Consider the following 70,646-nt stretch of genomic DNA (forward strand, 5'->3'; position numbering starts at 1 on the left):
AGCCACCCATGGTTGGATGCATGCAGTGGCCTTCAGTGGTCCCACGCAAGGCGGATGCAGTGCCCCTTGTGCTCATGCCCAATTGCTGAAGGAATATTGTGTGTGCTCCCTGAGGTCCTGGGCAGGGATCGTCACCTGGGGGCTAGCGTTGATGTTTTGATTCAGAAGAAGATCTTGTGATTTATGTTCGGCAAGCATGGGCTCCAGGTCACAGTCTCATGCTTCTAGAGCATCCCATGGTTTCAATACTGTTCTGAGGAGGAGGACTGTGGCCTCCTGCTGAGATATTTCGGTGTTCAGCAGCCACGAGATCCCAGATCACTTGCTGCTTGTTAGAGCCCTGGCCTGGAATTTCTGATAGATGTCAGAAAGTGAAATGACCCTGGCCATCAAGCAAGTCCTCCCAGGATGTGAGGGAGTTACACAACCTCACAGGCATCATTACACAACAAACTGCATCTGCTTTGGGAGAAAAGTCTCCACCCTGGAGCATGGTCTGTACCACAGCTCTGCTCACAGTACTTTTCCAGGACTGGATTGGACCATCAGTCCAAAGTGCCACACATACAGCAGGATGCGGTAACTGGATGAAGTCATACAGACAGCCTCGTGATAATAGGGCACACAGGTCTATAGGGCACATTGCTCAACTCTCCAGGTGCCTTTCTGTATTTGGAGCAGCCGCTTTCCTGGAGAACTGCCCAAGGTATCTAGTGAGGAAATGGCCAAACTAAAGATCTCCTTGGAGCAAACGCCTGCAAACAAACTGCAACACAAGAGCTCTACCGCCTTAATGGACACACAAAGCAGATGAGCCTACAGGAGAACATGACATAGCTGGGTGTCCTGGCCCAGCTCTGCTTACTGTAAGGCCACAGCAGAACATCAGCAATGCATCCCTGCTGTGTCTGCACACTTTCAACTGTTCTACTGCTTTTAGGTCCAAGTTTGGCATTTGGCACACATTTCACATCCACCCCTCTGTGCTCATTATGGACTCAGAAACTCTTCATTAGGTGGGCATAGAATTAACTTTTTTCTTTTTTCCACAGAATGTGATGAATCTGAATATAGCAGTCAGGACAGAGCAGCTGTAAAATCTGACATTCCCCATTATCAGAAACTCAAACCAAGCTCTTCATGCTGCTCCTGTACCAGGCTTATATCTACAAGAAATGCTCATAGCAAAAATGCCTCAAAGATCAGCACAGTGTGAGGAAGGCCTAGAGCTCACCCTCAGCCCTCTCTGCTGTATAAATTGTTCCAGATGTGACAGATCCAACTTAACATGGCTTAGAGGCAAACAAATCCCACTGGATGGTTATTGTATTGGCAAGGTTCAGACGTTGCTGCCAGCAAAACTATGGGAAAGAAAGAGGCAATTAGAGAAGATCTGCACAGTTTCAAGGGAATGGTGAGTGCTTTGTGATGAGGCACTTGGACATGTGAGGAACCAAGGATAGTAAAGGATCAAACGTTCTTAATGTGTTTCTTAATGCTTCTCGGCACTGTAAGGAGAGCATTGGTGGGTGCTGTGGCATGAAGATGAGTGCTCATACGCTGTAAGTCAGGCAAATATTTCAGCACTTAATTAAAGGTCTGGAGCAGCACAAGTTTCATAAACAATAACCCTGTGTTTCACTGCAGGATGCTTTCATTGTTCTGCATTGGAAAGACGTGATCCCATGAACAGGATTCAGCATTGAAGAAGCTCCTTCAGTGGGGTTTTGTCCTATATTCTGTTCAAGGCTTAATAAGCACCTTTTCCTTGTGCTCAGTGGGCAACAATCATCTCATCAAGGCCAATGGGATAAAAGATATTTTATTGCCACGGTGCAGATGAAGTAGAACTGAAAGGATGAAGTGGAACTAAAAGCAAGGCTGCAATGCTGCTAAGAATCATAGAATCATAGAATGGCCTGGGTTGAAAAGGACCAGAAGGATCATCTAGTTTCAACCCCCCTGCTATGTGCAGTGTCACCAACCACTATTCCAGGCTGCCCAGAGCCACATTCAGCCTGGCCTTGAATGTGTCCAGGGATGGGGCATCCACAACATCCTTGGGCAACCCTCCAGACCAATAAGCTGGAGGAGAATCAGTGCAAGTTAGGGCTTGGAAGGATCTCCTTGGCCACGAGTGGCGCTCTCCAGGGCAGGATGTGCAGAGAGGAGACACTGCCACAGAAAGCCTATGGAGTGATGGCACAGAGTGCACGTGGCTGAGCTTGGCACCATGGGTAAAGTGATTAACTAATGAGAAAGTGCAAGATAAACCCATAATGGAAGCCGATAGGAGAATACTGACAGGTGGAAGCTGGAACATACCCTAGAAGCAACAACCAGTGGCGATGAGGCAAAGTTGCTTTCCCAGGGCAGGTTACAGTCCGAGAGCAGTCAGCTTTACAGACAGATGCAGAGATAAACCCTGATTTCCATATGTTTGCTGTGCCACATCATTCCCAAACATCCTTTGATCTCAAGCCCTCTGTTGCTGTAATTACTGATGGATGGTTGATTTTCTGTGCTGCTGTCGGGACATGCAAGCTCAGGGACCGCTCCTAAAAGGCCACTGCACAGTACAGTCCAGCAGAGTAATAAGTTACCTTGGTCCCAGCTGACCTCGATGCTACTCCTCTCCTTTATGCTGGTGGAAAAAGGAAAGGGCTCATTTGGCATTCTACTCCTGCTCAACCTTGACAGATGCTATAGGTCACTGCTGACTCTTCGCTTTGCAGACAACTCCAGTGACTGCTGTGAGCATGGATCATCCAGGTCCATCTCAAGAACAATGCAGATCCATTCTGGATGGAAGCAGCACCTGAGAACTCCCATGCCTAGAAATAAGGTGCTGTACTCATTCTGTGTCAGCATCAGGACAGGTCCCCACACAACGGAGGTGAAAGAAGATCAAAGTATCTATCAATAATATATGTAAGTAGCCCACAGCCCTCTGCAGGGCTATTGGGAACACTGCTTTTAGGTCACAAAACATGCAGTTCTGTGCCAGAAGGAAGTTGCCCAAACATTTCCAGTGTGTTATTCCTCTCCTTAATTTCACCTTCATGGTGCATCAGCTCCAAAGTGTCAATTATGTTTTCCAAAGATTAATGTTTCTGTAATGACACCAGGTGCACAGTTACACTAAATGTGCCCTCAACGCAATACTGGGCCATGGGAAAAACCTTGGGTAAAGCTGAGCACCTTCATCTGATGACAGCCCTTCGTTTCAGTTAATTATGCTCTTCAGACCTGGGTCAGCTCTGAAACACGTGGCACCCATGTGGAGAAGTGGCACACAGCAATGCTGCAGGACACAGAGCAGACTCATGGCACTGCTCCTGGAAGCCAGGTCACTCTCCTCCAGCCTCTGCCTGGTGGCTGCTGTTCCAGCCTCCTGCTGCAATATTGGGTTTGTTCCTGGCAATCCCTTGTGCACTGTGAGCACATTTCCTTAGCATGGAGGTACCGTGGATGTGTTTCCTTTGACCTGAAGCCACAGCAATAAATGTTAATTGGAGACAGATTAAAGGTGCAGTCATGGATATATGTATCCACACACACACAAAATCATCTCTGAGGTGCAGTGTTTCAGTCACATCCCATAAATGTCGTAAGTGCATCTCCAGGACACACTGCAGCCCTTTGCTATAAAGTTCTACCTGGACTTATGTAAGGCTTTTGACTGGTGCTGCATGGCCTTGTGTTCCCGGAGCCGCCAGTAGTGCCTCTATTGGAGCAACAGCAGAGATCTCCATCCCACAGGATCAGAAGCTCTCCCTGTCCTGGCCAGAAGCATAAGCTCATCTACATCAGAGCCCTGTAAGATGTGAGTGGAGCTGCCCCCATGCTGTGCTCAGGGACTGCCTCACTGCAGTCTGTGCTGCAAACAGAGCAGACACTTCTGAGCTCCTCCATATGCACTGGAGCCTAGAGATGCCCAAGGTCAGCTGTGCATGCAGGAACATCTCCTTATCCTGCCTTGGGCTCTGTTAACAAACCTAGGCAGCAGGGTTTAAGTTTTGGATTTTGAGTCGCTTTTGCAGCCAGGCTCTGTGTAAATCCAAAAGTCGACATCGAGCAAGCTCCGGAGTGCTGACATTCATGGAATCTTTGGAGCTTCGTCTCAGGAGTTCTCAGCCCCAACCCGGGGCTCCTCCAGCTGCAGGCACTGTGCTGTATACTGGAACACCGGGACCTCTGGTGGCCACGCTGGGTAAACATTCACTTTTGTGCTATGTACCAGTAGGACTTCGGGGAGCAGCAGCCCCATTCAGAACTCTCAACACACAGCAGGGATGTTGGCCCATCCCCAAGCACACCGCTGGGCCGTAGCTCCATCAGCATCACTGCTCCCAGAACACTGTCCCAAACTGAGCTGCAGCACTGCAGCACCTCCTCTGTGGTCCTCCTGCAGCTGTGACATTTCACGTCACACAAACAGGATGTATTCATAGTAAGTCACACATCTGTCTGTCTCTGTTCTACATCAAATCATCCTATGCTTAAGGAACAGCTGAGTTTCCCAAACGGAGCATGTTTGGCAGCTGCTGAAGTCCACATAGCTGGAAAAAGCCAAAGCTGAGCCACTGTCACTGGGTGCTCATTTGCTGAGAGATACCTCCAGTTCAGTGTCTTTTATTATTTTCATATCAATGCCTGACTGCATCTTAGACTATTTTTATATACATATTACAATATATTTTATTAAAACAGGACAAGAGCGTTCAGTGAGCTCCAAGTGGCCATACTGATGGTTGTTACCAAAAATGAAGCGGATACATTTAATCTATTGAGTATTTTCTTTTAAAATTTCATCTTTTATTCGCTCTTGAAGAGTCCATGAGTTATAGCAATCAGAGCATTTCTCATCTCCTTCCTGAAGCAGCCAACTGAATGTCTACTGATGTTTATGCTGATGTGGCAGCATATCAGATCCTTAGACAAGTATATTGCTCTTGGTTTCTCCAGAGAGATTCTCCTTACCAATGCTACTACCTTTCTGGTGTGGATTTCCTCTCCCATACAGGTACCAAACACAGCCATGCCATGTGCCAAGGCACCACACTGTGAGCATTCATTTGGAGCCACAACCCCAGATCTGCAGACTCAATCTTGGGGACGGCTGTGAGCAGTGCATATTGCAGCTGCCCTGATCCTTCCACCTCTTCGAAGCAAGCCATGAACTACTCTGGAGCTCATGCTAAGGGCAGAGGCAATGACTCCAGGGGACAGCAGATAAACCAAACACTTCTGTATTTAATTAACAGTTCCAGAAGCTCAGAACGCAGACAAACGCACAGAGCTCTGCCCATGACAACTCGCTGTGCAGCACCATCGCCATCCCATGCCTCAAGTGCTGCCCACAGCAACTCCTGAACAGGAACAACATGGGGTGCTCATGTAGAACTGAACAGCGGTGTCTATTTGCTTCACTCCGCAGAGGTTCCCAACACCTCGGTAACATCGTTCAGCCCAGCAGTTGCCACTTTCCCTCTGCTCCCTGCATGTAGATATTTTGCTCTGTACATCAATAACAGATTTCCCCCCACTAACAATGCCATCCTATGTCCATGGTGACACACACCGGAACATCAGTCCTGCTCCTCTTCATCCCCATCCTCATCTTCATCTGCTTGATCTCCAGATTCAATGTCATCTTCATCCTCTACCTGAAATTAAGGTGATGTGTGGTGAGCAATGACATCCCCCACTTCTACCCTTCACGTGTAACAATGAGCGCCACGAGCACTTCAGCTTTGCATGCAGTTCTGTGCAGTGCTTTGCAATGCCACCAATGGAAGTGTTCAGAGTTTGCTGGGGTGGCTTTCCTCTACCTGTCCTACGTCTGGAAAAATTCCTCAGCTACAGTGATAGCTCTGCACTTGCCACAGATATTCCCCAGACTAACATCTCATTCATACAGCTGGAGACAAAGCAGATCAACTGCTACCTCCCCAAAAGCAAAAGGCACCAAAACGGATTGGTTAAAGTATTGCCATGCCCAGGCTGCCTGAGACCTTACTCAACTCTTTGGTTTGCTCACCGGCATCCCCAGGTCCTTCAGCTTGCTCCTGAGGGCAGACAGCTTCTGGTCTTGGTCAGCGAGCAGCACCAGCAGGTCATCCTGCTCCTTCTTGGCCTCAGCTACCTCCTGCTGCAGTTTGTTCTTTTCATCCTGCAGGATGGCCACTGTGCTGCTAGAGGAGTCCAACTGCTGCTGCAGTGACACTTTTTCCTCTGAAAGGGCTTTAACTTCACTCTGGCAATAGAAGAACCACCATGTTGAAATTTTCCAGAGAGGAGAGGAGAACACCTCCTGTGCATTGCCCTAAGCTTACACAATGGTGGTGGTACAATGCCCCAATCCCCCTTCTGCACGGCCATGGCTGTGGCCTGAGGCCCAAGGATGGCTCTGTGCTCACATTACTGACCTGCAGCTCCCCCAGCTCCTGCAGCAGACGGCCCTCCTTCTCTGAGTTCCTTGATGCCACTGCACCACTGGCACCCAATGCAGGATCTACAGCTGTGTTCTGCAGAAAGGAAGGTGGGATCAGAAGCACCCTCACATTGTGCTTGAGTACAACCAGCACACGATGCTGTCCTTCCAGTTGTGCACATGCCCATGGACCTACAGCTGATCTGCTGAGAACCATGGCAGTAGTGTGTTCACGCAGTGTGCTAATGTGTGTTCAGCTTGAACACTGACCTTCTAATGCCATGGGCTGGTGCTAGCGACACAGTCACTTTGTTCTAAGTTATTCTCAAAGGCTTTAGTGGGATATCTTTTCAATAAACAAACAACTAAAGAAGTTCTGAAGCAGTTGCAGGTCAGCACAGACAGATGCAGCTGCTGTTGGCCAAACTGTCGTTTGTCCATTTCCAAACTCATATCCTCAGATATTTGAGAGAATAACCATACAAAAATATAATGGGATAATTTTGGTGTTTTGGTCATGGTATAAGCTCAAAACACTGAATACCTGTGTTAAAACCACTATGAGCAATGTCCTCACAGAGCACTGACTGAAGTCAGATCTCCTCCTGCCTTAGAAAGGATTTCTCTAGATCACCCCTTGCTTCATTTAACGCTGCTGAAATGCCTTGCTGATGTGTGTCGTCACAAATCTGATGTAGGAAGAGAGCTACCAAGAGCTCAGCAAGAAGGTTTTGGCCCCAAAGGAAAGATAAGGTGTCACCAGTACCATGGCTTGTAGCTTCTGGTTCTCAGCCTGAAGCTTCGAGATCTCTGCTGCCTGCAATTGGATCTGAGTCCTGAGCAGCTCCAATTCCTTTGGGAAACAAAAAGAAATGCAAGTTTCATTTGAGACAGTAGTTCTTCACACCAGGCTCTCATTAATTTAAATCTACTAGGGCATTTGCTTCCCAGTCTCAGTTTCCCAATCACAATGTCCAGTCTGCTTTTGAAATACTGCCAAGGTATTTGTTGAGGAGCAGCCACCTGAAATCATGGAGCCCACAGGTATGCAGGCACTTACTCTGTACTGTGAATCTCACACTTGGAAACTTTCCTATAAATACTTGACAATACTTTGTAATGGAAAAAAAAAGATTTTCCTGAGTCCTGCATGCAAGCTGAATTTCTGTTGCTGGCATGAAGCTACTTGGCATAGGTAGCTGATTTGTTTTTAGGTACACCATCTCAATGCTCTGAGATTGGCATCACCACCAAAAAGAGGGCCATCAGTGAGACCCCGGTACTCAGCACTTCATCCTCAGCTCTGTAGCCAGACACAGCTTCTGTCCAATCCTGAGCTACTGCTGTACACATAGCTCTGCTGAAAGCACACTGCTCACCTTTTGCAGTTCAGCACTGTGTTCCATGCCTCCAGAGCTGCTCAGCTGTGAGGATTGTTCTGTCCCCGTTTCCAACTGCAAGGACTTCTGTAATAGCAACAGGAATATTAAACATTAAGCTATACAGAGTAAACACAGTTCTGTGATCTGAACACAGAGTGAGATCTCACAGCTACGTAGGCTACCCCCAGGAACAGCGTGAAGCAAAACGAAGTCTCTGCTTGAGCCATCCCTCACCATATTTGTTATCATCAGCTATGGCTGCATGATGCCATTACAGAGATGGCCTTCACTGTATAAGGCAAAAAAAAAAAAGATGGAAAAAACATAGCACAGCCCTGTCAACCAGTCCTGCTGGGATTATTGGCTCTCGACAACTTTTTGGCTCTTACCAGGTTCTCAATCACAGCATCCTTCTCCTTGAGCTGCCCCTGCAGCTGCTCATGCCTGTTCCTCCAGTCATCCAGCTCCTCTCGCAGTTTGCTCACTTCTTCCAGCTGAATGCCATTCACCTGCAGCGTATCGCCATGGGAATTGTGATGTTGCGTGTCCTTTCCTAGCAGACAGTTTATAACAAAGGTCAGTGACATCATTTAAAATGTTTATCCCAAAAATGAATGGACTCATTTCCTTCTTCCTTCCCCCTCACAGAGCCACACAAGCCATTCTAACTGTAGAACCCAGCTACAGGGAATTGTTCAGTGCTTCCAGAAGCCCTGTATAGAGCTCTCACTTGTCACTGTTAATCCTTGATGGATGTATTGCTTCCGCAACTTGCCACAACCTACACAAGATCTCCAGTACCAGTGAGGCCACTGTTCATTATTCCTCCTGAAGCATACCTAGCTGCACTTTAAGGAGGTTGTATTGGTCCTTGTGCTGCTGGATCTGTGACACTTGCTGCGTGACTGTCACCTGAAGCTGCTCATTTTGAGATTTTAATGTGCTAACTTGTTGTTTTAACTCCTCAAGCTCCTGATCCTGGAAAAGAAAAGAGAGCACTTGCAGTAATACTGGAATGTAGCACTGTAGGAAGGAAAAGAAGAGCAAACCCTTTCCCAGAATGCAAAACACTGTTCAGTGAGGATGTCAGTGCTGCCTGTGACGAAAAGCAGCACTCCATGCCAATATAGACAAGATTCTTGGTTCAAAGGGCTGGGGGCAGCAGTTTGGTACAAAGCCCAACTCCTCCCAGACATTTGGAAGAGAGCTCCAGCATCCCCACACCAGGGAAAGGAAGAGAAAGAGATCGGAATCTTGCCCTTGGGTTTTCCTTTGCACCCACAGCAGCCTACACACATGTGTTTGGCTCACAAAGCCTTGGAAGCAGCAGAGGTATCTGCAGTTAGAACACGCTCAATAAACCTCACTGGAGGTCTGAAGGGGTTAATGTGGCCCCAATCACGCTGCAGATTGCAGCTATGTCAGGCCCCTGAGCTACGGGGTGCTATTGCATTCCCCATTAGAGAAGTTACTCAGCTCTACTTCTCCACTATTTCCTCTTTCAGCCACATCTCAGCCATCACCTTTCGAAAGGTGAGAGCAGAGAGCATGGTGCCACTGCTCCTCACCTGTTCTCTGATGACCTTTTTGTAGTGGGTCACTATGTTGTCGTGCTGCTCCAGGGTCTTCTTGACCTCCTCCTCCTTTTTATCTTCTTCACTTGACTTGTAGATAGCTTTACTTATGACACCTGCCAACAACAGCCGCCATCAGCCACAGCCTGCTTCATTCATACATTTTGTCCTCATAGCAGTTCCATCCTCCCCCCAGTGTAACTCAGTACAGGAAATGATGAACACAGTGTGTACTTCGGAGAAAATACAGTGGTCACACAGTCTTAAAAAACAGAAAAGAAGGTACTACATTTTAACTCCATCACACCGCTGTTAATGGGACATTCAGCAGTTCAGCCATCAGCTCATAACAAGGAATACAGAAATAAGCAGTGCCTCTCACCTTCCAGTTCCTTCACCAGCTTAGTGAATTCGTGATCAAACATCATGTGCTCAGGGCTGGAAAAGCCAGGCTGTGGCTTCTGTGCAGCTCTGGAATACAGCTCATGCTTGCTGATGAAGCCGAGCTTCTCAACAAAGTTCTCCCGCCCAATCCTCTTCTCAATGAGCTGCTTCAGCTTCTCTCTGAAAAGAGAAGACACATCACAATGGTGAGGCATTGGCACAGGCTGCGCAGGGAGGTCGTGGAGTCACTGTCCCTGGAGGTGTTCAAGAACCATGGAGATGTGTACTGAGGGACGTGGTTGGTGGGCATGGTGGGGATGGGTTGGCGATTGAACCTGGTGATCTTAGAGGTCTTTTCAAACCTTTTTATGGAGTCTATAATGCTACGCTTGAGAGAAACAACAGAACAGAACAGTTGTTTCCCCAGTTACAACTGTGACTATCCACAGTAGCATTCAACAGCCGACATCACTCAGTGTGCCATTTGCTCACAGCTGAAGAGCACACAGCTATGAGGCAGAGCAATGATCTCTCCCCAGTTGGGCCCACTAATCTGCACTCTGGAAGGAATACACATGGCAAACAGTCACTCAAACATTCCCAACCCTTAGAGCACCATCTCACTCACAGCTCGTTGTTCCCACACCACACTTACTTCCTGTAGTTTTCCAGAGAGTTGTCATTGTAGTAGATGGAGATGCCAAGCAGCAGTGCGCAGAGGCCCTGCACCAGCTGTTCCTCCTCTCCCAGGTTCTCAGCAATCTGTCCTGTCAGCTGTAGCTCTCGTTAAGGACACTGGAGATATTCCATAAGCAGAGTGCATATACACAGTACTTTGTTCCAAAGTTTTATTTCCTGCCCCAGTGTGTTTGCTTTTATATCGACAAGCATCCCTGCAAACTGACTGACTTAAACATTTGATTTTAACAGGAATAGTTCAAGTGACTTCCAGGCAAGTGATGTTAACCTGCAAACAGGTCAAGGATACAAAGGGCACATTGGCTGGGTTGTGCAGAAAGTGTGTGACAGCAATGGAGCAGTTGCTTAGCCACGTGCAGAGCAGCATCAGCAGTCCAACTCGGGTCTGCACTTTGCTGCCCTGAAAGGAACAAAATCCCCATCACTCTCTTCCCGCAATGAAAGGTTCTCATAGCCCAAAGAGCTGCACCAATTCACAACTCACCTTTTCACTCGTAAAAAAACACAAGTCACACCTTTGACAATCCCCATTTGTTAATTCTGCTGAGCACAGCTCTACGACACAAATATGAACCCACTCATTTTAGCTGTTCTCAGTGCAAACCAACAAGCAACACAGATGTCAAATGTGACTCAATGCAAATTAGCATCAATAGAAAACCATAACCAATTAGTTCTGTATTTATATTAATATCAAAGTAACATGAAGGAACACACACACAGCTCTGTAAGAAAGGAACAAGGTGCAAAACCTCAGCTGAGGATTCCCTTTAAGAAGCACGCTGTTGTAACACCTCCATGTGCTGCTGCCTAAGAACTGTCATGCATTCCTAATACTCTGCACTAGGTAAATAAACACTGAAATACCTTTCTGTTCAGACAAAATAACGTTTACATTACATCAGAAAAGGGAGTGCTAATTGCAGTGCTGAATGCCAACTATTGAGATTTGCAGCATGTTGTGACCACTTGGAGAAATAATATTTTCCAAGAGGGCAAAAAATAATGCACCACTGAATTAACACTCAGACTGTCACAGCAACCCTAACACTGTGCACATGGGCAGGAGAGCATTTGGAGCTGTCTTCATCATCTTCCCACTGACTTCCAGAGGTACAGGTGAGCCACATCAGAAGAGCACAGAATGCAGCCACCGACAGTACAGCATTGCACAGCACCCGCCTGCCTGGTGTGCACAATAAGCACTGCATACTGAGTTAGCAATCGTTGCTCAGGGTTTGTCCACAGGTTTCCTGCAATTGATTTTCCTCATCCACTTGACTACTGCATTCTACATATTTATAAACAGTGAAAAGATCCCCTCCCAGTCTTCTCCAGGCTGAGCAGGCACAGGTCTCTCAGCTTTTCCTCATAACAGAGATGCTCCAGGCTCCTAACCATCTTTGTGGCCCTCTGCTCAAACAGTTCTCTTTCTTTCTAGAGCTAGGGAACCCATAACTGGACACAATATTCCAGCTGTGGCCTCACAGAGCAGTGCAGAGGGGGAGGATCGCCTCCCTCAACCCATTGGCAACACTCTTTGCAATGCATCCCAGGGTCTCATTGTCCTTCTTGGCCACAAGGGCACACTGCTGGCTCATGGTCAACTGCTAATCAGCTGTCGGTCAACCAAGATACTACTGGTATTGTTGGCCACAAGGGCATGCTGTTGGCTCATGGCCATAAGGACCCCAAGATTCTTCCCCACAGAGCTCCTTTTCATCATCTCAGCCCCCAGCCTGTACAGATACATACTGATTAGATGCATTAACAGCCCTATGGCACAGCCAACTGTGTAATTCAGCGTGGTACATAAACCCTTGTGAAGAACATGCCCTGATGCTCCCAATTTGCAAGTGCCACTAACTAATGGAGATGCAGACTGCTCATTTTTCCCAATTAGGTGTTCTTTACACCTCAGACCGGCCCCAAACCACTGGGAACCCCTTTCCTGCCCTACAGACAACACTACAGCATATATGTGTACAATATAGGAAGTGGATTCAGTGCAGGTTCAGCACAAGTTTGCTTTAGAAGCCAGGAGATTAGCAGCACATTTCCAATTTGGATGGCACTAACTGTTGGCTGCAGGCAGCCTGAGCACACAGCATTTCTGACTGTAATTTGTGTAATAGCAGCAATTTGTCTTATAAGTCCAATCTATGAGGTGGATAGGTGGTGAATGAGTACACCCCGTGGAAAGAAAGCACCCGTGTATCCCAAGATCCTTATCCCAGAGTGTTGTGGAGCACCCCCAGAAGACACAGAAAGAAGTGGTTATGGCTATACCAGGAAAAACCAAATCCAACTGCAACACAGAGCTGTGAGTGGGAACACATGGAGGAGCAGTTAGGGAAACCTCCCAGCAAACCCAAGGCAAAAGAAAAGGCCACTTTGGGCAAGGAAGTGCCACAGTTGTGCCAACAGATACATACCCGTCTGTCGATCTTATCGCCCTGCAAGTTACACATGTGTTACTCAGGAACTAGGAGCAGAACACATTGCAGAAACATTCCCCAAAGTCTGAATCCCCTGCACCACCAACCAGGCTCTGCTGATGAAAAAGCAGAATACGCCTCTTCTCCCCACCCACGAGTGTAGGGGGCTTTAAGCAAGTCCTAAAATCAGAAGAAGAGGGCCCTCCCTCTCATCAGGCTGACACTAATCCTTCCTGCAATGCACCTGCCCAGGAAGAATGCTTTTCCCGAACACGTGAATTTTCAGCCCAAGGCCAGGCTGGAGCGTGCTGTACCTGTGAGAGTATGTTGGTGCACTGTTGCAGCAGTGACACGGGTGGGTTGCCAATGCTCGTCGCCAGCTGCACCCGCAGGAGCTGCTCCTTCAGAGCGGCATTCTCCTGCAGTGCGTGGGCCAGGGCCACAGCAGCACACCAGTTGGAGAGCGAGTCCGTGGAGAAGAGGCCCCCGCAGAGCAGTTGCCCGGCCGACACAGAGCTCCCTGTGGCTGCCAGAGAGGCCAGAGGCACACAGCAGATTAGCACAAGCCAGACAATCAGCTAAATACGTACAAAGTAAGCCTACGGTTATTACACGAAAAATTACAAGCCATCTATTTCAAATTTTAGAGAAATCGTGACCAAATCATTGCGCTTGGATCTGACACGATTGCAGGGAAATAATTCTGCACAACATAACAGCTGATGCAGTAGGAAATTCTTCTAGATCAGAGCTCCCACTGCAGAGGTGATTGTCTGCATACCGTCAATGGTCGATGGCAGAAGTGTTGAGACAATTTCCCCTTGTCCTTTGTGGTTTTTGTACAAAAAGCACTGGAAGCAATAGAGCACAGCACAGCGGAGCACAAAGGGCTGCCTCTCGTTCACCATAGACATCAGCAGCACCACGATGGCAGGCCTGTTGGTAAGGGAAAAAAAAACCATCACGACAGAACTGAACTGTGTGTGGAAACAATGGCTGATGAACAAAAAGTGTCTTAGAATTATAGAACGGCTCAAGTTGGAAGTTGGAAGTGACCTTCAGGATTATCCAGTTCTAGCCCCCAAACGACCTGGCTATCGTCTTGTCTTGAATGTACAAGTCCTTTACAGGACACTGCCTCTGCCTGTGCAGCACATCATTACCCAACAGTTGTACACTTCTATTCCCCTACCTCGGTGGATTTGAAGGTGCATTCACAGAAGCAAAGTAGTCCTGGTTCATCTGGCACCCTCGGATGACCTCTGACACAGTGTTAATGGTCTGCAAAGAGGACAGAGAAAAAATGCAACAGGTCAATAGCTACATATTTTGTAGTTCAGTGATCTACACACAACACAATTATTCAGTCTGACATCTTGGTGTGGGAAAAATTTGCTCCCTCTTACCTCTGTCAGGATATCAGCAGGAACTCCGGTTGCCATCAGGATGGTACAGAGCTGCTGTAGCAACCCACAGTGAAACATGGCCTTCTGGCAGCTGGTGGTAGCACCTGGGGGGTTCGTGGGGGACACAAGCACTCGGACAAGCTGGGGGGAAAAAGAAAGGTGCATATGTGAGGAGAACCCAAGAACTTCCAAAACACAGAACTAAATTCATCCATCTGATTCCGAGTTTGGTGTAGCTCTCCAAAATTCTGAAGTATGTGACCCCAGTGCAGATGTTACAACTCAGTAATAACAAATGAGGCTGTAACTCTTTTACTACTTAGCTCACCATAATCGCACACAAACTCATAGAGGAGGATTTGTATAAAACATCCCTGGTGATATACTTAATTCCAGTCACTGTTATATTGTAAGTTACACGTAATGAAGTTGTTTGACATGCCACCCACTGCAAGGTCACAATTTGGAAACAGCACCTGCAGCAGGAGGGTATCTCACTGATACGGGTACAGTGTTACTGAAATGCAGAGAAGACATCTGTTGACACTGTTAGCAGAAGCGAGGTGCCATGTTTCACCTGCAGCATGAGATGGAGATTTGTCACTTTCTGTGCAGACCAACCACAGTTGTCATCCCCAACTTCAAACCACGGCTTCATGCGTTGAATGTAGGAACCTTCTTTAAAAAAATTCTGATTGGAATTGTTATTCTTCAGCAGGTTTTGTAGGAGGAGGAGACAGTCTTCCACCACTATTCCTGGTGAGACAACAAAGGAAAAAATTAATCCGAAATGAAGCAGAGCAATGACTTGTTTCTCTACTTGTTGGTATGTTCCAGAAGGAACAGAGCTCACACTTCTGAACTCTTCATTCTCAGGAGCATCACATTTTGATCAAGAACTGAATCTCATGCATGAACAAATAATCAAAGATCACTAAATGAAATACACCAACATTGATCTGGCATATTTCACGTGAAACCATAACTACGGCTCTTCTGCAAGTCCAAAGCAAAAAATTGTTTTTCCAAAGAGCACACACTGTCAGAGACAAGCCTCAGATAATTCTGTCTGGAAGATAACACTAATAGAGGCAGTCTACTGCTAGGATGCCTTCCAGTCTGGACTTCACAGAAAGGACAAAGGTTTGGCCTTCGCACGTACTCGAGCACATGGCAGTATCAGACCTAAGAGTGGGTGACACAGAGCAGCTGCCACATTCCCCCATCCCACTGCTGTCGCAGAGCACAGCTGGGAATCTGCCCTCAATAAGGCACAGGCAAGGGGAACACAAGTGGGAGGGGGAAAGCAGCAAGCTCTCAGCACACAGGAGTTGATGTACCAAGATTCTTACAATTAGCTACCTAGAAACAGCAACTTTGATTTGTTCAATTCTTCCTTGTCAACAAGCTGTGATACTTCAGCTGGGAGAAAAGAGGTACACTAACTTCTGCAAAGTATCAATGAGCAGACACATAGCTTTGTAATGAAACAGATCCTGCAACAAACTACAATTTGTGGCAAACTTACACATTGTTAAGAAAAACAAAGCAGTACCCGTGTGCTGCATCTTTGCTGCTCATTCTTCTAATCCTTTTTTTCTCTCCCCCTAAACCAGCATGTAATAGATTTGGCTTTGAAGTCGGGCACAGAAACACAGGCCTGTGGAAATGCTTCAGATATTTCTATACCTCCATCACTGTTTCCTTCTTCCGTTACAATATCCAGGAGTCTCTCGAAGGCGTTTTCAAATGCAACAATCTTCTGTATGGCTGCATTGCTTTTTGTCAGCTGCTGTAACAACAAAACTCCCTTGGCGGGCAGAGGGGAGAAGTGATTACACTGAAGTTTTACCAAGTTTACCATAGAACATCACTTTTTACAAGTCACAGCTCTCCGAAGAACGCTAAACAAGCAGCCTAAGCCTTGGCCAGAATCACAAGAGACAACTGCATCCCACCCACCATGGCCATCCAGTTGACAGCCTCTGATGATAAAGGCTAAATGGCTGCTGCTCTGTACTTACATCATTGCGTATAACCTCCCTGGAGTCTGCTAGTAAATCCATCAGTCTGGACACACCTGCAAGAAACACATTAGAAATGAGTGCAAAAGATGCAGATTTTTCTTGCTAAAGGTCTTTAGCACCCCATGCTCCAGATTCCTCCAACCCTTTACCACATTTGCTGAGTTTCCAGCTTAAAGCTCAGCAGCAGAACACTGCAGCACTCACCCATGGGACTGACGAGGATGATCTGTTGTACCTGAGGCCCTTGCTGCTTTAGGAGAGATGTGAGGAGCTTCACTCCAGGCCAACGGACATGGAAATCAAATTCCTTTGCAGATTGAGAAGAGTACATTATGTCAAAGCTGGGTCTAATCAAAACGAGAAATCTCAAGAACTAAGGAGTGTTCTAATCACCACCACAACGCTGACCTCCCCAGGTCAACTCACACCACCACAGCCAGTGACCAGCCCTACACTCCAATGGGTCACCCCACTGAGCCTGTTGTGCTTCTCTGCTAGTGTTACAACTTCAACTTAAGGATCACTAATTGAGACATGCAGCCTTATTTTGCCAGCACGATACTGCTAATAAAGAAGATGCTCAACAATGACAGCTGCAGAGAAAAAGAATTGACTACTGAAACCTAATTTCCAGATCTCCACCATCATGCTGTGTATTTTTACCATGCCATAGTTGTATGTGCCATTGTAAACCACACTAATCGAAACAGGCACAGCTCCATCTATAACCTTCACCTATGTGGTTTTTTTTGTTTTTTTTTTTTAAACAGCAGTCCTGGTCAACCAGAGAGGTTCCAGACAACTAGAGACTTGCTAATGTGATGCCCATCTATAAGAAGGGTCGGAAGGAGGATCTGGGAAACTACAGGCCTGTCACCTGAGCTCAGTACTGGGAAAGGTCACAGAACAGATCATCTTGAGTGAAATCATGCAGCATATGCAGGATAGCAAGGGGATCACAAAGGGCAAGTCCTGCTTGACCAGCCTCATCTCTTTCCGTGAACAGGTGACTCGCTTGGTGGATGAGGGAAAGGCTGTTGACATAGTCTACCTCGACTTCAGTAAAGCCTTTGACACTGTCTCCCACAGCATTCTTCAGGAGAAACTGGCAGCCTATGGCTTGGACAGGTACACTCTTTGCTGGACGCAAAACGGGCTGAAAGGCAAGGCCCAGAGAGTGGTGGTGAATAGAGTTAAATCCAGCTGGCATTAGTGGTGTTCTCTGGGCATCAGTATTGAGGCTGGCCCTTTATTAATGATCTGGACTGGGTGATTGAGTGCACCCTCATAAATTTGCAGATACCAAACTGGATTGTTCAGTCTGTAGAAGAGGGAGCTCAGGGGAGACCTTACTGCTCTCTACAGCTCCCCAAAAGGAGGCAGTAGCAAAGTGAAGGTCAGCCTCTTCTCTCAACAGCAACAGGACAAGAGGTGATGACCAGGGGAGGCTGAGATTGTAAATTAGGAAAAGTTTCTTCTCAGAAAGTGGTGAAACATTGGAATGGGCTTCCCAAGGAGGTGGTGCAGTTACAATCCCTGGATGTAACAGAAATGCTAAGTCACAGAATAAAGCAGTGATTGAGCACCTGGTGGGAAGGCAAGGCTAAACCATGGGAACTCAGGTGCACGCAATCCACCAGAGCGACCGGGAGGGGTAAAGCCAGGATCCACCCCTTCCCAGTCCTCATTTAAGGGCTGGCAGTGACAGCAATAGTATCTCTTTGGTAGCTTGTGTGTTCCTGAGGTCTTCTGAAGGTAAGCAGCTTCTTTCATTTATTTCTCTGACCATGTTTGGATTTGCTTAAATGTAACAGTCTTGCTGTTCTGCTATCATTGCTGTGCTTTCTACCAGTGGAGGTGTTCAAGAATCCTGTAGATGTGGTACTGAGGGACATGACCAGTGGTCGTGATGGGGATAAGCTAGAGTAGGACTTAGTGATCTTAGAGGTCTTTTCCAACCTAAGTGATTCTAATAATGTCAACTGTGTTCCTGGTGTAGATTAAGGCCTCAGTCCAAGTGATAACAATGAATCTAGTGTATCAGTTTTTCTACAGTGACTGCATTGCATGTCTCAGGAATATGTTTATAACTTCAGCTTTTATATTCAAAGTAGTCTTATAGTATTTTTTTATAGTACTGAAAACCACAAAGAGAAGTTCCAAAAAACTAACTTTATTAATTCACTAAATACAGCATAGAAAAATATGCTTCCGACTTGTATTTGCATTCATTGAAACTAAAGTTCAGCATTCAGGGATCAAGGCTCAGATATGCTGAGAATACTTAATGCCACTGAGTTCACATAATTTCATGTAGCAACAGTAGGACACCTTTTGTTCAGCTTTTTGCTGTCAACTGAGCTCTTTTTTTTTTCCTCATGGCATTGTCATAAACATCTTTCTCAAAGGGGGAAAAAGATACTTGCCCAGGAGCTGGCAGGGCTTGTAAAGAGGGCTTTAAACTAGATATGAATGGGGAAGGGAACAAAACCAGACCTGCTACAGATGAGCCTAGGGGAGTGCTAACAAGACAGGTTGTGAGGCAAGGGACTCAGCTGAAGTGCATCTACATCAGTGCATGCAGCATGGGCAACAAACACGAGGAGCTGGAAGCTATTGTGTGGCAGGCAGACTATGACTTAGCTGCTATTACAGAAACACAGTAGGATCACTCTCATGACTAGAGTGTTCTAACGGATGGCTACAAGGTCTTCAGAAAGGATAGGCATGGAAGGAGGGGTGGTGGTGTGGCCTTCTGTGTTAGAGTGTTTTGATGTTACTGGACTTTCAGCTGGGGATGATAAGGTTGAATCCCTGTGGGTAAGGATGAGGGGAAGGGCCAACAAGGCAGTCACTGAGGTGGGGGGGTCTGTTATAGACTGCCTAACCAGGATGAGAAGACAGATAAGGTGTTCTACAAGCAGCTGGCAGAAGTTGTGTGATTGCCAGCACTTGTTTTCATGGTGGATTTTAACTTCCTGATATATGCTGGGAATACAATACAACGCAGAACAAGCAGTTTCTAGAGTGTATGGAAGATAACTTTTTTTGTAGCTGGTGAGAAAGCTTACAAGGGGAGGTGCCCTGCTAGACCTGATGTTCACAAACAGAAGATCTGGTAGGAGATGCAGAGGTTGGGAGCTGTCTTGGACAGAGTGACCATGAAATGGTAGAGTTATTGATTCTTAATGGAGTGGGGAAGAGGGGACAGCAAAACGGCTACCTTGGACTTCTGGAAGACAGATGTTGAATTGCTCAGACTACTAGGGAGTGTCCCTTGGGATTCAGTCTTGGAGGATAAAGGGGTTAAGGAAGGCTGGCTGCCCCTTGTGAAGGAAGTCTTAAAGGCACAAGAACAGGCTATCCTCCTGAGCCTCAAGATGAGCTGGCAGGGAAGAAGATCAGCATGGATGAACAGGGAGTTTCTTCTGAGACTCCAGGAAAAAAGAATCCACCTCCTGTGGAAGAAGGGATGGGCAACTCAGAGTACGAAGAAGTTTTTAGGATGTGCAGGGAGAAAATTAGAAAGGCAAAAGCCCAGCCTGAAATCAGTTTGACCAACGGGCTATAAAGGAACAAGAAACTCTTTTATAGCTATATTCTTAGTAAGAGGAGGACTGAGAACTGCCATTCTTTACTAGATGTGGTTGGGAACAGGACCACTGAGGGATAAGGAAGAGGCTGAAGTTCTCAATGCCTTTCTGTACATCTTTAAAAGTCAAGCCAGTTATCCTCAGGGTACTCTACCTCTCTGACTTAGGTGTCTTGGATGGGGAGCAAAATAAATCCCCCATCATTTAGGATGAAACAGTCAAAGACCTACTACTCCAACTGGACTGCCACAAGTCCATAGGGCCAGATGAGATCCACCTAAGACTGCTGAGAGAGCTGGTAGAGCTGACAGCCAAGCTGCTTTTGGTCATCTATCAGTGTTCTTAGACAACTAGCAAGGTTCCAGAAAACTGGAGACTTGCCAGTGTAACTCCCATCTACGAGAGGGGTCATAAAGAGGATCTGGGGAACTAGAGGCCTGTCAGCATGACCTCGGTGCTAGGGAAAGTTATGGAGCAGATTGTCTTGAGGGAGACCACATGGCATATGTGGGACAACTGGGGGGATCAGGCCTAGCCAGCATGGGTTTGTGAAGGGCAGGTCCTGCTTGAACAATCCGGTCTCCTTCTATGATCTAGTGACCTGCCTGGTGGATGAGGGAAAGCCTGTTGATGTGTTCTACCTTGACTTCAGCCAAAACTTTTGACACAGTCTCCCACAGTATTCTCCTGCAGAAGCTAGCAGCCCACAGCTTGGACAGGTATGCTCTTTGCTGGGTAAAGAATTGGCTGGAGGGCTGGGCCCAGAGAATGATGTTGAATGGAGCTAAATCCAGCCAGGCACCAGTCTCAAGTTGCGATCCCCAAGACTTGGTACTGGGGCCTGTTCCCTTCAATATTTTTATTGATGACCTGGATGAGTGCATTGAATACACTCAGTAAGTTTGCAGATGACACCAAGTTGGCTGGAAGCATTGATCTCCCTGGGAATAGCGAGGCCCTAAAGAGGGATCTGGACAGGCTGGATTGCTGGGCTGAAGCCAATGAGATGAAGTTCAACAAGACCAAGTGCTGGGTCCTGCACTTTGGCCACAGAGACCCCAGACAGTGTTACAGCCTTGGGTCAGAGTAGCTGGAAGACTGTGTAGAGGAAACAGACCTGGGGTATTGGTCGATGCTTGGCTGAACATGAGCCAGCAGTGCCCAGGTGGCCAAGAAGGTCAATGGTATCCTGGTTTGTGTCAGAGATAGTGTTGCCAGTAGGAGCAGGGAAGTGATTATCCCACTGTATTCAGCACTGGGGAGGTCACACCTCAAGTACGCTGTTCAATTTTGGGCCTTTCACTGCAAGAAAGACATGGAGGCCTTGGAGTGTGTCTAGAGAAGGGAAATGAAGCTGGTGAGGGGTCTGGAGTACAGGCCTTATAAGGAGTGGTTAAGAGAGTGGGATTGTTCAGTCTGGGGAAGAGGAGGCCCAGGGGAGACCTTACTGCTCTCTATCACTACCTGAAGGGAGGCTGTGGTTAGCTGGGGTTTGGCCTCTTCTCTTGTGTAACCAGTGATAGGAGTAGAGGGAATGGCTTCAAGATGCACTGGGGAGATCCAAGTTGGACTGGAAAATACTACTTTTCTGAAAGAGTAGTCAGGCACTGGACTGGGCTGCCCAGAGAGGTGGTGGAGTCATTGACTCTGGAGGTGTTCAAGGAACATGTAGACTTTGTGTTTAGGGACATGATTTAGTGAGAATTATTGGTGATAGGTGGAGGGTTGGGCTGGATGATCATCTAGGTCTCTTCCAATCTTTGTTATTCTATGATAAACTTAGTTTAGAACTTTTTTTAAACAATTAGGAGTAATGAAGCAGACCTTGAGCATGAATTCAGTGGGACGTGAGTTGGAACCATGCCCCAGCACTCATAGCCATTAACTCATGGTTATTTACTGATCAGCTCAAATAATATCCTGGCATAAGCTAGAGCCACAGCTGGTTGTGGACCAACAGTCTTAACTACTTCTCATCAAATAATTAAAATTCTTCCCATGTTATCAGTCTTAAAAAAAAAAAAATTCATTCCAGATTTAATTTGGGTCATAGATCTTGCTCATCTCCATCCCTCCATTTGCTGTAAGATCAGACAGCGCTGTACACTTGACACAAAGGCTTCATCAGAAGGGCAAAGCCATGTTCAAGAAGATGATAGAACACATCTCTCTGTGCAATACCACATCCCTCAGCATTCCAAAGGCAGTGTTGTCACTCACCTCTACGAGTGTCAGGAGCAGTGTGACATTCTCCGGCTGCTTAATGAAGATCTCTGTGAACTGACTCCCCAAGTCATCACCTTGTTTTGGCGAGTTCTCCTCTGCAATCACCAACAGTGCATTACAACACAAAGCTAGAGGAACTTCAACTAGCTGTTAGTTTTGCTCTGGCTAAAAAATAGGGCCATGAACCACAAACAAGGCTTTGAGTCACTGCTCTAATATTAATGTTGGTGTATTAAAATAATTTTCCAAGCAGACAGAGCAACTGCTCTGCATAAAAAGAAATAGGGCCTGTCTCAAAACTTGTTGAGAGCTATTTTGTTTTAAAGCAGGGAAGAAAGCAGTCTACCAAAAAGTAACTTATTTCCATTAGAAGATGGGAGGGCGGAAAAATCCCATCTCCATTTATCCAAATTCACAGTTCTCAGCCCCACGATCCCCTGATAGAGATAAAACCAAACACTTCTGAGTGCCCTGAGAATTTGGACACAGTTCTAAGAACAGACATAGAAAATGAAGTGCCAGTGGTTCCACAAGGCTTCACTGATCTGGGAGAAGATTCCTCATAGGGATCTTTCACTGAGTGGGAAAGGCAGAGCATATGTCATATGGAGAGGATTCTAGACAGTGTGAAGAATGTCAGCCATCCAAAAACCTTATTATGGGCTGCTGGTGAGCAACATCCAGCAGTTTCCACTGACAAATTTGGGAACCGAGGTTCAAACTCAAAGAGAACTTTAGATTCTCTGGGCTGCATTAAAAAATGGGTGGCCAGCAGGGAGAGGGAGGTGACTGTCCCCCTCTGCTTAGCTCTTGTGAGGCTCCATCTGGAGTACTGCATTCAGGCCTGGGGCACCCAGCACAGGAAGGATGTGGAGCTCTTGGAGTGGGTCCAGAGGAGGGCCACTAAGATGATCAGAGGGCTGGAGCAGCTCTCCTATGAAGCAAGGTTGAGGGAACTGGGCTTTTTTCTCTTGGAGAAGGCTAAGAGAGACCACACTGTGGCCTTCCATATTAGAAGGGAGCGCATAAACAGGAGGGGGAATGGCTGTTACAGGGTTGCATAGTGATAGGACAAGGGGGAATGGTTTCAAACTGAGACAGAGGAGATTTAGGTTAGATATTAGAAGGAAGTTTTTCACTCAGAGGGAGGGTAGTGACAGACTGGAACAGACTATCCAAGGAGATTGTGGATGTCCCATCCCTGGAAGCATTCAAGGCCAGGCTGGATGTGGCTGGTGACCCTGCATATAGCAGGGGGGTTGAGATCCTTTTCAACCCAAGCATTCTCTGAATTCTGTTTAGATATTAGGAGGAAAATCTATTTCATGCAACTCTAATAGTTTCTTGGACTTTAGCTTTCTAGTGAAGACAATTGAACAACCCAGCAGTAGTCACACCAAAAAGGGATGGGCATTCAGCTCTATAGGACACCAGGGGCCACCTCTAAGAAATAGACATTGTGTTGGGTTTAACAACAGAAGGGCTACTTGCTCGCTGTACTCTCAGGAGAATAGAAAATTCAGGGGCTAAACACATGAAGTAACTGCCAGGGAGCAATGCATGGACACATCCACATACAATCCCAACTCAGGCTGAGCAAAGGCACTGCTACTCAACTCTTGAATGTTTTATCCCAAAACCACATTTCTGGCCAAATCCAAAGGGCTGATTGAGGTAACTGATGGCAAAGGGAGGATTTCTTTCCCCTCTCATTTCAGCTGTAGAATGCATAGCTGCAAATAAACTGTTGGCAGCTGAATGGCTATATATAGGGTCAAAGATTGCAGCTGACCTTGGAACTCTGCAGCTCGTTAGGGGTACAGCAAAGCAGAAAACTGACAGCATTTTTCTACTGGTGCCGAGCAAATAATTTTAATCCAGTCAACCCCATTTTCTTTGGGTTGAAACAGTGATTCATGACACTGACATAACACCTATTCTTATGGACTCAAGTATGGGTAAGAAGTTCTTATTTGGTCTGTAATTAGGCTGGAGCTGACCATTTTTCTGATGTAGTTTAGCTGTATTCTTACCAGGAAGCAGACACAGGCAAGTTGCTTACAGCAGGGACAGAGAAACATCAACACTGCTGCACATTTTGGGGTGGATGAATGATGGGTTACTAACAGAAAGTAACAAAAAGGAGGATAGACTGCATGCAGAAATACCTCCAGCCCAAATATGTAGCACCCAGCAAAATTCAGGTGCATCTAATGAAGTGTTAGAGGTCAGCTTGTGGCAGAGGTGACCATAATTTTACCATGCATCACTTAAAAGGGACACTGGGAAGGATCTGTGCTTTGGGGCTTCTTGGAAAAAGAAACTGCATGTCTGTGCACTTCTGTGACATCCTCAATGATAATTTCTTGTTATTCCAATCTTGAAGTCTGCTGGCATTTGACATGCCCCAATCACATGAGAAATTGAACAGGGAACTTGCTCCAGGGCAAGTTTGCATTGCAGAGTAAAATGCAAAAAGCACCAAACCTCAAAGCAGGTCCTTGCAGTGTCCTTTCTAACAGCAGAGAGCATTATGGTGTGAGTAGCACTACAGCTACAAAACAAGCACTATCTTTATAGAAGTAAAGGTTCCTTTACCTTCAGAATCATCTGTCAGTGCAGATAAAGAGAAAAGAGAGAGAGGTTCACAAGTTGAGCAGCGTTCCGACAGCACAACCAACAGCAGCACAAAACTGATGTTTGGAATAGCCCCTCCCTCCTACATCAGAAATGAATGATCCAGGAATGCTCCCAGCAGAGGGTGGAAAGAAACATCCCAAACTCATCCCAATACTGATGTTTCCATACATGAAACCCAAATTTGTCAGTTTTTCTCTTGCTGAGACTGCTGTAATGTTCTCCTAAGGAGCCCAGCAGCAAGGCACTACCAGGAGCAGGAAAAGAAGGGAGAGAAAGCAAAGAAAACCAACAACTGGAGAGAGAGTTTGCAATAATATGTTGCACGAAATATCTACTCATCTACTTTCATCAGAATATTTATCACTTGGTAAAGGGTCCCTTGAAGAAATAACTTGGAGTGAATGCAGCAGACAGGTGACTGGAACCCAAATGCAGGGCTACCTGCACTGTGTCCATTCACAGGAGCACATGTGCTCTGCCTCATTTGACAGAAACTGAAAAATGCAATTCCTGTAGCCGTCAGGGATTAAGGAGGCTGTGGCAAATGCAGATGTTACAAACCATCTGGCTCTTCCTCACTCTCGACACTCATAGCTCCAGTGCATGTATTTAATTTTATAATGATTTTTCCACCACTATCATCTTTTGCAGTGAGATTCTGTACAAAAAGGAATTACTTTCCAGGGCTACCAGCCTCAGAACTTTGTTGGCTGATCAAGAAAGGCCTCTGAAAATGAACTCTGGATAGACATTACTGCAGCCTTGGCCAACTGTGCAGGCCCATTCCAAACTGGCTGGTGTTTACATAACATTGGATTTCCTGAAAATTAATAGCAAAATCAATGTTACTTTTATTGCAAGCCCTGCTCAAAGATGTTTTGCACTGCCTTAATAGCTACACAATAAACATGCTAGTAACTGTACAGCATTACAGTTCATGATTAAACACAGCCACCAAGAACAGCATCCTCAGAATGACTACAGCTGTTACTGCCACAGCTTACCTTGTTCCTCCTCTTCTAGATCATTCGATATGACATTGTAGAGCGTGTCCAAGGCATAGCCAATTATTTCAGAATCTGAACTGGGAAAAGAAAACCGCTTTTCTTTAATGACTTATTCATTTCCAACTTCTCTTACTGTTTTTTCTCTACAACATTGTTTTTCTGCTTAGTCTCCCTCACAGCATTATTGCAAGCGAGAAGAGCTGATGATGACAGCTATTTTATAATACTGCATTTTTACCAACCATGAGCTGCCCAGCCCTTACATGGAGTCAAACCCCTTTTGCCAGTTCCACTCCCTGGGGCAGCCCTATCCAGAAAAGCCAGTGATGCAGGACAATCACAGAAGATGTCACTAGGAGCACATACTCCATCCTGAGCCTCCCTTCCAACTCACTCCTCTGTACATCAGGAGAGACCTCCTGATGTACAGATCATGAAATCACAGAATGGAAACAAGGAATAGCTTGGTTTGGAAGGGACCTCAGATATCATTCAGTACCAAGCGTCTCCCAAACAGGCTGGTCCAGGGTCACCACCTCAGCTCACACCCAGTCATTACAGCTCTGCAAGCTCTTAACATGCTCAGGAAGCTGCTGGCTGCCCATCCAACTTCTCTAGCATTAGCTCACTTTCTGACACCAACGTGTTTTTCTTACTAAGTCCTCCTTTAACAGAGTCCTTTTTCTTCTGCATCCAATCAATCTGTAAATCCAGTGCTAAAACAAACCTGATACCAGAATGGAGGGGTGGAAGGGGGTGTAACCATTTTTTGCCATTTGTTTTGTTGCTTGTACAGTCAAACAGCACTGAAATGTAGCTGGTCCAAACAAACTGAAGCATTGCCACACACAGGAAGGCACTTGATGGTAAATCGGGACAAACACAATAGCTATTTCTACATCTTACACAAGAATCAGGAGAGTATCGTCACACCATGACCTCATTCAAACTTCCACGTATTGATTTCACTAATTTTCAAAACATACAACATAAGGCTTTTGCACCACCAAGGAGGTATCTGCATTTTAAGAAGCTGCAATACCAGCTTGCAGCAAACCCTACAAACAACCTGTCCAACCAGCAGCCTTAAAAGCCAGTCCCAATTGAGGTCAGCTATCTTTGCTAGGCCACTAATTAAGAATGACATTTACAGCACACCTAAGGTGACCCATCAGCTTTGACAAGATGAAATGGAGCAATCCATAACTTCACTTCCTTCATTGCTACAGTAAGGGTTTAGCGGGCTCTCAGAGACAAATCACCTCCCTTTACATGACACTCACACTAAACCAAAAGCTAGGAACCATCAGCTCTCAGCCCTGTTTGTCCCATGACGTTGTGACTGAAACCCTTCCCTGATGCCATCCTCAGGTGACGCGTGCTGCAATTCTGGCTTGTCATCAGTGTCGTGCAACTCACACTACCAGTATTTAAGCTGGGCTGTAGTGGAAACAAGGAGAGAAATAGCATCTCTTTACCAAGATGTGAGTCAGGGCATATATACAGGAAGGTCTGGTCTGTGTAAGCAGCCTCAACAAGCAGGTATGTTTCCCTTGCCTGGCTGTTTCTTTCCTCTCTTACCTTTACTGCCATTTCAGTTGAACACAGGACTACAAAGCCCATGGTTTCTTTTTCATGTGACTGAAACAATTCCACATTTACTAAAAACGTGGAAATGACTTCCTGAAGATTCATGGGGAAGTAAAAAGCAGTCTTAGCCTTGCTTTTGCTTTCCTTTTCGCTCACAGGAGAGAGGACAAAAGAATAATCAAATATCGTATAGATATGGAAGAAGTTGGCCTCATTTTTCTTGTTGGAAGAGCAAAACCAGGATAGTAGCATCATATCTTTGCTATTCACTGCCTTGCTTCCATCTGCTGTTCATTACATATCACTATTCCCTTGATTGTTCTGCTCAGACTGAAACTGTGCAGTTTTTGCACTGCAGTGAAAATCTTCAGTCAATAAATTGACTTTCTGCAAAGCACCAATCCAATGTGAGCCACTGGAGCCCTTTCCCTCTGTTCTTGAGGCTCCTCCATGACACCTGACTACAATGTCAGCTCAGTACCCCCTGAATTTACAAACAAAAGCAAAGAACCATATGGCAGTGCAGGTGTCCACATGCTGTGTCACCAATGGAGAGTACCTCCAAAAACTTTTACTTCCTCTTCTAAAACAAAGGCATTTCATTTCATGAATTTCCACCCTGTCTTGTAGAGTAGAGGAAGGAGAGTTTTTCTATCATGTCACTGATGACTGTGCCTGGAAAGGACTAACAACAAACACATTCCATCTTACAGCAGCTTTAATAAAAAGTATATAACAGCTCTGAACGTTAGGAAATTAAAGCACGTAAATAATTGAGGTTCATACCCTCTGCAAATAGAGAATACTTTCTGGTCCATATTAGGTTTCAACCTGTTAGAATTGTCATGGTGAATTTTAAAAAAATAAGATTTTGTATAAATAGAACAAAAAGAGTAAAATGCCAAGTTAATTTTGTGCTCTGCTGCCCTCTTAAACATCAGCAGTTAAGTGGAGCTTTTCTGCTCAACAGTCAGTGCCAGTTCTTTCCTAACAGTCCCTGGTGGGAAGTGGCAATGCCCAGACAGGCAGCCAGGAGAAGGTTCTCCAGTCAACCATAGCTCCCAACTCATACGGCAAGAAGAACTCTCATTTGTGTAGAAGCCTGGAACATTTAAAGCTGCCTTGAGCGTTATCAGGCTCCCACATGGCCAATGCACAAAGCTGAAGAACCAGTCCAAGAAGACTGTTTTCTATCGAATGAGTTTAAATGTCAGATCTTAGCCCAAGCAGGAGACAGAGCTTTAGGCAATCTACCAGGGAACTATGTAACAAGTAGAACGAGACATCCATTAAAAAAGGAAAGTGGTGCAATATCTACTCCAGGATAAAGGCTGTGAAACAGTGGAAGCTGCCAACAGCTGCAAATGAAAGAGAAACTACAGAGAACTGATGTAGTCCCCGCTTCATGTTTCAAGGGAAGGAGCAACTGAGTAAGCACTAACAAGAGGTGCACTGAAGATTAAAAATGGCTCCTTTTTCACTCCAGATCCACATAAATAGCAGCGAGCTACTGTGCTGCCACAGTTGGCTGAGGTGGTCTGTAATACAAACGACTTTGTGATTAGATAGCAATCAGCTATCTATTTCAATCAGCTCATTTGCATTAGAAAATAATTGTAGCAAAATTGTTTCTATTTTTCACATTGCTATGATATATGCCAGCAAAACAAATGCTGCTGGCAATAGGGCAGTTGTGCATCTTGAGCCATTCCATTCATTTTTTGTAAACATCCAATAGGAAAGCACAGGCACACCTGTCACTGTTCTCACATTGCAGCACTCTGCATGCAGATCAGCTCTACACTGCACACACTCCAGGACCCTGCTGCATTCCTATTACACATTCAATCAAAGTTCTGTGGAAACCAGCATTTTTTTTCCCCATCTAAAAACCCCAAAAATGAAAACATATTCACTGCTTTTTAAACTGCTGTCTGAGTCACACAATGCATCCCAGCAGAAATCTAACAAGCACTGATCCTGGAGGAGCAACTGGAGCCCAAAAAAGTCCAGACAATCTCTACATCTGTACCCATCCAGCAGGGTTCTGTCCAACACTTCCACAGCAAAGGAGCTCAGAAGCGCTCTGACTCCCCCTCACAGCTCAGATCCAGCCTGATGAGCAGCTCAGAGGATGAAGGCATCTCCTTGGCCTCATTTTCTGAAGGGCTTCTCCTCCGTGGGACTGCTGCTCTCGTGATCTCCGCTGGTACTGCTCTGATCCTATGAGCTGTAGAGCTAAAGCTGAAGGCATGAGCTGTAGACAGCCAAGGGATCAGCAATAGCATGGCACCATTCTTACACCAGCCCGTAGCTCCTTTCCAGCTGGTGGAACCTGCCAGGTGAGCCTGGCTGCCAGCAGCCCTCAGAGAGCACTGGAGGGTTTCTACTTCTGAGCACTTAAACAAAGCAGGATGCTGCTGTGATGTAGGTCCTTGAGGATTTCTTCCAAATCACTGCTTTCCTAATTTGTTTGTTGTACCACTCCTGCTTCTCATGCATATGCATGCAAGTATCCCATACATGCCTTTATGACATTTTAAAAGCAAATAAATAAAAAAAAGAAAAGCTTAATGCTCAAGTTAAGACTGACAGTGTCACAATACAGTCAGCTGAACACCCTAAGTATTCAACAGTAGAGGCCCCAATCAGAGTAGCACAGAGAGCTGTGAAGTTACGCCATGTGGGTGCTGTCACATACAGCAGTGCAAACAACTGAGAAATGGACAGTAAAAGAAATTAAGTTCTGTATAGCATATTCCCTTCCACAGAGCTATATTCTAGTCTACCTCTGATATTTACACTAAAAAACATATATTAGTAGCAGTCCCTTCTATGTGAAGGGGGCACAAATCTCTTATTTGAACCTTTCCAGATAACATTCCTTCTAACAGAATCATTCTAGCGACTCATTTAATAACATGTATCTGAGGAAAAGAAAAAACACATGTGCTGACATTGTTATTCACTCTCAAATTCTACCATCTGTCCAAGAACAAATTGGTTTGGGCTGTTTCAAATCCTTTAATTAATACTGTAACTGTAGTTTTACCCTTCACTTATCTCTTTTATAGAGAAAGATAAGCACCTACGAAACACAGAGATGCAGTTTGCTGCTGTTTGACCCAGAACTGCTCCTCCCATCACTAACAATCATCCCTTTCATTCTGTCCATCTCCAAGTACACTCTCATCACACTGTTCACCACAAGCAGTCACCACAAAGCCCCCAAAGGCCCAGTTCCCTTCCAGCTGTGTAACCATGCAGAGAGGACTGAATTTATCTATATTAGCGGAAGGAAGGCACCCAATGGGAGCCCCGTCCGCAGCATCATTACTTACCGGTCTGTCTGCAGGACGTGTACTAGGTGCTCCATGGCTTGGATGCCCACCTCCAGCCGGTATTTCTGTGGAGAGAAAACTGGAGTTGGCAACAAGCAGCCCCAAGCCCAAACAATGCTATCAGCAACACATCCAACCATCCCTGTAAACAGGCGCAGGTTTCCCTTAGGAAGTTCCCCCCAGGAGTCTGCCAAGAACCCCAGAAATCCCCAAGGACCTCCCCAGGAGCTCCTCCAAAGAAACCCAGAAACCCTCTCAGGAACGCCCCTAAGGAACTCCAGGAACGCCTTGAGATCCCCGGTGCTCACCTTTGACAGCGCCTTCAGGGCGCGTACGGCGTCCCGGCGGTCATCTAGCAGCGTGGAGGAGGCCACCCGGTCGCAAAGCTTCTGGATCTGGAAAGCACCGGGCGTAGGTCACAGCGCGGCCCCGCCAGGCCCGGGCCCCGTCCCCGTCCCCACCCGCTTCCCGTATCCCTCACCGTATCGGCGCCAGAGGGCTGCGGCCCGGCGCTGGGCCCCCCCATGACACCCCGCAGGAAGTTCATGGCAGTTCCGCTGCGCGCCCACCGGCTCCGCACACCGCCGGCCCCGCTCTACCTCTCCCGGCCCCGCCGCCACCCCCGCGCCGGAAGCGGCCACTGCGCATGCGTCGCGACGTGGCGCCGACGTGGCCTCCGGTGGGGGCGTGGCCACGATGGCGGCGGGACTTAGGGTGAACAACGTTCCTCCCCCCTCGGGTCGACACCCGTGGGCTGTGAGTGCGCCGTCCCTATGGCCGGGGTCGCAACGGCAACGTGGGTTCCTCATACTGCTGCAACTCCCAGCAGGCCTCAGTGGGTCATGATGCGCTATGGGAGGGGGGGTTTCCTCTCCCCAGCGACTGCAGAGAGAAAGCAAGGTTAAAATTTCTCACGAAGCTCAGCATTTTCAGTCAGGTTTTATTTTGCACTTGATTGTTATAAAATAGATGATAGAAAACAAGCATTACTCTAATGAAAGGTAAAAAAGTAACGCTCCCTCAGCCGAGCACCGACCATAAACACGACGACGCGCACCACACCTATCCGCGTCAGTGCTAATCTCCCCCGTAAGGGCACTTCCGTCGGAAGCACAGTGCCGCCACTGACCCCTCTCGGCCGATGGGACTTCCGCCGGAAGTACAGCACCATCCCGTGCCGTCAGTGACCTCGGTGCAAAGACTTCCGCCGGAAGCACAGAGTCGACTCGCGCCCCGCGGACGTCACTTCGTACGGCCCCTCCCTCCGCCCTGTGACACCGCTGCCGGCCCCGAGCAGGCCCCGGGGGGAGCGCCGCGGCCCCGCGCACGCCGAAGTCTCTTTCCCCGGGTGAGCGCTGTGGCAGGAGGGGATGAGGGGAGCGCGGGGTCCGCAGCGCCTCGAGGTCCGCTCTGTCCTTCGCGCTGCAACGCCTTCGGGCCTTGGTCGTGCGACGGGGTTGGGGCTTTTGCTCCTTCTGGCGGCCGGGGGTCCCTCTCTCTTCTGTAGCCTTAGGGGCTGCCTCCAGGGGAAGATCCCTGCGCCCCGAGCGGGTTTCTGCGAGCCTGTCGTTTTGTTCCTAAGCAGAGCGCAGGATGTTCACGGGTTTTGCTGCCCTTCACCTCAGAGGGCTGCATCACGCAGCGTCGGGGTGCACAGTAGCATCCCCAGAACGGGGATTTTGCGTTGCTACGGTGGTGAGGTGCCGCTGGGCGCTGAGCTCTGCGCCAGGCACCGGAAGAACCAGTGCAGTGGGGGGGGATGAGATGCGGCCATGGCTTCATTTCACTCGCAAAACATTGCTTCATTTTCTAGCTTTTATGATTGTTGCGTGATTTTTTGCAATCTTTGAGCCTTCTATAGATACAATTCAGCGTGCCAGTGTTCTGCTTTGTTACAGAGTGAAGTGTGAAGATGCCCGAAGTGGTTCTGATCTGCAAAGACACAGGGTGCAGTACTTTTTTCTTAGCTCAGTTGTTGTGCGGGCTCTGGATGTGCAACCTACACACTTAACGACAGTGTTCTGCTCTCTAACCTGCATTGGTAGAGGGATGTGAAGGTGGAGAGAACTCCTAGTATGCTTTTCTTGTTCATATAAAGTGCTTTCAGCTGTCTCAGAGTCTTTCCCTTCTGTACGCTGTAAATTTGTGAGCAGGAGCAGAATAAGGTCACTCTGCAGCTCAGTGGCAGCGGTTTCTCTGCAGCATAGCTATGCTGCCCTGCTCAGTGCTGTGTGGCACAATGCAATGCAGTCATGGAGTGAGCCCTCCTATGGACATGCACGTCTCTTTCAGGAGAGCTATGTTAGCATAGCAAGCCCGTGGCAGGAGATCTGTGTTATGCTGTGATGAGCAGGTACCACGTTCTTAACCTTACATTCCTAGCTCAGAAGATGTTGTTACTGCCAAACTGGTCTTCCTTTAACTGCTGGAGTTAATTAATCATTAAAAAGGTGTTCTGCGTTCATTGTGACCATACGTATGCCTGCAGGGTCATACCTGTCTCGAAAAAGCTTTCTTATTCCTAAGGGAACACCATCCTGCTTCCAGGCTTGTTCAGGGCTCTGGTAGCTTGGGTTTGATCCTTGTTTACGATTGGAAATGTTCTTGTAATATTCCAATTGGCAGATTTTGGCTCACTGTAGGGAACTATGATCCGTATTGTATGAATTTTTCATTAGCAGAATAAAATCTCTTCTGCATTAGCACAGCTTAAACTGGAGAGAGAGCATAGGGAGCCAACCATCCAATGTACTGATCTACTACTGTCTTTATGGATTTGATGTTGTTCTGCATAAAACTGAGGTTTCAAATTATACATATACAGTTGGGCTGAGAGAGTATAGTAGGGTGCTGAACATACACCGACCAAATGTAGCGTCTTAACACACATTGTTGAATTTGATTCTTCCTTCTCTGTGTAGCAATTGTGATACTGGATGTCATTTTTTTTTTTGAGAGCGTATGACAAATGAAGACCTTTGCAACTCAGGGAGTATTTGAGAAGAGCAGTGTGTTGGGTATATTTGGTGACATGAGGAAGGCACAGAAACTATTGCTGAATGGTAACGTCCAGGGAGAGGGAGCTGAAGGGGCTTCCTGGGAGGAGGTGGCAGTGACTGCCAGTGCTTGTTGTTGCTTTTATTCAGGTGAGTGTTCACTCTTTTGGATGGTCCGTATTAGTAGTCTTATGCCTAAAATACACAGTGCCATTAAGCTCCTCAAAAAAAAAAAAGCATAAAACAAAACCTACCACAGAACAGCTTGATTGGAAAGAGCCACATGTCTTGCCCTGGAGCTCAGCCAGTTCAGATCCTATTGGATTTGATAAAGGAGATCATAAAACAAAGTAATTCTCTGAGATATTATCCAGGTTCACTGGCTCTTACTTGCAGATGGAGGATGATATGAATGCCTACCTTGCAGAGCAAGGAAGGGAGAAGCCCTGTTCATTTCAGGTATGAGCAGGGCTGTCAGGGACTTTCAGTTGTGCTCTCGATATTGTTTCAGTTTGGTCAGTGCTTATTCTGCTTTTGCCTGCAATAATCCCAGTGTTGCAGGGCTGTGTTACAGCTTGTGCCAGCTGGACTGACCATTGCAGCAAAGTTTTTTGCTTTATTCAAGGTGTGGCTGCTCACACACTGTATTGCAGCAGTGGGATCTCAGATAGATCACAGCAGCAAGCATGTTCTTTAAGGCATTATTTGGTTGTCTGTGTTAGGAAAAGCAGTTCATAAGTGTGGTTGGTTCTTCGCCTTCTGGAAGCCCCAGTTTTACCTCTCATGGTCTGGATTTAGGAAAAACCTGTCCAAGATGGAGAAAACCACTTTCTTCTTTTTTTTCCTCCACTGCTGCTAGATGGGAAACAGCGTGATATCCGCTGGGACTTCACTCTGTGTGCTCACTGCATGGGTAACATCTTCTGATTTTTCAAGAGTGTTTTGCCAAATTTTATTTTCAATTTAAATGGTATATTCCATCCTGGTAATCAATCTTGGCACAAGCTGCAGACATCTGAATGCAAGAACAAACCACGCTGCTGCAGATATATGTGAAGCTGTTGCTCCTTAGCCATGTACCTTTAGTCATGGAAGAATTGCAGTCAGAGTATGAAGGATGAAACTTACCTGTCAATACATCAGAAGCATTAATTTGCTTATGTATATTTTTAAATAAAACGAAGCCTGCTTCTCCTTGCCATGTCACCTCCATAACATACAACACATAAGTTACATGTGACTGGTCATGCTGCTGCTTCTACATGCTAAGGAAAATTGTATCAGAAACTTTGTTTTGAGGGAAAACAAAAGCTTTTCTAATGTGAAAGATATGATAGGTAAGATGCGTGTTGGTGGATATTGTGACTGCTTTGTACTTTGTACCCCTCTGTACTTCTTTAGAAGCAAATTGCTGCTGCCTTCCTTTACAAACTGATGGATTGGTAGGGTTTTTATTTTGATATTTTCCCTTCCTACATGAAGAATTAACAAACACAGTTTAATAAATGGAAGTTTTGTGCATAAAGATTATTACAGGCTGAATGCATGGCATTATTAATTCTCTTGAGCAATTATTGCTACAGTTGATAGCCAAGCACTTGAGCACAGTTGTCCTAAGTCAGCTATGTCTCATTGTTTTGTCTCTTAACAGTGCCATTTTTTGGGGGCGTTTTTTGCAGAGCTGAGAGAAGTCTGCAATAACCCCATACAGGAACGTTACCAGATGTAGCTTTGCTGTTGTCACAAAGATAATACTTATTTCAGTGTTGTCCTTCATTTGTAGTTGGTGTTGCTTTTCAGAAGAAAATCTCTTTTGTTTTCTTGGGTCCTCATCCTGCAGTCTGATACAAGGTCTGTTAGTGTGGGTGTGGTTTTCTTCAGCGCAGGAATGCACTGTGAATTCAGCGTGCCTTGCTGATAGCACAGGAAATGGCAGTACTGCATGAGTGCAGCAAGTTGGGTCTACTTGGTTAGCTGCTGGGGCAGCTTGCCTGCCAGCAGTTACCTGGGGATGGTTGTGCTGCTCCAGCTGTGTGGCTTTTGTCAGGTTTGTGACAGAAGGGGCTTCTGTAGCACAATAGTTGCACTGCAATGAAACCAACAGATAAATATTATTTCTGCTGTTGGCTATCTCTGTGCCAGTGTTTTGTTTCTGGCCAGTATAGACTCCAGCATCTCTAGTGATAAGTTCTTATGAAGACATTTTCCCAAAGACTGTAGAGGCTTATCTAAAAAAAAAAAAAAGTGATTCCTTTTATTCCAGTGAGAAATTGCTCGGATCGTTACTCTTTGTCTTACTCTTTGTCTTGCAAGTGTATATCTGAAAACTGGAAAAAGAGCTCCTGTAGAGTATGTTTATGTATGGGGCTTCTGTTAGTGCCTGGCAGAACACAGAGATAACTGCTGGTTTCAGTCCTGACTGTTCACATTGGAGCAGATCAGCAATCACCTTTGTTGGCACTCAGGCAGTTTATGTTTTGGCTTAAATGTCCCAGATACATTCAGTTCCCAAATCACCAGGCCTGCTGGGACTTGGGTCCTGGGTCTTGAGGAGGTGCAGCACAACGTGGGACAACCAAGGTGTAAATCTTCAGTAAACCTGGGTTCATGGGACCCATGTTGATTGATAACAAGCAGTGCTTGCCTTTTTATTTAGTCACTTTCTAAAGACTTAGAGGTTCATTAAGCCTCTTCTGACTCTGTAAGAATATTTGAAGAGATGGTGCAGAGAAAAATGCTGGAACAGGTGAAGAGTTATAGAGATACATCCTGTTAAACAGTGGTATTCTGTGAGGTAATGGTCCTTTCACTTGAAACACTGGCAGAGGTAGACTGTACACGTCTCTCTCAGCAGCACATGAACCCATTTCTCTATGTTGTACAGGAAGAGTTAGCTGTGTGTGATTATTGTGCACTTGTCTTTCTCGGGTTTTCAGAAAGGATTCAGTGGCCTTTCCTGAAATAGCACAGCTTCCAATGAGAAAAAACTTGTGTGCAATGTGGCTCTGGTGTGGGGTAATAACTCCGTCATAGGTTATTGTGTTTTGTACCCGGAGGCGTTTTCAGTGCTCCATGCGGTATGCAGCAATTTGTTAACATGTGTACTGTGCTTAATGCTACAGGGATGTGTGCCTGCGGTGACTGGCTCCTTAATAGGTTCTGATTTAAAAAAAAAAAAAAAAAAAGAAAGAAATTAGGAAGTTCTGTCCCTGTGTTTTCTCTCAAGTGCTTGTGGTGATCGTGGCACTGTGTTCTCACCTCCTTGGGTACAGGGCAGCAGAGAAGGGTTGTGTCACCTGTTTCTTTAATTTTTATTTACTCTTTTAAGGTTGGCTTCTAAGTACCATTTGCATTGCACACCACTGCTGTAGTATGAGTCAGGTCAGGAAGATCTTACCATGGTTCACATTGAGTTTCTCAGCAGATGCTACTTTGAGCATGGGCATGGCTCAAGCCTGTGGTGTTTTGTCGTATTCTTGGAAATAATTTTGGTAATTATACCTAACAAATAAATGTCATTTGGGAGTTCCCACAAGTCCCAGTTAATTCAGTGTTCCCAAGTCTTGGAGGGTTGTCTTTAAGATTCTGGATAAGCCCAAATACGTTTTCTAATTTCTTATCTCCAGTTTCAGAACTTGTGTTCAAGACCTTGCCTGCTGGCTGTTTTTGAGACCATTGCTTTGAGGGCATTTCTGACTCATGGTGTTTGATAATAGTTTGAGGTGCTGTTTGCGGCTTGGTTGAGGTTATTTTAATAGTACATGAGCAAAAGTACTCGGGTGTTTTGTTTTGTTTTCGTCAGGTCCTGTTGATGCCAGATCTGATGTGTTTGTGATACTCCTGTATGCATTTCACCTTTAATTACAGGCTCTTTTGAGCTGAAGTTAATTTCTTAAATTTCTCCTTGTGTGCTTTCTGTCTTTGGAAAGCTGTGATGGGAACAGCCCTTTATATGGCCCGTAGTTTTGATTGCTGAGCTGAGGTTATTTTCATAAGAAAACAGAAAACTTATTTTAGGTTGTTGGGAGACTGGGATATCTTGAGAGAGAGGACTGAGAGTGCTGGACTCTGAAGCCTGGAGAACAGAGGACTGGGGTGGGAGATGCATTGCTACTGCATACCATGATGAGAACATGCTTCCAGGTAGACCATGTGAAAATAGGAGCAGGTGTGCAGAAATTGCAGGTGGAAGGTCTACTCACGTGGATCCTAGTTTCAACTGGGACAGAGATGATTTTCTTCATAATGTCTGGTAGGATGCTCTGTTGTGGCTTTAGGAGAAAAACAGAGTTGATAACACAGTGATATTTTGGTCATAGCAGAGCAGTGCTAGACAAAGGCAAGGACATTTTGGCTGCTTGTACTGTCCTGTCCAGTGAGGTAACTGGGAGGCATAAGGAGCTGGGAGGGATCAGAATTAGAACGGCTGACCCAGACTGGCCAAAGGGATATTCCATGCTGCATGTGTTGCAGAAAATGCTTGAAAACAGTGGGGAGTTGGTCAGGGGGTGTTGCCACTGCTTGGAGACTGACTGTGCATTGGTTGGCAGGTGCTGAGCAATTGCCTGTGCATTGCTTGTTTTGTTTATATAAAATTATCATTACTGCTATTTCTTTTTTCCTTTTCTAAATATTTTTTATCTCAACCCACGAATTCTACTTCACTGTTGGTTTGTTTGTTTTTTTCCCCAATTCTCTCCCATCCCATTAGGATCTATTCCAATCTTTTAATTATTTGTCAGTTTAATTGCCAAAAGTCAAATAAATAGTGCTAGATACTCCTAATAATCTCTTTTATCTTAGGGCAGGGTAGGAAGTGCCCCATTTACAAGGGACTGAGCAAAAGTTCATTTGTTTTCCCTGTTTTTTATTCAGTCAGAATGGGATGTTAACAGGCAGAAATCTTTGTATTTACTCCAAAGAACACTGGGGATGGATCTTGAATTCAAGTTCCTATTCGTGTAATTGTTTCACTTCTAATATCACTATACTCATCCTTTTATTAGGACATTGTGATATATAGGGTTGTCTTCAAACTAACAGGAATATTTTTAATTGCAGCATTCGACCCTGTGTACCAAAGAAATGGTGATGGAGAAGCCCAGTCCCCTGCTTGTAGGGCGGGAGTTCGTCAGACAGTACTACACTCTGCTCAATAAAGCTCCTGACTTCCTGCACAGGTAACAGTGACACAACAGTAACCAATGCTTTTGAACAGAAACACGTGCTCTTTATCAAAAATCAGATACTCAGTAGTTTCTGAGTGTGGCAGGAAATTGACCTGATTAACTTTTGGGTTCTTGGAAAACATGTTACAGAAAAAGCCTTTAAATTCCAGAACCAGATATATTTATAAGGATGTATGGCCGTTCTTAAGATATCTCCTGCCTGGAAAAGTGAGCTGTTTCTCAGCTGGTAGGACAGTAATGTGGAAGCATCAGAGAACCAATGTTATTTAAAAAAAAAAAAAAAAAAAAAAAAGAAGGAAGGTCGCAGATGAAGCACCTGCGTGCTGCTCCTGAGACAAGCTGTTTCAGTATACTGAATTTTGTATTATCTCTTGAAGTTTTTGTTTAGGTCATGACTGGAGATCTAAGTATAGAAGGCAGGGCTTGGACAAGGCAATGACACATACACAGGTTTTATTTACCTGAGCCCGCTGTTTCACTGCTGCTCTGGATGTGTTCCTTCTTTTTATGGTTCTGATTGCCTATGTGCTGTTTGTCACTTAAGATACCGTGTTCCCACACTTGGATTCAGAGCAACACAGACTTCTGATAAAGGTGAAGTTGGCTTCTTGTTGCTGCTGTTTTTAGAGCCATTGCTGCTTGGATCTCTCTTCTCTCAGAACTTGACATGAGGTTGATTGTGGAGAAATGGAATTGTTGAAGAAGTTAGAGTTCCTTGATGGGAAGATGAGGACTTCAGCCTTGTGAATAATGTCTCTTTTCATCTGGAGCTGTGAGATAGGGAAAATGGATGGTATCATTTTTGCTCAAATCACTGAGCTGCTGTGGAACAATGTTTGTTTTTCTTTTCTGAGTTTAAATGTAGATCTTAAGATGTAGGGTTGCCTGAGCAGTATGTTTCCAGGCACTATGCTTTGTAGTCTAGCTGGAGACACAAGCAGCATTTTCAAAAATGGCAGATTTGTTTCTTGCCCCAACACTTCAACAAAAGAGTTAGGTCCAACAAGCAACTAATAAATATATCCATGTAATGCACTGGTACCTGTGTATAAACTTGCAGTTTTCTCTTATCCAAGAGTTGTGTTCCTTATGTAAGTGTCATTTCTGGAGCATCTCCCCAGATGGCCTGGGAAAGGGCTTGTGTCTTCTAGTTGGCTTCAGAGGCAGCTCTCAGATAGATTTGTGACCTGCTCTGTCAGTAGTTACTATCTTGTCCGTATAGCTAACCATCCATTGCCTGTGAAGATTGGGAAGTTGAAATTCTTCTAAGAGACTTAGAAAGGGTGTGACAACACCAACAATTATACCCAAGGGAAGGATGCAATGGAACTCCTGATAGCCAAACAACCGGGTAATTGCTGAAGGATAGAAAAGCCCAAGTTGATAAGGCAAATTTATTGTGAAGTGTGCTGTCATTTCACTTTAAACCCAAAAAGTATTTGCATAAAGAGACAGAAAAGAGCTGATGAGGTGTTTATGCAGTGCTTTACAGCTTAGTATGAAAGGTATAAGGGGAATTCTATTACTTGTGCTGGGAGATTGCCCTTTTCTTTCTATAACATTTTTGTTTCAATGACAGTTGAATATAGGGATAAATCACCCATACCTCAAACTCACTATTGAAAGCAGGCTGTTTTGTTTGCAAGAGCATTTACCTGTAATGATAGCAATTGTAACCTTGGCAGGAGAGGAGGAGGAGAACATGTGTTTTGATTTAGAAAGCAAAATACTGCTGGTACGTTTTTCCTCTCTGTCTGCTTCAGCCAAAGAACAAGCAGCTATTTCAGGCTTGCCTTGCCCCTGCTTCCCCTTGAAGGCAATGTTAATTCCATTGCATTAATATTAACACCTGCTACATGAGCATCATAGAGTTGGCATTCCTTGGTGCATTTTGGATGTGGGCTGATGCTTCCAGTTTAGGGTGGCATAAAATTTATAGCAGGCTGCACATGAGGCAAAAGGGTGTCTGTAGAGACACTCAGCACAGTTGAGGGCATTTGCCTTTGTGTTCATTGGCCACACCTTGTGTGTGTGTGTGTGTGATGCTCTTCTGAGAGGGCACATTCTCTCTGATCTTCCTCCTGCTGTGACTTCAAGCAACAACTTGCACATTGCCATAGAAACATTTTGAATTCTTGGCTTCCCAGAACCTGACGGTGAAAGAAAAGGATTAATTTTTGCAGTGAGCAAGAGATTTTGGCAGCAAGTGTTAATGCTCTTGATTCATCCTTCAAGGGAAATGCACCAAGTGTCTGTCACCTGTTGTTTTCCAAAGCTTATCGAGGGACATGCAGAGATTTTAGGAGTTTGCCCTCAAAATGGGTCCTGCTTGGTGTCATTTGTATAGCATTAGTGCCCCTTATTTTACAGTGCATATTTCCATGCATATGGGGACTCAGTAGATCCTCCTTTCCTGATCTGCAATTCCCATTTGTTGTGTTTTCTGCCTGATAGAGAGTTTGAACAGTTCCTTAAAAGCAAGCTAGAACTACTGGTCTCCCTGTGGAAGTACTTGGTGGGATGCACCGACCATCCAAGAGTTAAAGGGTGGTTTCCCACCTGCCTGCATGCTGGTTCAACTGAACCTTGATTTTTATTTATGTTAGAAAGTCCTAGAGCATGCTCAAAGCCACCATTATGCAGCTGGTACCAAAGAAAATAGTTTAATTTCTAATTTCTTGTTGGAAAGTAAGGACAGTTATAATCTTGGCCTGGTATTTGTAGGAAATTGGAACTGGAAGGAGTTTCTTGGGCTAGTGGGATAAAACAAGAAATGGCAAATGCACATGTTCTCATGTTTGATTCCTCATCTTAATGCTGATGTTGTGCACTGCTTGTTTAGCCAGACAAACATTCTGTATCCTTGCTATCTGTGTGATAAATAGTTCATGGAAATACCAAAAGGAAATGTTATTTCATACATCAAGCACCATCAAGGGGTGGACATTAGCAGAATCCTTTGGAAGTGGTGAAATATTGGTATTAAGACCTCATGGCGGTCGTTCCTGAGGCAAAGCTTGATTTGAAGTGAAATGCAGCATCATGTTGTTGCCTTCTCAGCTGTTAATGTAAACTTACAGAGTATTAAGCATTTATCACATGCTTTATAAGCTGATAGTAAAAATACAAAATGTGACTTGGGCATTTCAAGACTCAGAACTTGGAAGTGGAAAGAGGGTCCAAAAATATCCCTGAAATGTAAAAAAAAATATTGAAAGCAAGTGTGTGATGCAGAGGGTATGGGGGAAGTGGTTTTGAAAACAAATCCAAAATTGGGTCAAGAAATGGTTTTCATTTTTGTTTTTTATTGGTTTAAGAGCTCAGGAGGCGTGTGCTCTGTGCAAGATGAAAAAGCCACTGCTGCTAGCTGGGTGTCATAAATACAAAATGTGAGCTTTGTGCTGAAACAGTGGAGGTGGTAAGAAGTGGTGCTTCAGTTATTGTGGATTATTTTGCAATGAGTGCAAATAATATAACATTTGCTATCTAATTGTAAGAACTGTAGAGGGCAGATTGACTTTACCACAGGCAGATGGTTTTAATGTTCAGGGAACCCCAAGACCAAATAGCCAGCTCAGTTAGAGTGGGCAAATCAAACTGCTGAATGTTAACTGTGTTTCCTTCCATATTCTTGGGATCTTAGAATTGATCTTGAATTGTTTGTGCTGAAATTCCAAATACCCTGATATCTATAACTGGTGGCTAAAATATTGTTGGTTTTGACTCTTGTTTTTTTTTTCTTTCTTTTTTTTTTTTTTCATTGATATTATCTTTACTATCTTTTCATTTGCAGGTTTTATGGCAGGAATTCTTCTTATGTCCATGGAGGATTGGATGCTAGCGGGAAGCCACAAGAAGCAGTGTATGGCCAAGCTGTATGTATCAACGTTGGGCCTGAAGTCCTTTCTAATGTTCAGAACTTAATGTAGTTTTTAATTTTTAAACAATTTGTTCGACTCCCTTATCTGGGAAATAGCACATTGCTATAGTGCCTCCTGTTCAGACACCTATCTAAATCTTTTATGGCTTTTTTGTCTCGATTGCTGCTGCTGTTACTGTGGGTTGTGTTTGATATCTCAGCTTTGCATCCAGATGTGGAAAATATATTCAGGAAGGATAATCTTTTTGACTGTTCTGAACAGTATTTGAATCATGATGAAAAACTTTGTAATAACAATTCCCTAAGCTCAGGTAGACACTTCTCAGTGAAAGATGTTCCTGGGTTCTTGCATTTTCCTTTTGAGCTTCAGTGGGGGGGCTTTTTGTTTGTTGAGACTTAGGTGGAAAGCTGTGTATAAAGCTCAGTGTAGCTAAAATATAACTGTTTGTTTCCAGGAGATACACAAGAAAGTGATGTCACTGCAGTTCAGTGAGTGCCACACCAAGATTCGCCATGTGGATGCTCATGCCACTCTGAGCGATGGGGTGGTGGTGCAAGTCATGGGGGAGCTGTCTAACAATGGGCAGCCCATGAGGAAGTTCATGCAGACCTTTGTACTTGCTCCAGAGGTAAGTAGCTGTAAGATCATGTTTAACTTCAAGTGGCGTTTGCCCCAAAGCTTACATCTCCAATCCATACATATTGCTGAGTTCTAATGTATCATATCATGATATCATTGATATCATATATCATCTTTTACAGGGGTCTGTTCCAAACAAGTTCTATGTACATAACGATATCTTCAGATATGAAGATGAAGTATTTGGGGATTCTGAAGGAGAACTTGATGAAGGTGAGAAGAACTGTACTTGTGGTGTAGAGTTTGGTCTTGTTCCTCTAATGTTGCCTATCTCTCAGAGTGTTTGGAGGACGTGGAAAGATGCAAACTGTTCCATTGTCATGTAGCATTGTATGTGGCTAAGGGAGAGTGTAGGTGATAATATTGGGACTATGTGCTGTCTTCAACCCTGGAAAATTGAGGTCTTATATTAAAACCTTCTTTCTTTGGGGACTGCACTGCCTTTTGGGGTGGATGAGACTTGGTGAAGAAGGGTTGCAGTGAGCAGTAGTTTTGCTACATCTGAGTGTTGTTTAGTAGACCAGATTTCTGTGATCAATCAAATAAAATGTAACTGGTGTTTCAAATATGAAGTGTCATTCACTCCCATATCATCATCATGTTCAGGGGTTCGTTTCTGTCCCTGAGCTGAACTTGACTTTGTTGTTCTGGATGATTTTTCTTTTGCCCAGTCTAACTGAGCCAAAGCAAATCAAAGGAGAGTACAACTGGGATGTAGTGGGTAACTTGGGAATCTCAGCAGCATGGAACAAAACATTTTAGACAAATGATTCTTCTTGTGTTTGAGATTTACTTTGGTAGTTTTAGGTACTGTGATTTTTAAGAGCTAATAATGTTTATTTTATGTGGACAACATATGAAAGTGTCCTACTGCTTCAAAAGATCCTTTACCCCTCCTCACAATAGTAGTAGTAATGGTATATCTCTGGGGTGTCATTTTTGTGAAAACAGTAAGAAGCAAAGCCTTTTAGAAGAATAGAAGGAGCTCTCACTTTCTTCTCAGCTCACTTTGCCTTATTTTGTTGATGATGTGTGATTTTGTTTTACTACTAGTTCAACGTGCTTGTACTGTAGGTGAGGCTTGTGTATGCTTGCAGAGGTGCTCAAGGAATTCTTTCTTTCATGTCAGAGTCTGAAGAGGAAGTGGAGGAAGAACAGGAGGAAAGACAACCATCACCTGAACCCGTGCAAGAAAATGCAAGCAGTACCTACTATGAGAATCATCCTGTCACGTAAGAAGGCCATTTCATTACAGCATTGCTTTCTAAAATAAAAACAACAGAATTGCTTCGGGTTTAAACCTTGGATATGATTTAGCAGTTAGTCTAGGAAACTACACTTAAACTGATACGGATCTATGCTGTGTCAACATCACATTTGAGATGTTGATTTCATGACTGGAAAAAGAAAGGAGGGAAGGTTTCATGTCCGTTATTGTTTTCACTTCTAGTTTCAAATATGAGATGAAAAGGCAGTTAAGTGTGCTTACATACATACTTAATGTAGTCTTCATTATGTAAGCTCACCGTAGTGATTTGTTACAATTTTTAAGAAGTTGCCCTGGAAAAATAGACTTTTTTTTTAAGTGCTTTTTAAAACACATCGGCATTGCTTTTAAAGAGCCAGAACTGACTGTCTGGTTTCCTTATGAACAGAAACAGTTCTTGAGTTCACCATCTATTCCTTCAAGGGTTTCTACATCTAATTTTCAGATTTTTTGCCGAAAACTATAAAATGTTCTCACATGAGCAGAAATAAAATCTGGCTTAGTGTGCAGCTATAAGAATACAGCTTAACTGAATACACAGAGGTACCATATGGTAACAACTAGGAAACCAATCATTGCAAAATCAATCATTACCACTGTATAACTTTAAGAAAAAGCCATAAGAAGGAAGCAATTGAAAAGCTGCATAAAATGCATTTGACTATTGTAGCAATGGTATAGAGGAGGCACTGGAAGAATCATCTCATGAGCCTGAGCCGGAATTGGAATCAGAAACAAAACCTGAGGAGCTGAAGACTGAGGTAGAAGAAAAGGCTCTTGAGGAGCTGGAAGAGAAGTCTCCTTCTCCACCTCCCGTAGAACCTGTTTCGCTACCCCAAGAACCACCAAAGGTCAGTTAAAATACATATCTGTGCTTCTTGGTGCAGATGGTAAACCAGAAGGTTTGGATCTAATCTTACCATTTTGAGTGGCCAAACTCTTTTCAGTATCTGAAACTGTCTAGATTTAAACCTTCAACTTAAAAAAAAAAAAAAAAAAAAAAAAAAAAAAAAAAAAGTTGTGAAATGTCACCAAAAAAAAGTTGTTCTTCAATGCTGTTGAAGTTATGTATTGTAGATTTTATGCTCTGTAAAGTGTGTGTGTGGTTTTATGCATGTGTTAACCTTTTTAAATGTGTAGTTAAGGTATATTAAAAAAACAATCCAGACCACCACCAGCGAAAAACTCATGCAATGGGAACCACTGCTCTTCCTTCAAAAAACAAAAAAACAAACCCGTGATGCGTTGGCACTTGAAAAATGATCCATAGTATAGGTTAAAAAAAAGTCTGGAGGCTTTGATTGTCTCCCTTAGAAGCAGGATGCCTAATTTTAAAAAGTGCCATGCGTCATCTGGTATAGTAACGTGGAGGTAGCTGAAAGAGATGGGAGGAGTGGATGACAGCTGGAGAGAGGTCGTTCTCTAGCTCTGACATCAGTCTCCCGTATCTTTTCAATCCTGTTTCTCTTTGCTGTTTTTATTTCTAACTTCTGGCATCCGCTCTCTTCCTTTGTGCAGAAGACACTGAACACTGCAGGATTGTCAGTGCTAGGGAAGCAGTGAGCTGGGGGTGCTGATCGAGCCCAGCTTGTTTTAGTAGTGGCAGTGAGAGCTGCACACCCTGCTCTGTACTGTTGGAGTCTACAAATGGCTTGAACTGCAAATCCTGCTATATCTTTGTAACGTTAAGTAGTCAGCTATGAACCAAAAGTATATTTTCAGCAGACAAGTTTCCCTGTAGGAATGTCAGTGGTTTTCCATGATGAGTAGCCTAGGTTTGTTGCATTTCCTGCAGGCTTTCTCTTGGGCTTCAGTGACCAGTAAAAACCTGCCTCCTAGTGGTACTGTTTCCTCCTCTGGAATTCCGCCCCATGTTAAAGCACCGGTCTCACAGGTAACCCATCTGTGAACACCTTGGATTGTCTCATTACTTCTGCAAACTGCTTCCGTTTTTCAATTAACAGATCAATTTGTTTGACTTTCATTGCACAAATTAATTGTCTTAAATGTGAATGCGTTCACCTTGTTGTAAGTGGAAGGCACATACACATAACAGGTGTAACTTTGGGTGTAACCATGGTAACGTTAAAAACTACTCATGTGGAAACAGGAAATCACTGATTTTTTTTTTTTTTTGACCTATCTTATTGGGATATGATTTGAAAACAAACAAAAAACCCTCAAGCAACTGCTCCCATAGCAGTTATTTCCTAAAGTGTGTGTGAAAGGGGAATTTCTTTGGCAGAAGTGCCCCAGCAGTCAAAGAGAGTGCATCCTCGTTGAGAAGGTGCAAGTTTGCCTTGAAAAGAGGTATTGCCCACAGAAGTATGTCAGACTCCATTATCTGTACATATTTAATTTGTCTCAGAACCCTGTACCAACTTATGACTGTGTGGGGGATGGAAGGGTTCACATGTCCTGGTCAGGACAATGCTGTCTTCCCATTCCCAGGCTGATGTGGAGAGGAGGGGAGAGAGAAGAGAATGTTTGAAAAGACTGGGCAATAGCTTGTGTTCTGCACGTGCCAAGTTGGTGAGATGCTCTGAGACTCTGAGCTGCTTTCATGCGTACAAAACTCTCCAAATAAACAACATGTCTTAATCTTTCCTACCAGTGCCATACTCCAGAAGCACTGTGTGTTGTGATACTCATGTCCAATGCTTTACAAAGACTGTAATTTCAGTAGAGCAGCGGGTTTGTTTTTATGGCAGCTGCTGTTTTATCTCCGAGTTCTTCTCTGTAACTGACAGAGAAGGACCTTTCTAGGAGTACCCTTAAGCTAAGTGCATGTTTAAAATGAAAAACACAAAACAAGCCCCTGCTTCTGTGGTCCTGCTTCTGCTCCTTCGGGGCTGTTGTGGAAAAAAGCGATGGCTGTGCAGTGAGTAGGGAAACGTGTCTCATCAGCTTCAGCAGAGCTTTGAGTTGTTCAAGTGACAATGGAGAAGTAAAAGCAGTGTTTGTTCTCATACAGAATGGATTTTCCTTAAGCAAGACCAGATGTGTTTTTGTAACAGTGTCTTATTTGCAGTAGAGAGGGTATTTTTTTTTATATCCATAATTAAAATGCAAGAAGTATTTTAAAATATAGGGGCAAGAAACTAGAGTACAAATCACAGACATCCCCTAGATCTTTCTGCTCCCTCTGCAATTTGTCACGTTCTGCACCTTTTTATTAGTTTAGCTCTGACCTCATGTTGAAGGAGGTCTGCATGAAAGTTTCTGAAGAAGTTTCTCAGCTCTTCTGGAGATGGAATGAGTCTGCTCTTAGCTCATTGATTTGCATGCTTTTCAGGTATGGTGTACAGAAGGATGGTGGAAAGACATTTTAAATTTCTGCAAGGAGTTATAAATCAATGGTAGCACTTCCCCATCTTCTCACATTCTCTCGTGTCAGATGTTTTGCACAAAACAGGGACGTAGATTGCAGCAGTGGGTGGGTAGCTCCTTTGGATTGCTGTTCTTACCAGCATCAGTGATACCACAGAGCAATTTGAACTGTTCTTTCTATTGCTTTCTCCAGCGTCACTCCACTTCATTCCTCATTGCTGAATCTTTATAGCACTTTCAGCTATTTTGCCACTCTATGTGCATTAGTTCATTGACTGTGCTGGAGGGTGGTGCAGGCAGAGTGCTCTCTGGCTCTTTCTTGTGGCTGGGAAATGATGAGAGCAAGGAAGGATCTGTTTAGGGGCTACATTTCTTCATCACCTTGAAAGTGTTCAGACTTTGCATAGACCTTCCTGCAGCAGGGTTTGTGTGTTAAACAAAACTGGGCTATAAGTCTTGTGTATTTTAAGGCTAATGTGAGTTTTCAGGGCCCAGATTCAAGAGAGGAGAGGGAGCTGAAAGCTGCTCTATCTTTCCGTGTCTTGGAATGGTCCGAGCTTTTAGCATGTTTGTAGTACCAAATCTGTAATATCTTTAGGGCAGTGATGAATGATTGGTCCTCAAAACCTTCTGCTGTCCATGTCCACCTTGGAGATGGTCCAGCAGTAGTCAGAAGTGTGCTCCTAAACCAGCTGTTGTGATGCAAGTGAGGTGATGGACATTTGATTGGATCTCATTTAGTGTTTTTTCCTTTCTTTGACTGGTTGCTTCTTTGTGTGTATGCACTTCTGTTGTATAAGACAACTCGCTGCAGAAAAGTTTTTAAATCTCATAAGATACTAAAAATGGCATTGTCCAAGCCTACAGAGCCTCATCTTCTCTTGCTCTGTCTGCCCCTTCCTCCTCTCCATCACAGCTCCAAAACTTGTGGCTGGTTTAGCTATTGTTTCCAGTAGCATGTCCAAAGCATAGCCATAGTCTCTTCCCTCCGTTTGTGAGCTCCAGCAGATAATGGAATCTTTTCCTTCACTGTTCTCAAAGGCCCAGAAGCCGAGGTTGGTGGTTCCTTTATCTTGTTTGTCTATTGAAATCCTTATTCTGTGGCTTTGTGTGCAGTCAGAGTTGCAAATTGCTATTGCTTGCTTCTTCCCCTTAAAGCAGTGCCAGAGAACTCTGTAAAAACCGATGGTGCAAATTATAGAGGACCAAATGACTTGCACGGCTCAGTTAGGACTGAGCAAATGTGTGATAGATGAGAAGTTGGGTGAAATGCAGGACTGGTGAGTACAGGTTGGCTATATGTGGGATTTAGTGGAAGGACGTTGGTGACTTAGCAAATGTTCTGTGTCCTCAAAGGAAAAGAAGGGAGATTCATGACATAAACTACTTTCCTGCAGCAGTCAGGGCCTTACAGCCATTGTCCTTGACTTTAATCATCTTCCTCAGAAGCCAGTGCTTGTCCTCACATTCCAAAGGATGAATTTGCTTCTCCAAGATCCCAACAGAGCTGCAGCTGCTGTGCACAAACTGAAAATAAATGCTGTACATTGTTTCAGGATCCAGCAGTCTGCATAGAAACATTTCTGGAGGTTTTTTGTCTCTCTTTCTCAAATTGTCTTTGAAAGTATTTTTTGCTTGCAAAAATGTGTGTTCTAGTTCCTGAAAATTGGAAGGGTGTGCTTTGTGCATCATGGTTTTAAAATTAGGAAAGTTGAAGAACATCCTCAGCAAACGGTCTGAACTAATTACTATTCAATGACCATATTGCATCATAAATCCTTACCATACTTCAGAAGGTGCTCTTTTTGTTTCCTTTTATTCTTTTCCCTCTTCTTTCTTTTGGTAGTTTCCTTAATGATTTTTCTGCACTCTAGGGAGAGTCCCTCAGAAACACAGACAGGCAGTGTGGTTGTCCATCTCTCAGTATCCATCTTGAGATACCTCCCAGCCCATGAAGTGTGAGCTTGGCATGAGGAAGCTGTATCTTATCTATTCCAGTCAGGTCGAGAGATTTGTGAATCACGGAGTGGTCTGAGTGCCTGGTCACACATGGAAAATAAATGTTAGATGTGCTTTGGGGAGATGTTCTGATTGAGAGATGTTTGCATTGAACCTTTTAGCAGAGATATTGACCACTGCAGTCCTGGATTGGTACAGAGGAATTTGTAGAGATGAAAAAATGTATTTCCAAACACATTTACTTGGATGTATATCTTCCAGAGTTCATTTTCTGCATGCCACTTACCTATGTCTTGTGTTGCTTTTTGGTTTTGTTTTTGCTGGGTCTTTTCTTTAATAGACGGTACTGAATAATAGCTGTTCTCCTCCTGTTTCAGCCAAGAGTTGAAACAAAACCCGAAGCTCAATCTCAGCCTCCTCGCGTGCGTGAGCAGCGCCCAAGGGAACGACCAGGATTTCCACCCCGTGGACCTCGACCAGGTCAGCTCATGGGGCTTTGTGGGGCTGGTGGTGACTCCTTGAGGGATCTTCCTGTAACTGTATGTATTTGACTGATCGTGAACTGTCCGCTCCTACCGTCTTCAACTGGAAATGTGGAAAATGATACTGAGTCTGAACAGGGAATTCATGTGATACAGAGTTGAGGTATTATTTCCAATCCTCTGTTCTATTGAATTCTTTTTTAATAGCCAGACCACTTGCTTACATGCTGGAATACCTTCTGTGTGATTCAGTACAACTCCAAAAAGATACTCCAGAAATATATTTTTTTCCATGTACCTTGATTTTTGTTGAATGCTGAAAGTAAAAGCTCTTAAGTGGCTGTAGTGCTCTTTATTTTAGAAGAAAACCTTCCCCCCATCTTGGCCTCAAACAGTTAATAATTCTACACATATTTTTCCATCCTACTTAACTGCCTGTTCTGTGTTTGGCTGCCTTGTGTTTGTGCTCACCTATGGGCAGCCACACTTCAATATTCCTTGACTCTGATACAGAGTACCCAAATCCATGGGGTGGCTTTGCTAGTAAAGTTGCCTATGACTTGACGGGTATTAGAAGTGGTTTTGGAAAATGAAAGTGCTCTGAATGGCATTCATCAGTCTGACCTGGTCACTTGGTAGCCTCTGCTCAGTGATGGACAAAAAGTACTCAGCCCAAGGCTATAATCATTGATGGTTGAGTACTAACGAAGGTACGAACTGTGCAATGAGTCATGAGTTGCAAGGAAGATTTTTGTGACTATTCCAAGTGCTAGCAAAAAGTTGTCAGGAGCTTGCAAAGTGCTGCATGCAGCAGTGGTTAAGCCTCAGCAGCTGTGAGCTTCTCTACCAGCTCTGATTCATTTGGTCTGACAGTGGTGTTCAGTGAGATCGAGGTCAGGCTTAGAAGTGCTGTTTGCTTTTGGCTTTGATCAGTGCAGGCATTTCCTCACATGGGAGCAATACTGAACTGAAAGGATTTAAGGTACCAAGAACCATAACATGTGCTACAAGTTAACATTCCTTTTTTTTCTTTTCTTTCCCCCCCTCAGTGAATATGCAACAGGGAGTGGAAGATGCAACTTGTGGCTAAATCGAGTTGCACATCTACATTTTTCCTACTCTTGGAAGTAAACACAACAATACCATAACATAAATCATACAGACAATGTGTACCAGAGCCTGAGTCCTTTGATTGTGATCTTACTGGGTGGGTGGCAGGGGACAGAGATGAAATCTCCATTAACCAATGGGAGAGATCCTACTCTATGATCTCTTCTTCAAAGTAAGTCTGTGAGCTGCCTTTGCTGACGCTAAAAGTGCTTCAGCTGAGGTGAAGAGGTTACAAACTCTCACTTCTGCTTGGAAGAAAAAGGTGGAAGATGAAAGACAGGGGACTAGAAGCATGACTGTTCAGTACAAAATAAAGGTGTTGTTATGTGAAGGAATTGATAAAGAGGTGACTTAAATCCAATTTTTTTTTTTAATGCATTGTGATAGGTACAAAGCTCCTCTTCTTTATAAGGTACAGAAGATTTGAGCGTACGTGCTTGGTGCCAATTGCAGATGGCTGTGTTGGAGCCTACGCACTAATTCTAACTGCAGTGTCTCTGCTTTCTTCTTTCCTCTGACGCAGGGAGAGGGGATGTGGAGCAAAATGAGTCGGACAATCGCCGAATAATCCGCTACCCAGACAGCCATCAACTGTTTGTTGGGAACCTGCCGCATGACATCGATGAGAGTGAACTGAAAGAGTTCTTCATGAGTAAGTACCAACTTCAGACTAAGGAACAAAACAGATGTGCTGTGTCAGGGAGGTGGGTAGCATTCACGTATGGCCTCGCAAAGGAACTCATGTGTGGTGTTGGCTGAGAAGAAGCAGAAGGTGGTAATTTATAGTTTTTGTTCATATGGCTTTTCCCTTCCACAGGCTTTGGAAACGTGGTTGAACTCCGCATCAACACAAAAGGAGTAGGAGGAAAACTCCCCAATTTCGGATTTGTGGTATTTGATGATTCTGAGCCAGTCCAGAGAATTTTGGTTGCAAAAGTAAGTATTGGCATGCATCAAAGCGTAGGCTGAATGCTCTGAAGCCCATGTGGTGTTGTCTGTCCCAGTTTGTTCCTGGGGCTGAGAAAAAGGAGCATGGTTACTTGCAGGTGTGACTTGAGGAACTGGTGAAGAGAATGCAGCAGTTCTCCTTTCTAGCATTTGGGAGCTAAACTGCTCTACCAGGTTCTTGAGCTTTGAGATGGAAAGACAAAAGCCAGAAGTTAAAAGACCAAAGACAACCCCTGTTCTTATTTAGAGACATCTTAATTCTTTGCGTGCCAATGAAATAAAAATAGTATTCCATTTCATAGAATCATAGAATCATAGAATGGCCTGAGTTGAAAAGGACCACAGTGATCATCTAGTTTCAACCACCCTGCTATGTGCAGGATCACCAGCCACCAGATCAGGCTGCCCAGAGCCACATCCAGCCTGGCCTTGAATGCCTCCAGAGATGGGGTATCCACAACATTCTTGGGCAACCTGTTCCAGTGTGTCACCACCTTCTGCGTGAAAAGCTTCCTCCTAATATCTAACCTAAACCTCCCCTGTCTCAGTTTAAAACCATTCCCCCTTGTCCTATCACTATCCACCCTTGTTAACAGTCCTTCTTCCTCTTGTTTATATGCTCCTTTCAAGTATTGGAAGGTCACAATGAGGTCTTCCTGGAGCCTTCTCTTCTCCAAGCTAAAAAAGCCCAGTTCCCTCAATCTTTCTTCATAGGAGAGGTGCTCCAGTCCTCTGATCATTTTAGTGACATTTAGGGCTGAGGTTATGTGTTGCAGGAAACTGTTAGTTTTTCTGTCTGACACGTGAGAGGCATGCAGTGAATGTGGTGTTTTCTATTCATTGTATAAATGGATGTTGTGAACTGGTGACTAATGTGTGCCTTGAATATTTTCCCTGTAAGCCCATTATGTTCCGGGGTGAGGTGCGCTTGAACGTAGAAGAGAAAAAAACAAGAGCTGCTCGTGAGAGAGAGACCCGAGGCGGAGGTGATGACCGTAGGGATATTCGGCGCAATGATAGAGGCCCCGGGGGTCCCCGTGGAATAGTGGGTGGTGGCATGATGCGCGACCGCGACGGCCGAGGACCCCCTTCAAGAGGTGGCATGGCGCAGAAGCTCGGCTCTGGACGAGGCAGTGGGCAGATGGAAGGGCGCTTCACGGGACAGCGTCGCTGAACTCCACCGCAGGCAGACGGTCCTGGCAGTGGTACATCATCCATCGTGTTTGCATTCTTGTTCATTTCTTTTGGCTTTGGAATGTGACACCGCCCTTCTGATCATTTCTTTGATGTGAAAGCATCCTTTGGTTTCCGGTTTAAATTAAAGTGGACGTTCTTTCCCCAGTTTCACAACAGAAGTCACACTGTTAATTTATAAATGTTGACTTGGAGAATTGAGGACTGGAAAGATTAAAACAAAAAAAAAAAAAAAAAAACCAACAAAACAGTAAACTGTCTGCAACAAAAGTGAACTGAAGGACATGCCCAATAAAATTCAGGTCCTTACAGTCAAAGCCCTCTGCTGCACATTTTGTGTAAGTGTTACTGTTTCTGCCTGTTACTGTTGGAAACACAAATAGTGCAATTTGTGCAATCGGAGAAGCTTGCCTTTTTGTTTTGTTTTGTTTTTTTTAGAACACTTGGCTCCAAACAAACTCTTGTTTACGCACTCATCAAAATGCACTACTGGGTACTCTGAACTCGTGTATTGACATCTGCAGGAGGCATCGGAGGAAAAAAAAACCCTTCTTTCTCTTACTCAGACAGAATAGCTTGTGAAATGGTGTGGGCATCCAACCTGCTTGCTGTGACCAACATATGCACACACACAAACCTTAACAAGACTATGAGTTCATTCCAGAAGGAATCCATTTAGCCGTTAACTAAACAGAACCTAGAGTTTCGAAGCCGTAGTCCTGAGTACTTAATGAGTTTGATAGCTCATGTCAGATTTTTCTATCTGCCCCTCTTCATACAGGGATGGCTGCTCAACACACTCCTCCTTCCCCTTTCCCCTTCGATAAGCATTGTACGGTGAAAATTGTCTTGACTGTATTTGAGTTCTCTGGTAATGTAACAAGCATGATGGTGCCTTCTATGAATACATCATTCCAGTCTTGCTGGTGATTTTGTACAGTGTAGTGTATGAACTACTGTCCTGCAAAGCCAATTGGCTGCAACGCATCTGAAAAAATCACGGAAAAAATGTATTAAAAATTGCAGTATCTGTCAATCAGTAAACGTTGCTGAAATTACCATCCACCTTGCTCTTCAATTAACAAGTTCGTCTGTTCTTTTGCAGCGGGGGGGAAGGGAGGAAGAAGGCATGTAATAGTCTCCAAGTTTCTCTTCTCTTTAATCATTGTCAAACTTAAGGAAAATGGAATGAGATCTCTTTGGGATGTTTCAGAAGCCAGTTTGGGATGATGAACGCTTTTGGCCAGCTCGTGATCAGTAGAACTGAGTGTCCCTTGTACTGGTGAGCATATCAATATGGATACTGCAATTTTCAGAGAACAACACAGCAGCTCTTGAGTATTTGCATTTTTCAGTTGCGCTTTTTTTAAAACTCATTTTGCACATAACTCTTAGCTGTAGTTGACACTGGCTCTGGACTAAATGATAGGAAAGAGACGTTGTCTTCTTCAGTTTCAAGTGTGTGTTTTCCAGGTTGAGAGGTCTGTTTCTGGATGGCATTCTGCAGCACATTCCCATCAGCCGCAGCAGGCAGTGTGTTTGGGCTTGGTGCTGGAGCGGGCAGTGAGCACTAGGCTCCAGTGCATCAGAGTGAAAGAGGGCTGTGTGTTTGATGTGAGTCTGTGTGACAGCGCGACCACTTAAAGCTGCTTCTAAACATGGAAGACCTCAAAAAACAGCAATCTGAAGCAAAAGCAGACAGGACATAGCATTAGTCTGTCCCTGGATTATGCATTCCCTTGCTGTTTTCAAGTCAGCTGGGAGATTTTGCACATATTTTACTTCTACATCAGGCAAAGTGAAGAGGCATCTGTTTTCTACCAGAGCCAGGGTCTTCTGTGCATGATGATAAGTCTTGCACTATGTTCATAAACAATTTTTTTCTGAAGCACATTTCTTCTTGTCTCCTCTTTTTCGTGTTTCAGTTTTTTGTTGAAAGTCTTTCACATGTTCAGCTGTTACCTGGAAACCTGTAGTACTTGAACTGCTCAACACACAGCTCTACTTGTGTTAAAAGCCTTTGGACAAATTGCTGCCTTCAGTTAGCAGTTTGTCAATGCTGTGTTTTGTGTAGGGATTTTTTTCTTCTTTTTTTTTTTTTTTTTTTTTCCTTTTATAGTGCGATGGTGTTTTGTTGCCACCCATTTCATTTGTATGGCAAATAGCACTGGGGATAATCTGAACGACAACAAAAAGGAGTATTAAGAGCCATTCCATTTTCTGGCTTGCTTCTTGCGTAAGTGACATGAGAATGATTGGAACGTCATCTGGAGAAGTTTACATGGTAACAGTTCATCGCTGTACTGTGGACTCTTACGTGTTCTTGACCTCTTTTAGTACATGTACCTCATTGAGCAAAGGAAGGGATTTGCTGACCATTGCTGTTTGTTGCTGGTTTGTGGGTAGTGGGAGTGTATTGTCATTACGGTTCTATTTTGACCAACTTGGCTGACCATTCTGGCTTCATAGTTCTACAACAGTGGATTACAATCCTTTTTGCTGTAATGTGTCAAGCACTATATGCTCGTATAGATTCTAGTTTAATTGTTGCAGGTGGAAAGTATTTTTAAGTTTCCATTCTGAATGTGTTTTGACTGAACATACCAATAAACTACTGATGTCTGCAGCATTGACCCATGTCCCGAGTTCTCTTGAAGGTTCTCTTGTAGGTTGCCATAGAGCACTGCTTCAATCCTTGCTAAACAGAAAACACCTTCTTGAGAGGAATGGGAGCTGCGTGTCTTCAAGGAACAAATCTGTAGTTGCTGTTCTGATCCACAGCGTTACTTATTCATGACACCGAGGAACTGATTCTTGTGCTGAAAGTAATCTGTTAAACCCTTTCTTGTGTTGGTTGGCTTGGTCGTGCCAGCATTTGCCTAGAAAGGCTGGTGAAAATGTTGTTCTCACAGTGCTGTAGGGAAACAGTGTCCAAGCCATAGGACCCCTGTGGAGCAACTGTGGTCTGGATGAAGTTCTGATAGCTGCTGTGTGCTGCGTCCTCTGCCAAGTACATCTCTTGGTAGAATATTGCCTACTATCTATAGCAGCTCTGAGGTTTTGTAAGTGTTACACAGTTGCATGAGTTGCAATAGCAGAATGAGAAAGGGGAACCTGAAGAGAACACCAGTTCTCTAAAACCTCTGAGAGCAGCCTTAACCACCAAAGGAGCTGCTGGGCCAGAGATTGTCAAAGAGACATAGTCCTTTCAGTGCTGCCTCCCAAGGCCCAGAACGAACTGACCTCCACACTGGATTATAAAATACACTGCAGAAGCTTGAGAAGGAGCTGATAGAGAGGGTGGTACCTGGAAATCAACAAGAATAACCAGAGGCTGATTGTACCTGTGACAGGTACTTATGCACTTACCATTGTTTTGATACTTGTGTGGCTGAATTGAAGTTACAAGTCTGCATGCATCTCATGGCTGATAGGTTTTAATGGTCAAGGAGGTGTACAAAGTATCTGTGTGAAGGCATTTGTAGGAGGGTCCTGGGTGGTGCTGCTCTGAGGGAATGTAGGATGGTTGTCAAAGGCAGAACACAATCAGCACTACCGTGCTCCCTGCTGGTTCCCTGGGCACAGACACATAGTGCCACTCCTATAAGCTGCATGGATGTGCTCCTTCTGGCCTCACAGATAATTGTGCTGGGTGGCTTCTGCATTTCTTGTAGAGGAATGCAGCTTGGGAAGGTCAGTCTCTGAAATGATGGAAGAAGCCAAGGCTGCTGGGAAAATCCCCACTGCATGCTTATAGTTACAGTTTGGCTTCCTGCAAAGGGAGGAATAGCTACTTGGGGTGTACCTTGCACTTGTTCTGAGTGGCTGGAGCAACAAAAAGCACATGTGTGTACAGGACATATAGATGAGGATGGCTTATGCAGGTGCTGACAATGCTCTCAGCTGCTATCTCTTAATTCAGTTTCAGCTGCAGACATTTTGATAACCTTGAATTGCCATCAGAGATAAGGAGTAGGAGCTCAGCTCCCAAGGGGAAATCAGTTAAGTGAAACCTTTCTCCGCTATTGTTAATGGATTGCTTTTATTTCTCTGAAATGTTCTATGTCAGCTCCATGCAGAGTTGGTTGTTTTGTTTTTTTTAGGCTAAGTAAAACTCCAACAGATTTATTTCAGTTTCCACAATGTGAGCTTCTATGGTGATCCTTTCCCTCAACATTGGGACCAAACCAAAATAGTTTTCCTTCAGAGAATAACAGCCTGAGACAGGAAATGCTGCCCTATGTGTCCTTCTAGTTCCTGTAAAACACAAACCACAGAACTCTGAATGGCTGCTGCACTCATGTAAAGCCTTTCTGTTGCCCACATTGCAGGGCAGAGTGGGTGAGCATCCAAAAGTGGACAAACATCTTCCAAAGATGCACAGGTATCGGTAAATGGGGCCTGAGCAGGAAGAAATTCTGCAGGAACATACAGAGACTTTGGAACAGACCTTACATAGTAAAACTTGGCCTTTGAACAGCTTCAGAATATACCAAGAGCATGAAACCTTTTTTTTAAAAAATTTTTTCTTTTCTCCCCTTATTGCTAGAAGAGAGTCAGACAAACGCTAGAGAGAATAAAGGGTTCCAATACCCATTAAGTTGCATGAAATTTCCAGGTCTGAATGCTCAGCCGCACACGCAAACGTTTTTAACTGCCTGGGAGGAAAGCTGTCTTTACACTGTACTTTCCCTTAGCTAAATAATGCATCAATGTTGTCCATATATATATAAAAATTCCTACTTAGAAGTGGGATGTTGAGCTAATGTGGATCACAAACATGGTACATCTTTGAAGCCTCTCAAAACTTAATGGTAATGCTTCTTCTGGAGCAGTGCCTGCAGTTCCCAGCAGATGCTGCACTCAGCTTCACTTGGCTCTGCTGCAGGCGGTGGGTTTCTTTTGAAGTCCGTATTTGAGGGAGTACCAGGACTCTGAGGGCTCTCCCCTAGAAATAATTGAGGTGAAGCAAGAGCAGATGTTCTGCTTCTTGCACACGTAATACATTCATACCCAAACTGTGATTTCTTCTGGTTCCACTGGAATTCATTTAAATATCTTCTGCCCATGTAAAATTGTATCTTTCGTAATACAAACATTCACACTCTGTTCGTAGTCATGGAATGGGAAAATTCCCACGATACAGAAGAACATAAAACTGTTTATCTTGTTCTTCACAACATATTAGATCTCATCGAACACCAACATGTGGGTGAACTCTGCATTTTTGTAATGACTCATACCAAGATGAAAAATGCAAAGCAGGGACAGCTTTGAGTCTGAAACTAAATTTCTTGATCTGGATTCATTGAAAAGCAAAACCAAAACATGCCACTCTGCAGATAGGTATCTTAATCCATTTTTCTGAGTGGGTTTTATTGACAGATTACCTAAACTCTGCATTCTTTTCCAAGAAACCCACTAAAATTGAATGTTTGCATCTCCCTTTCTGTGTCGCTATCAACTTCATGCTGATATTCTCCAGCCACAGAGCTTACAATCCTGCAGGAAGCAATCAGATGATTTGAAGCTATGTTTTAGGGCTGTCCCAATACCTTTTAACACAGCACAAAGAGATGGTTGTCCTTTTAAAGCGATTTTAGTTAGAAGTTCTGAAACTGAAAGTAGAACTTACTGGTCAGCACACAGTGATCATTTCTCTGGCCAGTGCTGTTTTTTTTTACTATTGTCAAAAGCCAACTCTAAACAAAGCTACCATTGCATTGGGTATCAGAAGAACAAATACTTAGTATCCTTAATAAGGGACATCCATCCCAGAGCCAATAGTCTGAGCTACCATTGTATTAGGTGTCAGAACAATAAATTCATTGTTTCCTTACCAATGATTCCCCAGAGCCGGTAGGCCTTGAAAGGGAAATTAATCAGGATGCTTTGGGGATGTTGCCTACTTGGCAATATTATGGGAGAAAGCAGAGTCCATGATGCTTTGTCTGGCATTTTCTGCTGGAATTTTAGTTGCAGATGGCTGTTGCGACAGGAAGAGAAGCAGCAGCTCTGCAGGCTGGCAGCAGGTGGTGTCACCTCCCTAGGAAATGCAGCAAGAGGAAACCATCGGGCTGCCATAGCTGCCTGGCAGGGCAATCACTCCTAGCTCCAAATTCCAGTTCTCTTCTAAGAGAGCTGTTCCCAAGGACATGTGCCTGTCCTTCACTTCAGGTAGAAAAACACATCAGCATTGTCATGATTTACCAACTCAAAGAAAAAGCCAAAGCAATGACACTGAAACCAGGGCATGGATGCCCCACATCACAGTTTAAGAACATATTCTCAGCTGAAGGCTCACAGACGCAGGTTTCTGTTTTGAAATTCTTTCATGGTGCTAGAAAATTGCATTAGAGAGAAGACATCTTTATGCCTATATATAAGGTATTGGGCCTACAGCACAACACCTTTCGGTTATGTATCTTCCTTGTTCAGACTGCTGTCCTCTAAATTCAGCTGAAGAACCACAGGAGATGATCCTAATGAAAGCTACATTATCCATGCAGCAGTTTTGTAAGCCTGCATGGAGGGCTGTTGGCAGTTCTCCCTCTGGGGCAGCATTTGTGGCTATCAGCACTAGCAGTCTCTGGCCTCAGAGCCAGAGAGGAGATTGTTAAGCTCTGCAAGGAGACAGGAAGGGGAGCTGTGCACTCAGCTGCGGGGAAAACAAGGAGTCAATTTAAAAATAGCTGCACAGCAAGTTTCAGACTACTTCAGAAATCTCCCACTCCTGCAGAAATCCCCGTGCTCCTGCTGGCCTCCGGCATGTGACTACTGGCAAATTTACGACCTCTCACAGAGAATCACCCCAAGCTGCATCCTGCTGAGTGCATGCACGAGAGTGCAGGAAAATTTCATAATGTCGAGGGATTCCAAACTGCCCCTTTCCCACACCATGAATACTTGGCACAAGCAAAGCCTGATGTCACTGCTGGGCGGGTGTCAGCAGCTCTAAGGGAGCCGTTTGATAAGATGTGGAACTTCCTGCAGAATCGCTACTGTTTGGGGTATTATGTTCCTTCCTTGCAAAACGGATCTGGGGAATTTAGCATCCAGAAGACCAGAGGGTTGTTCTGCCTAGTGAGTGCTGCTGCTCCTTGTAGGCCGGCATCTGGATGGAGTTATCATGTAAACCAGACAGCTTTGCAGATTCTGTCGAAACAGCAAGGAATGACCAGACAGATGTATTTTACAATCCCAGGCTACTGAGTCAATCTCAAAGCTGTGCAAATCATTCTTTGAACTGTTCGAGAATATCCTGGAGAACTTCAAAATAGGCAGCATCATTCATCTTCCATTAAACCTTTCTTCCAAGCAAGTCATCTACTTTTTATACACTGCTAAGGAAAATAGAGGCTATCAGTGAACAGAACAAGCCAGGGCCACTCACTCACAGCACCAAGGAGCAAAGTCTGGCAGTTCTGAAGTACTGCAAACACAGCAGGTCCAATGGCAGCAACCACCCTCAGCCCAACCCAACCTTTGCAAGATGGTCCTTGAAATGACACAACTATGACATCCAGCTCAAAGCACCGGGATAGCTGGAGAACCAAGCACCATGCAAACAAATGGCATACCTTCCCTCATCCCTTCCCAGTGGGAAATAGTGATATGTTTAACACCTATCAAGTTTCTACCACCTAACATACTTAGTAACTTGTGGTTTTTCAGAAGAAAATAGGAAAAAAAAACACATGAAAATATCATAATGTGCCTTTGTAACTTCACTAAGCTGCTGCATTTAGAGAGGAATTTCTCCTATGCACCTCAGAGGAGTAGGACGTTCCATTTCTGTTTGTTTAATTGAACATCAAATCCCAGGTGGCCTCTAGAAATTGTACCTTTATTTCAGGCACAGGTGACTCTCAGCTCCAAAAAGGACAACACTTTCTCAGTTTTTAAGGAGCAAGTTACTCAGTGCAAAACTTGCAGGCAGTCTCCTGGGGTGGAAGAGGAAGCACAGATGCGAGTAAGAATATTAAAGTGAAGACCAGCAGAAACCACAGATGTCAGAGCACAGCAACAACAGATTTATATTTGAGATCTACAAGTGTAATGTGTTTCTGTGGCACTCAGGTCTCCTTCATGAACACCCTGTTCTGGTGCACAGATTCTGTCACATAAATGGAGTTAAAAACAGTTTCTGGGCTTCCCTGTTATCTTCTTGTTTTAAACATGCAGAGGGTTTTTACGGGAAAACCTTCACAGTAGCTCAAGAAACTACTGAAGAAGTGAGGGGTGTTGTGCACTGGGGCACCTCTTTGGAGCTGAGCAGTTTCATGTTCCCGAGCAGCAGCCACAACACTGCTGTGAAAAGTCACCTCCTTCAAACAATCATGTTCCCTTGTGAAAACTGATACTCACAGATCTCCTCGGGCCACTGTTGAGATAGAGTTCCTCTATAGAAGCTGATCACTACCCAAAGGCTGAAAGCCCCATACCAGAGCCAGAGGGTGGATGGACTACCACACTACTTCTGTGCTGTCTGCTCTCAGTGCCTCCCAGAAATTCCCCTTAGACTCTGATTTTACATAGGGGAACTTTTCTGTGACTCACGCAATGTTCTTCCACTTCCTTTCTTAAAAGAAAAACACTTGCTGTCAATATGTAAGCAGTCTGACAGGGCCTCAACTTGAGCTGGCCAACTGTATTGCAACACAACATCACATTTGTTGGCTCTGCAGAGCCTGCCCAGGCCTCTGTGTGTTATATTTTGTGCCATTTCATGGCTAATTTCTTCTAGATGGGGTTCCTTCCAACACCTAGTTGCCATCAAGCATTGCAAAGCTCTGCATTCCAAGGGATGTGAATTTTCTAGCCCTGGCAGATATTGGAACCTTTCTGCAGGCTCCAGAGATGCCAGCAATATAGGACATGGGAAGATTTTCTGTCGCAGTGGATCTTGTTCTGCCTGTGCAGAGTCACTTGTCAAGGACAATGGCTGTCGGCAGAACATTAATATGACAGAATTGGGCGTGCTGCCAAGGAAAGCAAACTCTTTTGTGGTTCATGCAGTGTTTTGCTGGCCCGTCAGTTTGAGATCACCACCGATGGCCATCTGAAAACTGCCTTTCACCAGCAGTGGAACAACCGTCCACTCAGCAAAATGGATAATGGACTTCGCTGAAGCCCTACAGCAACAAAAGCAGGTTGGCTGGATCGTGCATGTGTGTATGTGAGCTATTTGTGTCCTACAACAACCATGCTCTGTGCTGGAGGAGGCCCACATGTTGGACAAGGAAGGTTCACGCTCAGTGAGATGGAGGCTGCCGTGAGGTCTTCTCTGCATTGGCTCTAAGGAAACTTAGAGATGATGCTGATTGCACGAAACAAAGAGTCTTTCAGCTTCAGAGCTTTTGACTACAGGGCCATCTTTGTGCTTGGAAATGTGGCCTCTTTGTTGTTGCAGAGATCATGGGATTATCCAAATTAGCTTTACAAAGGCAACTTGCTTTTGCACTAGAGTTCCCCTGGCACTGAACAAACAAAATGGACACTTGCAACTGAGGCCCACTAAGCTTCAATTACTTCTTCAGTTGTCTGAGTTAGAAAGTGCTAATTGATCCTCCCCCTGTCATTCATTCATAGTCAGTAGTAGCCATGAATGCTTAAAGAAAGGCTACAGTTAAAAGTTAAATGTCTGTCATGATTTTAATTCATAGAAGGAAGAAGTCATGTGCCTGTGATTACTCCAGGTTATTAGTGCCTTGGGCGTGAGGTGGAAGGAGCTGTGCTTGGGGCATGTTTTCAGGGGTGCTTCAGTCCCTGTAGTCGCTGCTCACTGGGAAAAGATGTGAGAGCTCATGTGCTGCAGAACATGGCTTATGTCGCTGACTCAGCAGAAAACTGCCTTTGTTTCACCTCTTCTAACTGCCCAAACTTTCACAGAAAAATTAATTGTAAGACGACGTTCCAGTATTTCCTCTTTGGCGGAGCTTCCTGTTCTGCCTCTGTCTCTGGGCTTTGCACTTCCCCCTCCTTCCTTTCTCTAAGTGAAGCAGCTCTTGCTTTTTGCACCTCTGGTATCAAAGTACTGAGCGCAAGAAGAGAACTGCACCTTCCTCTCCATTACCCAAGAATTAAACCTCTCAACCACTGCATTCTCTGCATGGCTGAATATCGAGGTTATTTCAAAGGATTATTTTGTTGTTTGTTTGTTTTTTAACCTTAGCTTCCAATCTCTGCCAAACCATTTGCAATGGGAGGTCTTTGAGTCTCCCAGGTAGAGCAGTATGGAGTAACTGAGATCAGGAAGCATGAAACATCTTTCACCCTTGCTTCAGGCTGGCTTCTTACATGGGTGACTTGGCTTTTAGAATAATAAAGCTTGCACAACATGGGATGATGCATACCATTCAACCTGCACAACCAGGAGATGCCACCAGCTCTCCCACCTGAGGTTGGACAGATCACCTTGTTTAATTAGATACGGTCTGTTCAGAAAGCATATCAAGGCTAGAAAAAGGAAAGGAAAAGGCAAGGAAAGACTTGCTAATAGCTGCAAAATGACTCTGCTGCTCAGATTGAATCTGTGGCACAAAAGATGGGACTCAGTGACATGATCCAGTCCAGATCTATTTTACATTATCAAAAAATACCATTTGGTATAGATTGAGTCTGTGTGGCCCAGACTATAAGAATGGAGATAACACCATTTGGTTTGAGCTTCCAAATGGGAAGTGTGTGGGACTCCACTGTTTTTCACCTGGCATGCCAGGGTAGATGTGGCACTGAGGGACATGGTTAGTGGTATGGTGGGGAGGGGTCATGGTTGGCCTTGGTGATCTTAGTGGTCTTTTCAACCTTGATGATTCTGTGATTCTATGAAATGAGCAATCATCATTACAGTAACAACAGTATAATGGTGTGAGTGTCTCTTTAATGCCTATTTTCCTCTAAGGCAATGATCTATCATGAACCATGGGTTCTCACAGCAGGTGTATCCCATCTGACTGTGAACAGCATAAAAGGGCAAAGGACAGCTGGGTGTGTTTGGTCTCCAGTGATAGGAGATGATGTGTTTTTGTGAACTCAGTTGTGCTGTTCTCCTTCAAGGTAATTGTGTTACCTAATGTATTCTTTTATGTGGATGTATGCTAATTGATGTTCCCAGGCTGTGTATTATGTTTGCTGCTTTGTACTTTGAATCTGCTTGTAAAAAAATGACTTCTTTTGAACTTGAAGTAGCGTAAGTGCTTGAAACTCTATGCCACGGTACTCAAGTCCTATACTTTCTTCAGGAGCAAATCCAGGTAGGAGCTGTTTCTGTGACTGATGGCAGCTGGTGCTCATTGTCCTTCCCACTGAGCTGATATCTGAGTGCACTTATGAGCAATGGGAGGTAAAGGAATTGGGTGGTTTGGCTTGCCCTACTTGCACTCAGTCCTTGAGAAGTGCTGCCTTTCATCCCACAACAGCTGATGTTTCTGTGCAGTGTTCTGCTTTTATGAAGGGATGAGGAGGGTGGCCTTCAGCAGAGGTAATAAAATGCATGAATAAACAGAAAGCTCTGGGGCACATTACCTACGGCAGATGTTTGCTTAAGCTCTCACGGTGTTTGCTGGGGCATTGTACCTGTCTCATGAGGTGACTTGAACCTCAGAGAGGTACAGCTGTTGGTGCTGCTGAGCCACTGTGGCATGTTGAAGTTGTGCTGATGGTGTACCTTATCTCTGGAACAGGCATGGATAAAGGCATGTAACACAAGGTGGAGATTTCCCTGAAGGACTTCTATAAGTAGCTGTACTTCAAAGCTCCAGGGACAAAGCTAAAGGAGCATGGAGAGGCTGTTGGCAGTGAGTCACACCTTTGATGTACCCTTATCTTATCAGAATGTTTAAATGTGAAGGGTCTCATCACGCAATAAGTGGCTGGTTGTGTGAAGTTGGTCAATTAGCATGAGTTCCTTAAGGTGAGTGACTCCCAGAGAACTTCAACCCTGTAGCATTAAGAAAGTAAAGTAAAATAATACTTACAGAAAATGAAGAGGTAAATCATGAGCTGCAGCTCCCACCAAGAAAGCAGCAGATATATGTGAATAAAGAAAAGGCCTGGTCTAGGATACACGGAGAGTATTGCCCTGTCTTTTGCTTTCCTTTTTTTTTTCTTTGGTTGATCCAAAGCTGTTCTGCCTGCTCTGGCTTCCTGGTCTTGATCCCTCAATACTTTATAGGTGGTATCTGTGCTGTGTCCAGCAGTGTGCAGAGGTGAAGTCCCTTGTCTGGAGCCCAAGGTGTGCCTGTGGAGCCTGGGAACCCTGAGCACGGGGCAGAGGGAAGTGATGAGGATCGCTGGCTCCTACCTTTTTCCATACTGGGATCACTTAGGAGGAGCAATATTTTGTTGGTTTCAGTTCCTCTTGCATTGGGGTCTAGTTATGCAGAAACTTCAGCATTGAAGTTCAGTGAGGACGCTTTCCTACTAGAAAAGATATTACTGATCTCTTCAGACAAGGTCTTGGTATGTTTGCTTAATCTCATTGAGCCTAAGTCTTCTCCTTAGGCTCACTGCATTGAAAGAAACACTGCACTGGTTTGAAGCCACTTCTGAGCAGGTGGCCAAGCTTAGGGATAGCCTTTTGATGGCCTGATCAGACCTGATGGCTATTGTCTCTGCGAGGCACTGTGTCCTTGGCTGACTGCTGTGCCCAAGCACAGTGCACAGTTAAGATTAGGTTGGGAGCCAAGGGCAGAAGGAAGGGCTTGGTACTTGCCACACTGAGGTACAAAATCCCTGCCTCAGATTTTGGGCACTTCTCATTGCTATTAGCTCAGTCCATTGGAGAGCTTCCATTGTTTTCTCCATTGAAAGGGAAGGCCTTTTTCCTTATCATTAAATTGACTGAGATGGAGAACCTAGCACAGGCGGAATGAGTATTGCAGCACTTAAAGGGTTAACAGCCTTGTTTTCCCATCTTCGTGGGAAGAGAACTGTTCCTCTAGAGCTGTTTCTCTGTGCAATAGGCTGCTGTCCTTCCTGACTCTGCATCCGGCAGTAACTTCCTCCCTTCAGATCAGCTGAAGCTTATCTATAATATTCTTGCTAAAGGGAGGAACAAGCAGGGAGGGCAGGCCCTGCTGGCGTGAGCTAGCTTCACATCTCCAGGCTGTGCTTGCCATCCCTTCTCAGCACTCACAGGGAGAAGAGAGGAGAAATGGATTTCTGGGTCACAAAACTTCTGCACACAAAATGCAGGGCATTTTAAGCCTGTTTTCTCTGACTTGATTTGAAAAATGATGCAGGAGTGAAGATAGTAGATGAGAAACTCTAGGGCTTTTGTTGTGTTGGTTTGGATTCTGTAATCTGCTTTGTAGTCCTGGAAATGTGCTTCCTCAGCTACATCTGTAAGCTCCATCTGTATGTATGTGAACCATACACTCAGATTCCAGTCCTATTGTGTGACCAGGAACCAAAAGTTGAGGTTCAGGGTGATAGCATGAACTGAGCTTTAATCCGCACTCTGCAAAGCTTCTGTGTTTCTCTGGCTCTCTGGAGACATTTTAGTAGGGAGAAACCAATTACAGACAAGGGATGAATGAAAAAGGTTGTAAAATGCTATATGACAAAATGAAGATTATCTGGAAAATGGATTTTGGAGTGTGGTTCTGGTGAGGTGGACTGTCTGTGCTCTCAGGATTCTTGGTGTGCCTTTCGGGATAGATTTCTGAAACCAATTGTTGGTTCTATATGTGTGGGTCTTTTTCCCCAGTGATGTTCTCTGCTCTTGCATATTTTTTTTTTTGAGTCCTTTTGATTTCACTACAATTAGAGGGCCTGAACCCCTGAAGGGCAATGGGAAGAGTTAGTTGCCAATGAACTTTAGATTACAAGTGGCACTGAGCTGGATGAATTCCGTTCTAGCTGTGGTCACATCCACTGAAGCTACCAAAAGGAACTGATGGCTGAGTTCAGCTCTTGAAGAAGATGATGGCAGCACTGCGGTTAGTGGGAGAGATTCTGAAACTGCCACCTTGACAGAACAGTGCAGTTAATGAGAAATTGTTGAGATGGAAGTACTCTCCCAGTCATCTTCTGAGACAGGCATTGAGTGGTGAGTGGCTGATCACTGCTTGTTCCTCAGATGCTGTAAAAGGCAAAACAGGTGTTATTTAATAGCTCTGAGATTTGTGTAGCCGTGCTCCAACAGTATCAAACTGCTGCATGAGCAGTGCTATGTGAGAGCACTTCGGTGGAGATTTTGAAAGGGCATTGCACTCTACACTGCTCCTAATATTGCAGAGAAGAAGGCCCTTAATGGCTTTGACTTGGTCAATTCTGAGTTGAATTAATACCTTTCAAGATATACTTCATAAAGCATATCAGCACTACTTGAAATAGAGGTACAGACTTGTTAGCTCAGCATCAATATGAAGTGGGGAAAGAAGCAATGACAAGCTGCCCGTTGACTTTGTTTTTCCTGGATCCATAGGTTGTTGAGGAGGGAGGGGGAAGAGGTAAGGAATGAAAACAGCTCTGACCAGCTGGAACTAGATCTCCTGGCTGGACAGTTACAGTTTGTCCAACAGAAACAATGCTGAAGTGTTTGGCCTGCAAGTAAACACAAGCAGAACAAAGCCTTAGCTGTGTCTCTGTGCTTGCGGACCTCCTTGCACTTAACTTTACAGTTGTCCATGTGCTAGTCGCTGTGGTTTGGATCTTTCCTTAAAGGCAGAAGGAGAGGAACAGGTAAACATCCCCTTCTGTACACTGGGAGACCTGCAGTTTGTCTGTGCTGGGTCTGTGCTATGCTTGTAGTGTGTCTGGAAGATTTCTGTGGGTAGTTCTGCACCTTTCAGTTTCTGCTCTGACTGTGAAAGGCTGTGCTGAATGGCAGTACAGACTGATCCCTGGTTCACAGCACTTAGTAAAGCAACCCTGCAACTGATTAGCTTTAACTTCTCTTACCTGCATAACAGTAACAGTCCAGACCTGAACTAAGAGATTGGCACCAGTGCCTACATACTTGGGAAGGTCACGCCATATTGACTGACACTGAGTCCATACCCAAGTTTCCCATATAGAGGTTTAAAGAAAGCACTTTAATACAGTAGATTTCAGGAGATGCAGGCGCTGTGCTTATAGAGCTAAGGAGGAGCTGTCACTCCCTCTGATATGGTCCCTCTGTTTATCTGCCCAACTTCCCCTCGGGTCAGCCCTATCTTTAAGGCACTTGCATTGTTTTTCCAACCTGTGCATGCAAGTTTGCATTGGTATGGGTTTGGGGTTTTGCTCAGCAGCTTGCTGTGGAAAAAGCAAAAATCTTTTGAGAACTCTCAAATCAAAAGACGTTATTGTGTCAGGAAGGAGAAGTGGGGCATTGCCAGGCTCCTGTCACTGAAGGGGCAGGAGGGGGACAGGGAAAGCACAATGGCAGTTAATGGCAAGCCCTAGAGCGGAGCAAGGCTGTCTCCTGGCAACCTTCTGCAATTGGTGGATGGAGTAAAAGGAGCCTGGATGAGGTGCCAGAGTCTATTTGGAGTGTTCCAGAGAACTTTGGCTATGCACTCACTGCAGACCTGCCCAGGTTATTAATAATGCTTCATTATGATGTCATCCTCACTCATAGAAAAGCACTGACAGAATTGTATGTAGGGCATGGATCTGCCTGCAAAGAACTGGGCAATGCTTTTATTTGTCTAAGTTCTGGGCCTGTTCCTTGGCCATGATAGTTGGCTGCCAACCATTTGGTTGCCATACCAACTTTTCAGCATTAAATCATAATTTAAGCACAGTAGGAAGCCAAAAACCGTACCAGATCTCTGCTGGTCCTATCACTGGTTGTGTGCAAGGAAGTGGCTGCGTGCTTGATGACTTTCTGCGGCAGCCCAGATGAACACTTACCAGCAGAGAAATGTCAGTTCACTTTGGAAATACTCAGAAGTTAATTAGAGTTATGCCTGGAAGATTTGGGGTTTCTAAGCTCTGCCACCTGTCTGAAATTAAGCCCTGCATCATGCAGCTTGTAGTGCTCCACTCACATGAGCTGCTCCAGAGTGCCGAAGGAGCACTATTGCTGACTTCTTGCTGTGGTGCTGGGGTGCAGAGCAAGTCTCCTACTTTCCATATCGGCATACGTGCAGCATTCAGTTGCTGCTGAGATCTTCTCATAGTAAGCTTGCTTCTGCTCTGCTAGAAACGTGCTTCAGATCTTCAAGATTGAACTTTTAAAGCAAGCAATATGCAGAAGATAGTGGTGTGTGTTAACATACTTTAACCTTTTAATGGATCTGATTGTATAGCTTTTGTGCTTTCCTTCCACAATGAGTAAACAACAGCAACAAAATTTTTGTAATGCTGAAATTGCTAAAAGTGAAGAATCTGCTCTGGGACAAAATAATTGAAAGGACGTTTTTTGGGGAAGAAATAATGTGTACTCTTAGCCAGGCAGGTTTCCTGTTGTATGAGGACAGCTGAGCATATGCCTTGCTGTTACTCTGCTTTTAAGAGCAAGCTGCTTAACAAATAAGGTATAAATTTTTAAGAAGGGTTGAAAGGATGACCCAGGGAACTACTGACCTGTTAGCCTCACCTGAGTACTGGGAAGATCATGAAACAGATCTTCTTGGAAGCTGTGCTAAGGCACATGAAAGAGATGGAAGTGATATGAGACAACTAATATGAGTTCACCAAGGACAGATGACAAACCCTGTGGCATGTTATGATAGTATAACTGTGTCAGTGGACAAGGGAAAAGCTACTGATGTCAGTCATCTATCTGGATCTCAGTAAGGCCTTTGACACGGACCCCCACATCCTTCTCCAAATTGGAAAGATATGAATTTGATGGTTCAAAAAGTGAACAGAAGGCTTCCCTTTATCTCCTTCTGCTATCAGAACACTGATGTGAAGAGCATCCCAACATGAAAACCATATTAGACATCTAATTTCACTATGGAAATTCCTGTT

The 70,646-nt window shown here is 44.6% G+C and overlaps 2 protein-coding genes across 6 annotated transcripts; one reads left to right on the forward strand and one right to left on the reverse strand.

Annotated features, from left to right (window-relative positions):
• Nucleotides 1-5,236: 5,236 nt before the first annotated feature.
• Nucleotides 5,237-31,403, reverse strand: USO1 (USO1 vesicle transport factor). Of its 4 annotated transcripts, none has more exons than XM_010709742.2 (25): nucleotides 31,225-31,403; nucleotides 31,052-31,138; nucleotides 30,744-30,808; nucleotides 25,810-25,889; nucleotides 22,160-22,260; nucleotides 16,551-16,653; nucleotides 16,344-16,399; nucleotides 16,009-16,129; nucleotides 14,897-15,075; nucleotides 14,320-14,460; nucleotides 14,106-14,194; nucleotides 13,695-13,849; nucleotides 13,228-13,433; nucleotides 12,911-12,931; nucleotides 10,765-10,875; nucleotides 10,432-10,550; nucleotides 9,775-9,956; nucleotides 9,387-9,508; nucleotides 8,658-8,796; nucleotides 8,208-8,371; nucleotides 7,816-7,902; nucleotides 7,203-7,289; nucleotides 6,432-6,530; nucleotides 6,044-6,259; nucleotides 5,237-5,669 (listed from the first exon to the last, which is right to left on the reverse strand). In XM_010709742.2, exons 1-25 carry the CDS (start codon nucleotides 31,288-31,290, stop codon nucleotides 5,592-5,594), a joined length of 2,874 nt encoding a protein of 957 aa, XP_010708044.1. In that variant the 5' UTR covers nucleotides 31,291-31,403; the 3' UTR covers nucleotides 5,237-5,591. The 4 variants fall into 4 exon arrangements, with proteins under 4 accessions (XP_010708044.1, XP_010708043.1, XP_085078625.1 ...); XM_010709741.2 differs by having other exon boundaries at nucleotides 13,228-13,439; XM_085222499.1 differs by having other exon boundaries at nucleotides 6,028-6,259; nucleotides 13,228-13,439.
• Nucleotides 31,404-31,931: 528 nt separating this feature from the next.
• G3BP2 (G3BP stress granule assembly factor 2) lies at nucleotides 31,932-56,371 on the forward strand. Of its 2 annotated transcripts, XM_085222500.1 has the most exons (12): nucleotides 31,932-32,091; nucleotides 38,801-38,919; nucleotides 42,722-42,803; nucleotides 43,264-43,437; nucleotides 43,571-43,661; nucleotides 44,578-44,680; nucleotides 45,386-45,566; nucleotides 46,511-46,609; nucleotides 50,382-50,484; nucleotides 52,120-52,248; nucleotides 52,414-52,532; nucleotides 53,446-56,371. In XM_085222500.1, exons 2-12 carry the CDS (start codon nucleotides 38,825-38,827, stop codon nucleotides 53,716-53,718), a joined length of 1,449 nt encoding a protein of 482 aa, XP_085078626.1. In that variant the 5' UTR covers nucleotides 31,932-32,091; nucleotides 38,801-38,824; the 3' UTR covers nucleotides 53,719-56,371. The 2 variants fall into 2 exon arrangements, with proteins under 2 accessions (XP_085078626.1, XP_085078627.1); XM_085222501.1 differs by lacking the exon at nucleotides 46,511-46,609.
• Nucleotides 56,372-70,646: the final 14,275 nt, after the last annotated feature.

Source organism: Meleagris gallopavo, chromosome 4 (genome assembly GCF_905368555.1).
Source record: "Meleagris gallopavo chromosome 4, MGAL_WU_HG_1.1, whole genome shotgun sequence".
Classification (NCBI taxonomy): domain Eukaryota; kingdom Metazoa; phylum Chordata; class Aves; order Galliformes; family Phasianidae; genus Meleagris; species Meleagris gallopavo.

Bases quoted from the DNA above. Each gene is read 5' to 3' on its own strand.
- USO1 (XM_010709741.2), bottom strand. From the start codon at position 31,290: ATGAACTTCCTGCGGGGTGTCATGGGGGGGCCCAGCGCCGGGCCGCAG. The intron at 25,890-30,743 runs GTAAGTAATGAT...TTCTTTTCCCAG, and splicing joins CACGTCCTGCAGACAGACCG to TTCAGATTCTGAAATAATTG. The intron at 13,850-14,105 runs GTAGGGGAATAG...CCTTACCAACAG, and splicing joins GCACCTTCAAATCCACCGAG to GCCTGCCATCGTGGTGCTGC.
- G3BP2 (XM_085222500.1), top strand. From the start codon at position 38,825: ATGGTGATGGAGAAGCCCAGTCCCCTGCTTGTAGGGCGGGAGTTCGTC. The intron at 43,662-44,577 runs GTGAGAAGAACT...CTTTCATGTCAG, and splicing joins TGAAGGAGAACTTGATGAAG to AGTCTGAAGAGGAAGTGGAG. The intron at 45,567-46,510 runs GTCAGTTAAAAT...CATTTCCTGCAG, and splicing joins TACCCCAAGAACCACCAAAG to GCTTTCTCTTGGGCTTCAGT.